At 36.1% G+C, this 72,089-nt stretch overlaps 1 protein-coding gene, 1 long non-coding RNA gene and 2 pseudogenes across 2 annotated transcripts in view; all 4 read right to left on the bottom strand.

The window, feature by feature from the left end:
* Positions 1-14,014: 14,014 nt before the first annotated feature.
* LOC125244460 lies at positions 14,015-15,309 on the bottom strand (annotated as a pseudogene).
* A 12,005-nt stretch (positions 15,310-27,314) lies between these two features.
* On the bottom strand, positions 27,315-36,669 carry LOC125244459 (annotated as a pseudogene).
* A 5,828-nt stretch (positions 36,670-42,497) lies between these two features.
* LOC125244951 lies at positions 42,498-44,632 on the bottom strand. The gene is made up of 3 exons (XR_007179407.1): positions 44,374-44,632; positions 44,006-44,294; positions 42,498-43,919 (listed from the first exon to the last, which is right to left on the bottom strand). It is a non-coding gene; the product is annotated as an uncharacterized LOC125244951 (long non-coding RNA).
* A 22,682-nt stretch (positions 44,633-67,314) lies between these two features.
* The window catches only part of LOC125244905 (tripartite motif-containing protein 16-like), a 20,215-nt gene continuing 15,440 nt past the window's right edge, over positions 67,315-72,089 (bottom strand). Inside the window, exon 6 of the mRNA XM_048155292.1 lies at positions 67,315-67,835. Within this exon, the coding sequence (XP_048011249.1) occupies positions 67,315-67,835 (521 nt within the window). The remainder of the gene's footprint in view (positions 67,836-72,089) is intronic.

The raw sequence follows: 72,089 nt of genomic DNA, 5'->3' as shown, positions 1-72,089 counted from the left end.
AAGATGCAATTCATTTCAGAGAAAAAGAAGAATTTTTCTTGCCAGTGCAATCAAAATTTGTTAGTCGTACTGGCATGACCACCATAACGTTGCCCAACATCAAATGCCAAACGTAATGAAAGCAGAAACTGCGCTACTCATTTGTGCATCACGAACCAATCTTGATCACGTGACATTGTTGCTACACAGTGCTGTGAGATCCAGTAAAGAAAGCATTTGTATTCGTCTCCATTATTAACTGTAGATATCAGATCAAACACTCTGACATAGAAACCACAAAAAAAAAAAAAAAAAAAAAAAAAAATCTGCTTTCATTCCTGAAATTTTCAGTAAGGGACTACAGTGTTCCTAGTAAAAAAAGTTAGTTTGGAGCTCTGTCTTAGTTGCAACCATCTGCTAATGTTTTACCTGACCTTTGTTGTTCTTCAGGAGTGTTTTTGAACCAGTTTCTCTTCAGTCTCTCAGAGAAATTATTAACCATTTGAAATCTTCCTTCTACTCTCATGATGTTCTCCCACCTTGTATTTTTAAACAAATTTTGATTCGGTTGGACCTTGTTTGGTGTTTTTTTCTGAATAAATACTTATGCTCAGGGACTATCCCAGATAGCCTTAAAGAGGCAACTGATACACCTCTTCCCAAGAAACCTTCATTTGATGATAGTGATTTCAAACATTTTCGACCTATTTCGACTCTTTCTTTCATTACCAAAACATTTTCATTCAATGTCAGTCTTTCCTTAGCTCAAATCAGATTTTTGAAACTTTTCAGTTTGGTTTTAATCCTCTGCACAGCACTGAGTCAGCTTCATTACGGGTCTTTAATGATATAATGTTAGCGACTGACTCTGGCCAATCTGTGATCCTAATACTGTTAGACCTAACCTTGACTTTTGATACAGTTGATCATAAAATTCTCCTATCCGGACTAGAATGTTTGGTGGGCATTCAAGGAACTGTCCTCAGTTGGTTTAAGTCATATTTAACGAATAGAAGATTCTCTGTTAGATTGGGTAATTTTTGTATGTTGCCTGCTCAACTCTCCTGTGGGGTTCAATTCTTGTGTGCATACTTTTTTTTCTTCTCTCTATTTATTTCCTCTGGGCTCCATTTTCAGAAAATATGGTGTATCATTTCACTGCTATGCAGATGATCCCAAATTTATTTACCTCTGAAACAAAACATACATGCTGCTCTGAAATCTAATTTTGCATGCCTAGATGAAGTGAAAATGTGGTTCTCTCAAAATTTCTTCTGAATGAATCAAAGACCGAGGTTATAATTTTTGGCCCCCATGAAAGCTCTGTGAGCAGAAGCATTGACTTGGACTACCTTGCTCTTTTTACCACATCCTGCATTAAAAACGTATGAGTAAACCTATGATGTACGAGCTACTGTCCATGCGTAACACATTCATTTAGAACAGCATTTCAAATTCGAGCATCCAGGTGGTATAATCACACGTCTTGTGGAGCGCTCTCAGAGTATGCATTTATTTGTCATTTTGGAAACGGAGCGTAAATGTGGACTTGAAAGATTTCTTATGCTGTTGCGCCCTCTATAGGACCAGTGACTAGTTGATGTAAACTTTAAAGCGTCATGGTAGGCAAGGCAAGGCAAGGCAATTTTATTTGTATAGCACATTTCATACACAATGGTAATTCAAAGTGCTTTACATAAAGAAGAATAATAAAAATAGAACATAAGGAATAGAAATAACAGTAAAAACAAAGAATTTTACCGCAATATTTAAAATGCATTAAAAGTCAGAATCAAGATGATACATAAAAGATATAAAATACATTAAAAATGAAATAAAAACAGGAAAAGGAATTTAAAGAATAAAAAGATAATACGTATAAAATAAAGTGCAAACAGTTCGGTTCACTGTGCAAACAGTGGTAGACCACTGAAGTCGACTAGTTGACTAGTTGGTGCAACCTGTATTATGTGCTTGTGTTTTCATCTGTTTTCCATTGTGGATGTGTTAAAATGTCAATCAATGTTATTAAGAAATTAAAACTAACATTTAAAAAAAAAACTGTGCTAGTCAGTTGAAACTGTCACCCCGATCACCACTCCTCTTTACTACAAGTTAAAATAAATATGAATGAATGAATGAATGAATGAATGAATGTGGAAGAACAGTGTGTCTATATTATATTTTTACATATGCAAGTGTTTAGATAAATCTTCAAAAGGTGTCAAATGATGTCTAAAAATTGTCCAAAAAAGTCTTGAGTCTCTTGTTACAACCCCCAAGTCTGTGTTAGTACTATTGTACAAGATATTAGTAAATATTAATACTGTACCAAGATCGCTGCTCAACTCCATGTAATATACGAACATCCACAGTGTTTGCAGAAATAAAGCTGTACAGGTCCATCCTGCTCTATCTGTACATTAAAAAGTGTTTAATCATCAAAGTGCAAGCCTTCTCGATACACTAAAGTGTAAAAATGAAAACATATAAATGAACATTGGAACAGATTATATGAACTTTTATGTGAAGAAAAAAGTTTGAATACTATTCATCATCATAAATACAATCCTACCTGTTTCATTTGTCATTGACATCATGTAGAAATTGACCAATGCTACATCCATTAAAAACATAAAGATTATCCATACAATTTTATCAACCAAATTTAAACCTGAAAAAGATTTTAGAAAAATTTCTGTTCAATAAAGTTTCTGTTCAGTAACTTCTGACTTACCAGAACTTAAACATAAACTGAGTCTGAAGGTAACGCTTTAGATTACAGCCCGGAAAGTACTGCGTAATTACAACAAATTTACAGCATAACTTTCAATAATTATAGTGTAACTATACAGTAAGTATGTGTAAGTATAGGGGAACAATATGTAAAGTATCAGGAATAAAGGGGTAACAACCAGGAAAATAACAAATTATTTATACTGTAAATATTTTATAACTAAGGGGTACGTATGACATAACTAAGGGGTAAGTATGACATTACGGGCCGTAAATTAAAGTGGAGCTTGTTACCCTCTTGTTTCATGTAGTTACAGGGTAAATATGACATTACGGGCTGTAAATTAAAGTGGAGCTTGTTACCCTCTTGTTTCATGTAGTTACATGGTAAATATGACATTACGGGCCGTAAATTAAAGTGGAGCTTGTTACCCTCTTGTTTCATGTAGTTACAGGGTAAATATGACATTACGGGCCGTAAATTAAAGTGGAGATTGTTACCCTCTTGTTTCATGTAGTTACAGGGTAAATATGACATTACGGGCCGTAAATTAAAGTGGAGCTTGTTACCCTCTTGTTTCATGTAGTTACAGGGTAAATATGACATTACGGGCCGTAAATTAAAGTGGAGCTTGTTACCCTCTTGTTTCATGTAGTTACATGGTAAATATGACATTACGGGCCGTAAATTAAAGTGGAGCTTGTTACCCTCTTGTTTCATGTAGTTACATGGTAAATATGACATTACGGGCCGTAAATTAAAGTGGAGCTTGTTACCCTCTTGTTTCATGTAGTTACAGGGTAAATATGACATTACGGGCCGTAAATTAAAGTGGAGATTGTTACCCTCTTGTTTCATGTAGTTACAGGGTAAATATGACATTACGGGCCGTAAATTAAAGTGGAGCTTGTTACCCTCTTGTTTCATGTAGTTACAGGGTAAATATGACATTACGGGCCGTAAATTAAAGTGGAGCTTGTTACCCTCTTGTTTCATGTAGTTACAGGGTAAATATGACATTACGGGCCGTAAATTAAAGTGGAGCTTGTTACCCTCTTGTTTCATGTAGTTACAGGGTAAATATGACATTACGGGCCGTAAATTAAAGTGGAGATTGTTACCCTCTTATTTCATGTAGTTACAGGGTAAGTAATTAATAAAATGCAAACAATCTGATATCACTGACTCCGAAACCTTTATTTGAAAAACAACTTCATTAAAAACAGGTCTACAACACTTATTATTCATTTTTTTAAATCAACTTTTCATTTCAAACTCTAAAGAGTTACTTTCCTGACAGAAAGTAACACGTTTTGTCCGTTTTTTTGGTTGTTGTTGTTGTTTCTGGCTTGGCTTCCTCCTGCTCTTGTTTCTCAGCTGATGAATCTTAAGGAGGAATCCCATTGCTGTTCTGTATTATAAGAAAATACAGTACACCCCGAAATTTTCTCATGGTTTAGGCTATTCATCTTTTCGCTTTTGACCAACTGTCACCAGCGCCTGCATGAGAGTCGACTTTGCGTTTGACGAAGCATATTAATGAGCAACGTGAAGCTTTCATGACGTTCTCGCGGGAGATTCGTGTGAAACTCGCGCGAAAACTGCCGTCTCTGTTATTCTGTCTTGTTTGTTTCTCATTCTCATTATCTGTTATTCTGTGTATTTTGTTGTGAGCATTACTAAAAAAATAATTTAAAAAAAAACTGACGGCATCCAACATCTGCGTGAGTTTCTCGGCACGCTTACGTCACGCTTCAAGTTACGTCAAGCATGAACTCTCAACCCTCGCACGCGCAGGAGACAGTTGGTCGAAAGTTTCAAATATTTGGTATTTTTCTTACAAATACATATCGTTTCACTTAAGAAGACATCGCTTCATCCATTGGGGTCGTATGGATTACTGTAGTTATTGCTGTATGTGCTGTTTGATGCTTCGACTTTTAGGAACATGTGAGCTTGCATTATAAAGCGTTCCCAGATATTTATTTTTTGTCCTAAAATCCTTTTTGTGTTCATCTTAAGAAGGAAAGTCGTATACATCTCAGATGGCATGAGGGTAAAAGATGAGTAAACGGTGAGCACATTTCCGGGTGTACTGTATTTTCTTATAATACAGAATAGCAAATGGGATTCCCTCTTAAGATTCATCAGTGGAAAGAAAGAAAAAGAGGAACAAGAGGAGGAGGAAGCCAAGCAAGAGAAACAAATAAGAAGTGTTGCAACTTTAAATCTGTTTTGAAATAAGTTGTTTTTCAAATAAAGTTTTCCAAGTGATATGACTGTTTGCATTTTATTTATTTATTTATTTATTTATTATTTTTTATTAATTACTTACCCTGTAACTACATGAAATAAGAGGGTAACAAGCTCCACTTTAATTTACGGCCCGTAATGTCATACTTGCCCCTTAGTTATATGTCATACGTACCCCTTAGTTATAAAATATTTACAGTATAAATAATTTGTTATTTTCCTGGTTGTTACCCCTTTAATACTTTACATATTGTTCCCCTATACTTACACATACTTACTGTATAGTTACACTATAATTATTGAAAGTTACGCTGTAAATTTGTTGTAATTACGCAGTACTTTCCGGGCTGTAATCTAAAGCGTTACCAGTCTGGAAACTACAAATAATTATGAGTGCCTCTTCAGTTGAACTGAGAACTATGATTACTGTATTAAAATTTCAGATTAGGCAGATCCTTTAAACCTGCTAAATAATTATCTGTTTATTTTTTTTAAGCCATGAATGGTTGTAATAAATGAAACTGGATGTACTTTAAGATACAGATTTACTCATGCCATTATAAGAGTGATAAAAGATCAATAACATACTTACCGCTTTTCTCTCTCCTCCTTATTCCATTCAAACAAGAAAATGACAGAAAAAATATCCCGGGTAAAACTGCAGCATCAACCAATTTGGGCTTTACTGAAAGGCACAACATAAGATTCACTCCTAATTAAATAGTAGTTGTAAATCAAACATACAATTATTTTCAGTAGTTTAGATCCGTTTTTTAGGGTTAAGAGTCGTGTCCCAAGCACTTCAACATAAATCAAACATATACAGTACAGTAGCCTAGTTTGAACCAGTGTAAGTTTTAAAATTAATTTTACACTCCTATGGCCAACTTTCTTTATAAAAAAAAAAAAAAAACAGAAATAAAATAATGCCTAAATAATGAAAACAAGCCATTGGACAACATTACCTGCATATAAACAATCAAAATGCATGTGCCATGGATAAATGAAATGGAATAGCCTCCGCACGGATAATAAATTAATAATGATATTATTTTAAACCATACTGTTGAAAATAATATGAGAAATATGAAAGTGCTAAAAAAAAAAAACATCTAAAATTAATATTACTGTTTCAAATAAAAGGGCCCTGGAGAAGTTTTGACATGCCCTGACATTTGTGCTTTTTTCAGTTATTCATAAACATATTAATGGAAAAAGTGTCATTACACTGTATTCAGCATGAACTAGGCTACCATAATATGTGAGAAACATGTATGTACATGTTTATGTTTTTGAAGGAATAACGTTTATGCGTGGTTATTGAAAAAACAAAAAACTTAAGTCACTGAAATAAGGCCAAAAAAAGTATATTAAATCTGTGTTCACAAGACTTCTGGGTATTGGAGGTTGTAGACTAGAGTTTTTGCTTCAAAATGATGTAAAAATTATCCTGCCTACTCGTTCATATAAAACAATATATTGATTTAAATTTTGTAAGACACTTTTTGTTAAGAAACACAGTATGCATGGAGGCGTGAATCTTCATGAATAATGCTGTGATTCACACCTGAGAAGACAAAGACCTGCATAATGACCCGCATATTGAGCTCTTTCAGTCAGGTAGGCCAGGGGTTCCCAAACTTTTCAGCCCATGACCCAAAAAATAACAATGCCAGTGACTCACGACCCCCACTATCTTCGGAGGTGGTTAAAGTAAACAAACGTTGTGCGCAATGGCACACATGCACTAATGTCTGTTTCACAAATACTCTGTTTGCAGTCCACATTTTTTTTTCCTGTGCCCATATTAACACTCTGAGGTATCGCCGGCGATACCACCGCGGTTTTTTTCTTACCAGTGTGAAAGAGACTCAAAATACTCCGTCAATGTTGCACATACAACTAAGAGTTATACACCATTTTAATCTGTGGAATATCTTCTTTTATTTGTGTACACTCAGAGTAACAACAAAATGCTGTGCTTTTTGTAAAATAAAGAAAACTAACATGATGCGTGATCTCTCGTCTCCCTCTGAACGAAGTCCAATCTGATAGTTCTCAGAAAATGAACTGTAACTTAGTGAATACTGATCACAAAAAAATTGACTTATGTCTAAAGAAACATTGAAATGTCAGGTTTTAAATCGTGTAAGTCAAATCGAAAACAAATATTCTATGTTTATGTAATCTGTATGAAAAGAGAGCCATGTCAGACGCCCGTGATTCAGCTCATTATCCGCTAATGCGGCCACGCCCACGGAGCCAGCGCTATTCAGACGCAAATTCTGAGGCAATACATGTATACATCATCTCAATCGTGTATTTATTGTCTTGAAAAGTGTTTTGAATAGCCATAGTTAGCGATCTCTGGCCTCTGTTAGTTCAGTTCATAGAGGTTCAGTTCCTGGAGAGTCACATGACCTGTTCTTCTTTAGATAAATTTGTGGACTAAAGGTGCACAGAGCGCCCTCCGGCTGCAAGTATGAATTGAAAACACAGTATCCAGCGTTCATAGTGATGACAATAAATATTGAATAAATATTATTCCTCTGTATAGAAAATTGACATAAACATATGAGAATCCATCCATATTTCTCCAAATGTGCATGCTTTTAAGTTAAAAGCCTATATGAAATGCCATAGAGGTAACATAATTGTTCAGACACTTTGCATCACAGAAATACTTTATATTTTAAAGTATATAATAGAATACCATTATTTTAAATTGTAATAATATTTCACAGTATTGCTGTTTTTTCTGTATGTTTGATATACACCATATGATAAGCATGATCACAGAAGGTTTTTTCACAGCCTACCTGACTGAAAGAGCTCATTATGTCATTTCAGGTCATTATTATGTGATTCTTTTGTCTTCTCAGGTGAGAATCACCCATTATTCATGATGATTCATGCCTCCACGCATACTATGTTTCTTGACCAAACAAAATTTAAATCTCTCTATTGTTTTATATGAACATGCAGGCAGCATAATTTTTACCTCATTTTGAAGCAAAAGCTCTAGTCTACAACCTCCAATACCCAGAAGTCTTGTGAACACAAATTTAATATTATTTTTTTGTCCTTATTTCAGTGACTTAAGTTTTTTTTTCAATAACCACGCATAAACGTTATTCCTTCAAAAATACAAACATGTACATACATGTTTCTCACATATTATTGTAGCCTAGTTTGTGCTGAATACAGTGTAATGACACTTTTGTCATTTATATGTTTATGAACAACTGAAAAAAGCACAAATGTCAGGGCATGTCAAAACTTCTCCAGGGCCTCGAAAATCCTCAGACCCCAGAGGGTTAACAGTTAGAGCGTTCACACGGCACACGGATGCAGTCCGGCAGTGCGTTCCAGGAGCGGTGTGTCTGCAGCAGTGCAGCGATTAAGCACAGTCTATTTTTGCTGCGCTGCACCGCGCTGAATTAAAACGATAGCACACTGCTTTATTTACATGGTTTTTGTTTTTAACTACTATTTTTTTGTATTTTGTTACAATTATTGATAAAATATTCTATTTATATTCATTTTTAAAAAAATGTTTTTTTGATTTCTGGAAATCATCTCGCACCCCCCACTTTGGGAACCACTGAGGTAGGCTATGTGAAAAAACCCTCTGATAACAGGATCATATCAGCTATATTAACGTTAATATACTGTCCACTCTTGACAAAAAAAACATGATTTTTGTGATCTCATGCATGCACGTATTACTGCACATGTGAAGAAAATTTTGTATAGGCCTATTATAGTTTAAATTACAGTACAGTCAAAAGATTGGACGCATTACTATTATAATGTTTTTAAAAGAAGTCTCAAGTCTCTAACCAAATAATGGTTTTCTATTTTAATATACTTTAAAATATAATGTATTTCTGTGATGCAAATCATCTGAACATTCATGTTACCTCTATGGCATTTCATATAGGCTATTATATTAATTATATTATATAGCCCAAACTTTACATCATTAAAAAGATCTAAGACTCAAGATTCACATTTTGACCTCTGTTTTACTCTTACAGTGACCATAATTTGTTAACAGCCTATGCGTGAGGAGTTATGAATATGAAAAACGGAGTCATTTTGACAAAACAACATCCATCAGAGTTTCTCCATATGCGTCAAAAATAGGTAGGTAATCAGGAAATCGAGGTTACATTAGTAGCGGAGCGTTATTAATGTTGTGCATTGCTATTTGAGCTGCCTGCACTGAAGCTTAAGAACTTTGCAAGCGGGTTCTTTAAAAATATGGAAATTAGGGAAAATAAGTTAATGCAGCCTCTTATTTACATGAGGTAAACAAAGCTGCTTGATTTTTTTTTTTTTATGTAGCCTATGTAATTGTATATAATACATTTTAAAATTGTATTGCGGTAATGGCCCAGTTAAAATGTTTACCTGTTTTTTTCCTTCTTCCTCTTTCCACTGAGGTGGAGCGGTGATGAAATATTTTTCTTGTTAGAATGCATGCAAATTACAGTGAAGCTCAACAGTTATCACACGGTGCTCCACAGTGGTCAAAAAGGATTTAAATAGTGAACAATTAATTTTATTTTATTGATCTTTTCTTGTAAACTCGGGGATGTGAATTCAGATGGTAATTATATTACCAAGCGACCTTGCCGTTTGGCAGACAGCAATAAAATCACAAAAAAACCTTACAGTTACACTACACAAAAAGGGCTGCAAATGCACAAGCAAACTTAGTCATGAAGATGTAACTCCATTGTGGATGCGCTCTACCTGTAACAATGCACTAAAACATGGGCATAGAATGAATTCACATTATTTAACAGTGGTGTTTTAATTTTATGTTGCCTATATGACAGATTTGCACTGCACATGCTGCACTTAACTGTATTTTCCTTTTCAAAATGTTTCCAATCATAATTCAAAACTCATGGTGAAAAGTGCGCATCTAAGGAAATATTACATTATCTATCAGCTTTAATATATATTCGCCAGATTTTCTTATCAGGTTGATAATGATAACATTAAAAATGATCATATATTGTCTGATATGGATAAGCCGAATAAACAAAGAGTCACTAACCTCCACTGGTAAGTCCAAATGCAAACATCAGGAGGATGAATTGAAACCAAATCAGAAAATAAATGCACATTGCAGCTACATATTCTAATTTAACACATATCCATTGTATCATCTCTCCATGCCATGGCATCCTCTGCTCTCCGAGTTTAGTCAGCTCTATAATATAACATTTTAAATAAACATGTAAATGATTTATTCATATTTGTGTTAGGCATAGTGATTTAACATTAGAGGCTTTTAGACTGTGATCATCAAAAGCAAAAAAATCAACAGCAAGATGACAGGAAGAGACAAACTGGACTGTCAATGGGAATTGTTGTGAAAATAAAGATCACTTAATCAGTCTTACCAACACACTATATATCACCACTAAAAGACATCCTCAAAGAGGTTTCTACAAAACTTATGTAACTGTTACACTTCACACATAGCTAAATTACAAAAACAAATAGGAATAAATCAAAAATACTCACGTCTAATGATGTAGAGAAAACAGAGAAGAACTAATATTCCAAACAGGATGATTATACCCACTCTGTCAGTCTCTTCAAGAAGTACAATCCTTTCCCATTTTTGTCTAAAAAAAACTGTCCCACAAGAACATTCAAAAGTTACTAATATGATGTGTATGACAAATAATAGCACTTATAATGTTGTTTTAGATAAAATATGTAATTTGTAAGATTTAAAAAAAAAAAAAAACTGCAACATTTTAGAACAGCTGTTATTGTGCATTAATGGCCCCATGATAATAATGTAATAATAAACATGATAAGACATGATGAATGCTGTGAAATGTTTGAATTTACCAACCTGAATTATAAACTATTACAAAAACAGCTAAATCTATATGAAGAAATGAAGCTTTAATCCATCTTCTAAAAATATCTGTAAAAAGAAATGATTTTGAAGAATTTAAAATATCTTGTTAGCAGTAGTAATAAAATTGAAAGCATTAAAATTCACACAAAGGTAAAGGAAGTATACAATACATACAGAAATCCAGAAATTGTAAAAATTCCTGTTATATGTAACAGACACACACACACACACACACACACACACACCTGGAAAGTCCTCTAAATATGGTGCAGTCCAAATCAACATCAGCGGCCTCAGAATGTAAAGACAACAGCAAGAGATAGTCTCATTCAGAGATCCTAAAACAAAATTGGACTGTTTTATCATGGGAATCTGACAATAATCATCATGCACTAACATGCACTTAACACATTTTATGCTGTTAAATGTCCTTATAATTCAGAACTCAAAAAAAGAGAGAAAGTCAGAACGACATTGTCTTCTTATTTTGTGTCAGTATTTTGGAAATATATACAGTACACTACCGTTCAAAAGTTTGGGGTCAGTAAGATTTTTTAATGTTTTAAAAGAAGTATCTTCTGCTCACCAAGTCTGCATTTATTTGATTAAAAATACAAACAAAAACAGTAATATTGTGAAATATTATTCCAATTTAAAACAGCTGTTTTCTATGTCAATATACAGTAAAGTGTAATTTATTCCTGTGATCACATCTGAATTTTCAGCATCATTACTCCAGTCTTCAGTGTCACATGATCCTTCAGAAATCAATCTAAAATGATGATTCAAGAAACATTTATGATTATTATCAATGCTGAAAACAGTTATTTACTTTTTTACTTCATGATGCTATGATGAATAGAAAGTTCAAAAGAACAGCATTTGTCTGAAATCTAAATCTTTTGTAACATTAAACACTACCGTTCAAAAGTTTGGGGTCAGTAAGAATTTTTATTTTATTTTTGGGGGATAGAAATAAATTTAATCAATACTTTTATTCATCAAGGATGAGTTAAACTGATCAAAAGTTACAGTAAAGACAATTATAATGTTAGAAAATATTATATTTTAAATAAATGCTGTTCTTTTGAACTTTCTATTCATCGAAGAATTTTGAAAAAAAAATTGTACACAACTGTTTTCAACATTGATAATCATAATGAATGTTTCTTGAGCATCAAATCATCATATTAGATTGATTTCTGAAGGATCATGTGACTGAAGACTGGAGTAATGATCCTGAAAATTCAGCTTTGATCACAGGAATAAATTACACTTTACTGAATATTGACATAGAAAAGAGCTGTTTTAAATTGGAATAATATTTCACAATATTACTGTTTTTGTTTGTATTTTTAATCAAATAAATGCAGGCTTGGTGAGCAGAAGATACTTCTTTTAAAACATTAAAAAATCTTACTGACCCCAAACTTTTGAACGGTAGTGTACTGTATATATGGGATCACAGACACACTCACCTTCAATAATACCCCAGAGGATAAAAGCAAAGAATAAAATAATATTTGGAAGACATATATGAAGACATCCAAGGGTCCTGACATGTTTTCTTGCAGTGTTGTCTAAAGTAGGGATACAGAATGATAGAGAAGTAAAATCAACTAAATTTAAAATTAACTAAAATTAACCATTAACTACTTCCATGATGTTACTAAATTATTTAAAGGTGCCCTAGAACCCTTTTTCACAAGATGTAATATAAGTCTAAGGTGTCCCCTGATTGTGTCTGTGAAGTTTCAGCTCAGAATACCCCATAGATTTTGTATTATTACATTTTTTAACTGCCTGTTTTGGGGCATAATTAAAAATGCGCCGATTCAGTGCACGTCCCCTTTAAATGCTTGCACTCCCCGCCTCCAAGCTCGTGACTCTATAATACACTGCATAAACAAAGTTCACACAGGTAATATAACCCTCAAAATGGATCTTTACAAAGTGTTCGTCATGCAGCATATCAGATCATGTAAGTATAGTATTTATTTGGATGTTTACATTTGATTCTGAATGAGTTTGATGGTGCTCCGTGGCTAAAGCTAACATTACACACTGTTGGAGAGATTTATAAAGAATGAAGTTGTGTTTATGAATTATACAGACTGCAAGTGTTTAAAAATGAAAATAGCGATGGCTCTTGTCTCCGTGAATACAGTAATAACCGATGGTAACTTTAACCACATTTAACAGTACATTAGCAACATGCTAACAAAACATTTAGAAAGACAATTTACAAATATCACTAAAAATATCAAGTTATCATGGATCATGTCAGTTATTATCGCTCCATCTGCCATTTTTGCTATTGTCCTTTCTTGCTTACCTGCATAAAGTCTGTTGATTCGGCTGTGCACAGATCCAGACGTTAATACTGGCTTGTCTAATGCCTTGAACATGGGCTGGCATATGCAAATATTGGGGTCATACATATTAATGATCCCGACTGTTACGTAACAGTCAAGGTGTTATGTTGAGATTCGCCTGTTCTTCAGAGGTCTTTTAAACAAATGAGATTTATATAAGAAGGAGGAAGCAATGGAGTTTGAGACTCACTGTATGTCATTTCCATGTACTGAAATGAAGCTCTAGCGCAAGTTCTGCCGGGAAGACTCAAATGTTACGTCACTTATTAATTCAGATCTAACCAATCATTATCTAACACTTGGAGTATAAAAGATTGGTACTTACACTTGTCTGAGTTCGCAGATGCTGACGCAAACTTTCACCTCCATCCTCCCCACCACCACCAGGACGGTCCCTGTCCAACTCCCCGGGGGTTGGCTACGCCCCTGCCTTCAGCTTCAGGCAGGAAACGCAAAGTCTGCAACCCTCAGGACGTGAGCTACGGACGGGGCCTACGCCAAAGATCATTAACCTTATATATTCTGCTTGCTGTTTGGTAATAAATATCAGTGTTACGTTATCTTGCCTCCCGAGTCTTTCTGGTAGAACTATTGTTATTTAACTATGCCAAGGTAAATTCAATTTTCAATTCTAGGGCACCTTTAATGTGGAAGTAAAATTGAGTTTGGTTTTGGCATATACATATGTGGCAGGAGCAAGAGACTGCTTTCAATACCACTAGGGGGTATTTCACCTGGGAACTGCAGAGAATTGTACTAGTGATAATGTACAGTATTTCAGTTTTGCAGAAATATAGAGTGACGTTTTTCCCCATATGAGACTGCAGGATTTAGAAAATTCACTGTTTGAATACCTTTATCTTGTGATCTGCAGTAGATTAAACAGCAGAGCAGAAGTGTAGATCCAGATGCAGTAATGCAGAGAATCAACACCATTACGTGTAAAGTAGAAAAACCTGAAAACAACAGAGACACTTACTGTACACAAGAGTTACATTTCCTTAACCAACTTCACAGAAAAGTATTACAGTTAAGTATTGGTTTATTGAACTGATTATATCTCCTGCTGCCACTAAAATTTTACAAACTGTGACAGGGTTTTATTCATTTTCTTATTTGTGTGTCGACTCACCCAGTTGTTCTAATACTACAGTTGCATTGACTGATAAACCTCTAGCAAACACATGACACATGTAAACTCCTTTGTCTTCAGTTCTGACATTCTTCAGTCTGATGGAGAAGTTTCCTTTGGGGATTTCATCCGTAAAAAACTCAGCTCTGTCTCTATATCGCTCATGCGGTGAATTTGCTTCAGTCTCATGTTTTTGGTAGAGGAGAACCAGGATTAATTCATCTTTATCTTTTTTCTTCCATGAAACCTCTTCAATCTCTTCAGGTGGGATGTGAGAGTCCACAGAGCAGCTCAGAGTGACGTCCTTCACCCGCATATGCAGATATGGAGCGATTTGATCCTGATACTATCAAACGCTCTGAAGGAATGAACAATGAAAATCTCAGCATTACAGTTATACATATTTTCATGAAATGCTACATAAAATATCCACCAAAACCCTTCCCACTCACCAGCTTTTATTTTAACTAGAGTTTCATCAGAATCCTGGTCACTGTGAACTTTACATCTGTATTCTCCCTCATCTTCAGCTCTCACACTGTTCAACAGGAGGGAGAAGTTTCCATGTCGAATCTCCTCAGTAAAGAAATGAGCTCTATCATGATAATCCTGGTGCTGTGCCTCTGGTCTACTCATACCATCTTGAAACAGATGCACCAGAGTCTCGGAGTCTGTTCTTCTCCATTCTACTTCCAGACCCTCCATTATTAAGGGTTTATCAACAGAACAGTTCAGAACCACTGAACCTCCAAGAGGAACAACCAGAGGACCAGAGGGACCTTTCACCTGAAAGCCTAAAAGACAGAGAAAACGGGACCCAACGAAGGCTGTTTTTGTTGAGAGAGAGATATGTAAAATTATAACTCAGTAGAAACTGATAATACATACCCTCTGAGATCATCAGCAGTAACGACATAATAATGAAATTATGTAGGTTCATCTTGAAATAGAAAAATATATCTGAAAAAAATGATCTCTGCAAGAAATGATTGTAAAAAAAAAAAACAAAAAAAAAAAAAACTGAGAAGTTCTTGAGACATCTGCTACGCTTTTACTTTGAAGAACAAACAAGTGTATAACTGGGTCATGTCAGGTAATATAACCAGGTTAAATATTATCTTTTACAGATATTAACTCATGACATCCCAGGTAAATTTCCATAATGTACTTAAAGTGCTCTATTTTCACTCTAATTTTGTACTTAATATAATACAAAATTCTTCTTTAGTACTTCTTAAGATCATCTTAAGGACATTTAAGTGTACTCAACTGTGCTATTTTGAGACAGCATGAAATATGAACTAAAATCTGCTTTTAATATACATTATGGGTTCAAATGTACTACAAGTGGTAACTAAATACCTTTTCTAAATACAGAGATAGTATATTAAAAGCACATTTTAGTTCATATTCATGGTGAGTACACTTAGATGTTCTTAAAATTATCTTAAGAAGTACTAAAGAAGGATTTTTAGTACATTAATTACAAAATTAGTGCACAGAAATAGAGCACTTTAAGTACATTATAGAAATGTACTTTCATTCACCTTTATGCAAACTTTAAAGAATGTTTCTTTGTCAGAATTTCATCAGTATGTGTGTGCATGCAGAATAGATGTATGTGAAAATGCTTTATAAGTGTAGCCTATATGCATGCATGCAGTTTAGATGTCTGTGCAAATTTATAATCATATCTATATCATTTTAAACACCTTTATGGTAGGATGTGTGAAACGTCCCTGCAATATTTGCAAACTATAGAGAGATAGAGAGATTTTTGCTTTTATTCTCAATATAAACTGTAAATTAAATGGTAACTATGACATAAAGAGAACAGTGGACTTTGTCTACAAAATGGACTTTTACCCAGACTGTCCTGTGACAACCGGTTCACAGACATGTGACCATCCTATTGACACACCCACAACAGGCAAAACAGCTAGTGTTCTATACACCAGTGGAAATGAAGCAGTCAGTCAAGTTAACATTGTTTAGTAAATGGATTTACAGTCTAATCAAAAATGTTATAACACTATAAATGAAACCATTTAAAAGAAAAAAGATGTGATGCCACATACTGAAAGATGGCAGTGCCCTTGCTACAAAAGCTATAATAAAACATTTTTCTTTTAAAAGGTTACATTTACATTGTTTGTTATTTAATTTTTGATTAGAATGGAAATCCTTTGGCGGACTTCTTCATTTCCACTCTGTAGTGAGCTACAGAAAACAGAGATGATATATTATCAGAAAAATCACTGAAATCACACTTGCTGCTTCGCTATGAAGACAAAAAAAAAGAAATCCATACGGCTCCAGAGGGTTAATGAAGGCCTTTTGAAGTGAAGCAATGCGTTTTGTAAGAAAAATATCCATATTTAAAACTTCATAAATTCAAATAACTAGCTTCTGGTGTTATTAATTTGACATCTAATTAATGACTGGTGTTTTGTTTTGCTCTCTCCTGGGAGCTTCTGCATTCGGGTCAGAGGTTGCTCTTCCGCAGCAAACTGACGTGCGCAGTATGCGTACAGGTCGTCTGCCGGAAGCTAGTTATTAATATGGATATTTTTCTTACAAAAACACGTCGCTTCGCTTCAAAAGGCCTTTATTAACCCTCTGGAGCTGTATGGATTCCTTTTTTTATGGATGGATGCATTTTTTTTTGGTTTCAAAATGTGACCCCCCCATTCACAACCACTATAAAGCTTGGAGGAGCAAGGATATTTTTAAATATATCTCCAATCGTGTTTATCTGAAAGAAGATAGTCATATACACCTAGGATGGCTTGAGGGTAAGTAAATTATGGGATAATTTTCATTTTTGGGTGAACTATCCCTTTAATAGTTAATGGTAAACAAACATGGCTGTCCACAAAGGAGGCTCGAACCCGAGGCTCGGATCGAGCTCTGAGCTAAACCCACAAAAAAGATATTTACAAGGACAGCAAGCTGGGCAGTCAACTAAGAGTAGTTCAAAGAAATAAATACAGAAGACTTAAAGAATTTAATACCTCTCTCCCCCAATGATGAGCAGAATATTTTTGCTGTTGCCACATTGGGGGGAAAAATAAAGCAGCTTGTGCGGTGAATTTCCTGTGGGAGCTAAAAGAGAAAACGAAAGGGCTCCTGCAGGAACAGAAAGAAATCACTGCTGGGTTAGTAAAGGGATACTTTTCCGTTGGTACAGATGATTAGTTGGAAAAATGCTTCGAGAGCGGAGGCGAAAATAACTTCTGCGGCAGTAACAGCCAATTAAATTCAATGCACGTTTATTTGTTTAGCGCTTCTCACAATACATATCATTTCAAAGCAGCTTTACAGAAAATGCATGTATCTAGATTACAATTTAGAGGACACTGTGTCCAAGTAATGTATTTCACAAATGTACAAATACAAATCCCAAGTTATCTAATAATGTATTTGTAACAGAGTTCAGATATAAGGAGGGAAGAGGACAGGGTCGGCTTTTGACTACTGGCTGTTTATTCACAAAATAATAACAACAGAACGGTGTGCAGACCGGCACAAAACAGTCAAAACAATTAATGATTCACTCCAGCACGAACAGGCAGGCATCCAGGAGTGTTGAACAGCCAGTAGTCCTTCTCTCTCTCGCTGGCTCCTGCTTCTCCTGGCGTTAAATACTCTCTCCACGCCAATTACTGAAACAAGCCGCGCGTCTCCTTCCTCTCTCTCCCGCTGCAGACTCCGCTGAACCACGCCCCCCTTGCCACAGTATTCATTTTACAATTACAATTTATGGAAAATAAACGGACTGGTTAGGTTGGAGGGGTATGGGTAAATTAACAATGAAAATTGAATGGTAACTCATTAGCTAATCCATTTTGCTATGCTTGATATTAAAGTGGATGGTGTCGCTTTATAATACATGGAGATTGGAGAAAGACAAATGGGTCTGTGCTGCAGATCAAGATTTGGAGCATCTGAAAAGTCTGTGGAATGTGAGGATGAATAGAGTGTTGATTGTTCTGGTGGCGTTTGGGTTGTTATTCCTAATCCCATTCCCCCTCTCTCATCCCCCATTTTTCTGTTATTTCTACTGTTCTCACTACAAAACTATAGGTTATGTGGAACAAAATAATAATTAAATTCTCGGCTCATGATAATTTTATCTCCAAAGGTTCATACAGTCAGAGTGGGATCACTGTGGTAATAGTTGTTTCTCTCATGTTTGTGGGATTAAAGTATCAGGTGCAGAAAGATGTTTCATTTCATGAGCTCCTGCAGCAGTCTGTGTTCAAGGAAAATCAAGAATTTCAAATAGTTTCTACAGCACATCATTGTATGTACAGGCAATTATTTAATATGATGTAAAAAACATATCTCTGTATTACAGCTCAATTATCATCTCAAACACATTCAATATTTTATGTAAAACTGACCTGAGAACCCAGTTGAGACCCTTTTCTTATAGGAATCCCTGTTTTAAGATTAATGAAAAGAGAAAAAAAAATCAGACAGAAACTGATCAGTATCAGTTAAAGCAGCTAAAGCACTGAAAAGTCAGCGTCATGGAAAATAAGTAATGATATTTTAACAGTTATATAAACGTCTGATTGTTCACATTGTGTTAGGACACAAATAAAATGACAGTCCTTTGGTACTTCTTTGTGGTGAAGTGTTTGTCAGGTGGTTATAAAGCAGTAATATAACCAATGATTTTTGGGGCTAAATCTGATGGCTTTTATTTAGCCCAAACATCGTAATTGAAATTTGGGCTTTGTTTGGTCCATCTGACTTCACATAGATGACAAGTTGTGTTGTGTTGTGCACACTACTCCAAAATATAATATAATATATTATAATGTATTTTCCTGCTGCTTCAAGACACATTATTTATTGTACAGAATTGATGGCTCACTCAAAATTCAGTCACTCAGTTGCAGGTGGGCGTGGAGGAGGAAAAAAAGCAGGATTTAAGTTTCTTGCAGATCTGTGATGGAGCAGCGTGTAAGTCTGTTGACATTATCTAGATCAAAACGTGCTCAAAGTATTTTTATTGTACATACATTGTCATGTCCCTGGACAGTTTGGAAGATGTATTCATGTTACGTATTCTCAGTTTTTTGTACCTTGTCTTTTTGTCATATGGACTTTTAAGTTGGATTTTTCTCTGTTCCTGTGCCACTTTTTTAGTCCTTTGTAGTTGCCCCAGTGTTTCCTGTGTTCATTGTCTCGTCTTTCTAGGAAGTTATGGTCGTCTGTTTACTTGTGTTTTGTTTTGCTGTTTTTGAGTTAATTATATTCTCTTATTACTTTAATAAATACCTTCTGCGCTTGGATCCGACCCTCCTCGTCTCCAGTGTGACAATTATGAATATATTATTTCATGGCTGAAATTAGGTTGAATTTAAGTTGTTGAAACAATCTGAAAAATTTCAATTTCACTTTGCAGCCAAATTAAGATGTAGAGGGATGTCTTTTTATTGACCTAAAAAGATGGCCTTTCAGTTTTCAGCCAAATCTCAATGTTTGAAACTAGGGACTATCGGTTTCGAAAGGATGAAAAAATCCCCAAGCTTTGAAAGAAACAGACCAGTACTGATAGTCTTCCTCTTGTTGATCTATCTTGTTTCGCTTCATTCAAAAGACACAATCGCCTTCAAATGCGATTGGTTCTCACATGTCTTGAAGCAGTTCAACGCATATTTTGAATGAACGCAAACAAGACAGGAAGATTATCAGTGAAAAATGACTTGCATATCGGTCTGTTTCTCACCCAGAGCTATTGAGTCACTTCTGAAGATGTTGGATACAGTGCGGAGGCAATGTGGATAAATTTTATGGTGATTTTACAAACCTTTTGAAGTTTTTTTCCTGTTTAAAAATGGTAGTCCCTATCGAATGTCATATTATAAAGTTTATCACTATGCGAGTATATTATCCAAATGCCATCATTCCAAGGCTGCTACTTTTGTGAATATATTTTATTTTAATTTTGTCTTGACTGTCCTATTTATTGTTGCCATTCATTGTCTGTGTACTCTTATTCACCCTATGTTTGTTATGTCTGCTCTGTTTATTGAAGGAATCTATTTAGTTCTTAACCACTGCCCATTGTGTGCAAAAATGACAATACACCTCACTTTAACTTTAGCCCTATTCGCACGGGATTAATATTATCTGGGGATAATTTACTGACTTATCTCCCGGAAATGATGTCATTCACCTTTCACCAGGTTAAAATCGAATAACTCAATCTTTATGGTTGATTTATTTGTAACACATTAAACTCGAATTATGATTACATTATCCTCACTATTTTGGATAGGCTATTGCTTGGAAATGTCTTGTCGTAATAGGTCTAGCTGTATAACACCGCTGCCGGCTTGAACTCAGTGCTTCCCGAAAGATGAATAAAAAGATGCACAAAAAACAAAAGCCAGATGTCGATTTGAATGGGAATAATGTTATAACAGGACCTCGGTGTTCGGCGAAATATGATAGGTCATTCGCCTGAGAATTTTTTATTTTACAAATTACAGACATGGCTGATTCGCACAGGATTAAGATTACAGACAACCTCCGCAATTATTACAAAAGACTAGAGGTCCCCAGATAATACGAATCCCAAGTGAATAGGGCTTTTGCTGTGTATGGAAAAAAACAGCCAGTGTTTTCTTTAAATAATCAATTTTTTTAGTTCTGCAGATGAAAGAAAGTCATATTAAATTAAGACAACATGAGGTTGAGTAACTATTGTTTTAAACTGATATGGTTTATAATAAAAACGATTCCAGTTTATACTCACAGGGTGAAAAGATGTGTAAAATCAGCACTGATAAGACAAAGAAGCATTCAGACAGAAATATGATGATTCTCAGATCCCCCACTGCACGTTCACCATTAACTGAGGATGAGAATGAAAATATTACACAATAATGTGATTCAATTACGTTTGTAAAATAATTCAATCCTGACATGATAAAACACAATGAATAACTCTCGACAAGATTGTTTTCACTCACTTGTTGTCAGTATCAGTTCGGTCATCAGAACAACAGAGTTCAGTAAAACAAGACCAACAGCTCCAATCAGATACACAGGAAAACTATTGGAAAAATCCTCAGTCATGTCATCTAAAACATTAAGCAAATAAACAATAAATAGTTAGAATAATTTCCTGAAGGAACATAAAACTGTTTAATTACTCACTGATAATTTGAAGTTTAACCAATGATCAGAGTTCAGGAGGTTTCAATTAGTAGAATAATTAGTACATTATTCTAATTCATTACACCAGTCTCTGCAATACTTGATTATGATTGGTCACTCGAACCATCCGGCAATGACATTTCTCAATAATGACCACACATGCGGGGATATAGTAATAACAGACCGGTCTCTGCTATAAGTCGAGTGCATCTGTCTTACTCAGTGATAATTTTCATTGTATTAACACTCATTTTTGATTCGAGATTTATAAATAAGTCCTCTGATTGGCTGCAACAAAGAATCAAGAAGTTGTCCTGTGACCTCATAATGGGTGAAATCACTGAACCAGCTGCTTAAACATTCTTGAAAAACATCATGTTAATTATTGTTGATTAACATTTTACCTGCTGAATGGCTGGACTGGTTTTCTGTCACACCATCCTGTGAGCTGCTGATTGTACAGTCGAGGCAGAACAGCTTACCTTTGAAAAGCAGGACCATAGAGGGCAGAATATACAGAGAAATTTTGTTACTAAAGACATTTTGTTTTAAACTTATCACTTTGTAAAGACCTGCCACAATCCCACACCAATACAGGGAGGGAAGGGTTACTTTAAAAATGTATTCATTTTTAATTTCTAATTAATTACTACAAAGTAACTGGCATTTAATTTAAGGGCTACAGTTACACTACATTTGTCCTTTCATTAAAGTTGGACACAGACAGTAAAGTTATGTTGAGGCCCCGGAGAACATCAAGATCAAGATGCACTGCAGATGACCGCCTCGGTGTGGAGCTATGCAGTTATTGTGTTGTTTTTGTTTGTTTGTTCTGTGTTTAGTCATTCTCTTTTTATTAGTTTCACCAAAGACAAACTACCAGACAACATTTTTCCAGATATTGATTATTCTGACATTTTGCTGGACATTCTAATCAGAGGAGCAGCAGTGATGCTCAAACGTGCGGTCAGACACAAACGGGGGAAACGCGCCGGAGCACTGGTTAAGCTCCGTGAGTGTGGCTTCCGAACAGCGCTCCCTAATATTTACCTAACGAATCTTATACCAGACAGGCAGAAACTGAAATCAGCTAAACCTGTAATAAGGACTGTTTTTTAAGCTGCAGCCACCAATCTGGATGAGCTCATGGATACTGTAACATCATACATAAGTTTCTGTGAGGATTTGTGCATTCCTACCAGGACATTCTTATCATCTAATAATGATAAACCATGGTTTACAGCAAAAATCGGACAGCTTCGTCATCTCAAAGAAGATGCTTGCAGAAATGGGGATAAAATCTTGTACAATTAGGCCAGAAATAAATTAACAAAGTGGCTAAGTGAAACTACTCTGAGAAGCTGAAAAACAATCTGGCGTCAGTCTGGACAGGCCTGAGAAACAACTCCCTGGCTAACGTTTTTTTTTTTACTGTAGGTTTTAAAAGCCCAGTCTCATACCCCACACCTGCTGTGATCTGCACTTCACACATTCACCAACACCTCTTGCAACTCCCCTCCTTCCCCCTCCTGCCATCCAACCTGCGCTTAAAGGAACACTCCACTTTTTTTGAAAAACATTTTTTCCAACTCCCCTAGAGTTAAACAGTTGAGTTTTACCGTTTTCGAATCCATTCAGCCGATCTCCGGGTCTGGCGGTACCACTTTTAGCATAGTTCATTGAATCTGATTAGACCATTAGCATCTTGCTCAAAAATGACCAAAGAGTTTCAATATTTTTCCTATTTAAAACTTGACTCTTCTGTAGTTACATTGTGTACTAAGACCGACGGAAAATGAAAAGTTGCGATTTTCTAGGCCGATATGGCTAGGAACTATACTCTCATTCTGGCGTAATAATCAAGGAACTTTGCTGCCGTACCATGAGTGCAGCAGGTGCAATGATATTACGCAGCGTCTCTCACAAATGTCTCCATGGTTGCAAGGCACACTCCCTGTGCAAACGGGGAGTCACAGGTGCTGCGTAATATCACTCATGGTACGGCAGCAAAGTTCCTTGATTATTACGCCAGAATGAGAGTGTAGTCCTAGCCATATCGGTCTAGAAAATCGCAACTTTTCATTTTCCGTCAGTCTTATTACACGATGTAACTACAGAAGAGTCAAGTTTTAAATAGGAAAAATATCGAAACTCTTTGGTCATTTTTGAGCGAGATGCTAACGGTCTAATCAGATTCAATGAACTATGCTAAGCTATGCTAAAAGTGGTACCGCCAGACCCGGAGATCGGCTGAATGGATTCGAAAACGGTAAAACTCAATCGTTTAACTCTAGGGGAGTTAGAAAATGAGCCTATTTTCAAAAAAAAGTGGAGTGTTCCTTTAAGGTCTGTGTGGAGGACGTGAGCCGGGTCTTCAAAAAAATAGAAGACTAGGAAAGCACCAGGCCTAGAGGGTGTTTCATCTGCCTATTTAAAAATATTTAAAAAGTTCCCTGCTGCTTCAAACACTCCACTATCTTTCCAGTCCCCAAAAAACCTAAAACCACTGGCCTTCATGACCACAGACATGAGATTGGCAAGTCTGTATTCATTATGTCGTTTGAAAGACTGGTGTTGGTCTACCTGAAGAACATCACTGGACCCCTGCTGGATCATCTTCAGTTTGCCTACAGAACAAACAGATCTGTGGATGATGCAGTCAACATGGGACTGCATTACATCCTGCAACATCTGGACAGACCAGGAACTTATGCAAGGATCCTATTTGTGGGCTTCAGCTCGGCCTTCAATACCATCATGCCTAATCTTCTCACAGCCAAACTGACCCAGCTCTCTGTGCCAACCCCAATCTGTCAGTGGATCACCAGCTTTCTGACAGACAGGCAGCAGCTAGTCAGACTGGGAAAGCTCACATCCAGGACCCTCACAATCAGCACTGGTGCTCCTCAGGGGTGTTTGCTCTCTCCACTGCTCTTCTCACTGTACGCAATTGACTGCATTTTAAAAGAACCCTCTGTTAAGCTCCTGAAGTTTGCAGACGGCACCACTGTCATCTGCCTCATCCAGGATGGTGACGAGTCTGCATACAGACAAGAAGTTGAGTAGCTGGCTGTCTGGTGCCGTCATTACAACCTTAAGCTGATCAGACTCAGTACAGAGGATATGATAGTGGATTTCAGGAGGAACAGCCCAGCACTCAGCATCATGAACAGCACTGTGGAAGCAGTGGAGTCATTCAGGTTCTTGGGCACCACCATCTCTCAGAACCTGAAATGGGACAATCACATCTGCTCCATTGTCAAAAAGACCAAGCAGAAGTTGTACTTCCCTCGCCAACTGAGGAAGTTTAATCTGCCACAGGAGCTGCTGACACAGTTCTACTCAGCCGTCATTGGGTCTGTTCTGTGCACTTATATATATGTCTGGTTTGGATCAGCTACCAAATTAGACATCTTCCAGAGTGAGAAATCTCAGACTCCACTCACCACGGCCACCACCTGTTTAAACTGTTGCCGTCAGGACAGCGATTCAGATCACTGGGCACTAGAACATCTAGGCACAGGAACAGTATTTTCCTACAGGCCATTTCCCTCTTGAACTGTTAAATGCCTCCCAAGGCATATGCCTGTAAGTGTAATAGTCCCACTGTTTAGTGCAATATCTTTCTAAACTCAGTTGATATTTATTTATATTATTCACAGTACGGTACATATGTTCATAATCTGTAAAAAGTTTTTACTTGAATCACGATTCAGAGAAAACAGAACGCAATGCTTGTTCCTGTTATCTCTGGAAACCATTGTTAATAACCATAACATTTTCTGTCACAGTTTTTGTTCAGTGTTTCTGTTTGTTAATCCATTCAGTTAATCACTTAAGTATCTAATTAACTCTAACACTGCTTAAGTGTTACTTTAACATCCTGCTGGTGGTTCCTATATGAACACCAAGCGGTGTTAATTTAACACCAGGAATTTACTGTGTTCCCTTTGTTGCTGATCTTGTCTTGTTTTTAGTTTTGTGTTTTCATTAGCGCTTTGTTAATTGGTCTTTTTATCTTCTTAGTCATTGTGCATTTAAGCCCTCTTGTTTGTCCTTGTTCTTGGTCTGATCTTGTTCTTTGCTGATTGCAGTTTTGAGAGTATTTCTGTTCATGCTGTTTTTTCTTGGATTCCTGTGCTATTGCTTTGTTCTTAAAGCTGCATCCGTAAACCCCTGCATTCTTGCTGAGACTCTTCAGCGTTACAGTTACAAACTAGAAACGAAAGTTGTGAACTGAGAAACATGCAAAGAGGACTAAAGTAAATGATTAACACTGTACCCAGATTGCTGCTCAACTCCATGTGAAATGTGATTATCCACAGTGTTTGTAGAAATAAAGCTGTACAGGTCCATCCTGCTCTATCTGTACAAGGAGTATTTATCATAGAAATATATTAACTGAAGTAGAGACTCTCTTAATATTCAGACATTTCAAAATTAAAACAACAATTTTAAGCTTTAGCAAAGAGTATATGAACTTTTTACATGAACAGATACAAACTATTTACAGAAATATAGAAACATATTCATACCTATTTCATTTTTCAGTAAGGAAACGTAGTAATAGACCAATGCTGCATTCATTACAAACATAAGGATTATCCATACCGTTTTATCGAGGAAATGTAAACCTGGAAAAGTTTTGGTTAAGTAAACCATCAGTAAATTATCTTAACCACTGTCCTGAATTAAATACAAACACTGATCCCAGACAGCAACATAATGCGGCCCACATCTGGTACATGTGGATTACCCGCGGACCGGATATGGGCCGGATCTGGGCCGACACTATGTTGCTGTCAGGGATTTTACCAATAATGTCTTCAATGATCTTTGTTTTGAAACTGAAACTGGATTTAATTTTTGATCCAGAACTGACATCCGAAATTACTCATGCAGTTATAATGATAAGCAGAATAATATAATTAATCACATACTTACAGCTTTTTTCTCTCCTCCTTATTCCATTCACACAAGAAAATGACACAAAAAACAACGCCTGAAAAACTCCACCACCAGCATAATCTAAAAACAGAAGAAAAACAATTATGTAGAATTTACAGGCACATCAAAAGATTCAAATCTGACTAATCAGTAGTTTTATATCTTAAACAATTATTTTCGGTAAGTGTAGAAACCACCACATTAATATTAAATCTTGCTAGTTCAATGTAAACTTAAAATAGGTTAAAGTTTAAATATGATACTACCCCTTTTACTCTTCCAAAAAGAAAACACATAAATAAAGGTACACTAACCTATAATTGTATGTCCAAACGCACTGAACAGAAGGAGGAATTGAAATGAAGTAACACAAAAAAAGATCAGTATAGCTGCATATTCTAATTTAGCACACATCCATTTAAATATCTTTCCATGCCATGGCATCTTCTGCTCTCGGAGTTCAGTCAGCTCTATAATATAAAATTTAAAATCAATAAACAGTAAATGCATATGGTTTATTCATGTTTGTGCTAATTAATATAACATAGGCTTTTAGAGTTGGTAACTTAAAAATAATATACTTCCTCAAAACACAAAGTTTATATCAAATATCAAATGTTCCTCAACTTTACATATACATAATATTTTGGGTCAGAGATGTTCTTGAATGACGGTAATTTAATTTATTGAACTACAGCAACATTAGATTAATGCATGAGTTCATTTAGAAAATGGAAAAAAGGCCAAATGGAGTTGTAATGTCTCAGCAGGAAACTCATTCATCCAACCATGAGAGAGAGCCATCCTCCGAATAATATCTCACTTCTCTACAACTTCTACTTCCTGTTTGCACCCTACATTAGTGATACAAAGTCTGTTTTATTTCCGCAAACTGGTTCTTTTCAGAAAGTTAGGCTCAACGAACCGGTTCAAAAAGCTGATTCATAGGTTCCTAGTGTCACTATGTATTTCTTTTCTACTGTCATGTTATATCAATGAAACATTCAAATAAAGTTACTGTATTTGTGTCAACGCATATTGAAACATTCAAATAAAAAGTTATTTGTGTCAACACGTATTGCTGATTATAGCCTTTCATTCACTTAAATGATTAGTTCACTTTCAAATGAAAATTAGCCCAAGCTTTACTCACCCTCAAGCCATCTTAGGTGTATACGACTTTCTTCTTTCTGATGAACACAATCAGAGTTAATTAATAAATATCCTGACGCATCCGAGCTTTACAAGACTGTGGCACACAGTGATAGGGATCAATGAGTATGAGCTGAAGAAATTGCCTCTATCCACATCCATCCATCCATCATAAACATGTGCTCCACACAGCCTGGGGGGTTAATAAAGGCCTTCTGAAGTGAAATGATGCATGCGTTTGTGTAAAAAAATATCCATATTTAAACAAGTTATGAAGTCGAATATCGAGTTTCGCCAGACCGTCTTCTGTATTGAAGTTACGAAGAAAGTGTGAACTGGCATCATGTCAGTTACACCTTGTCTGTAAGTTGAATAGGGAAGGCGAAGGACATAGCATAAGCTTTGTGAACTGCAAGAGGTTTACACTTTCTTCATACTGTATGTTGAATACGCAAGGCAGTTCGTGCAGAAGCTAGATATTTTACTTCATAACTTGTAAAATATGGATTTTTTTTTGCACAAATGCATCGCTTCCCTTTAGAAGGCCTTTATTAACCCCCCGGAGCTGTGTGGAGCACATGTTTATGATGGATGAATGTGGATGGAAGCACTTTCTTCAGCTCATACTCATTGATCCCCATCACTGCCATTATAAAGCTCGGATGCGTCAGGATATTTATTAATATTTCTCCGATTGTGTTCATCAGAAAGAAGAAAGTCATATACGCCTAGGGTGGCTTGAGGGTGAGTAAAGCTTGCGTTAATTTTCATTTGAAAGTGAACTAAACCTTTAAGTTAATGGAGTTTGTGGTCACACAGTTTCATTCACGGATCCTTTATGTCAGATACTACTGACCAATATTGAGTAACGTTAGCCTACATCTTGGATAAAATTCACAACTACTGCACACATTTGATGCACAAGCGCAGATATGTTCTACAGGTTTAAAGTATATAGAAAGAATAAACAAGTCTTATAAACTCAATTATTTTTGCTTAATCTGTACAATAAACCACAGTAAAATTTACATCTCTCGACAGAAATGTTTTTGCAGGTTTTAATAAAATGTTATAACAGTAGTCATAATAAGCACATTTCCAGTACATGCGTCATGCTTGCATTGTATCGTCAGTTAACTCCTCAGACTCCTCGGAAATCCTTGGCAAACTTCGACAGTTGGTTGAACCCTCTTATTTGGTTCTTTTTGAGTCGGATGTGCTACTTCAGCTGTGCGTCTTGCGTCATCAACTCGGAACTAAAGTTTGATTCAGTTCAATTAAAAAAAAAAGAACGATTCGTTCAAGAATTGAACATCACTACCATACCTAAGTCAAGCCAGTTCACAGACTCACTGCGAAGATTTTATCAGCTTACACTGCCATTGTAGAAAAGTCCCGCTATGCAGTAACAGAATAGAAACATTAGTGCTCCTTGTGACTTTGTGACGCATTACACTGGTGACTCCGCATTTGCCTTTAATGGTTCAGCATTAACAGGACGCAGTTCAGAGTATACAATATAGACTTTGTTAGCGTTCCCTTTCAAGTGAGTGACTTCATTTTCACGAGTGCTAATCTAGTCCCTACATGTCTGAATCGATCACTTTGTGTCTATAAGGGACAGATTAAGTTAATTCGTGTTATTCTTGTTCATTTACTAATTGAGTTTTGTTATTTCTGTTTGCCTTATTTGCTAATTGGACTGTTTACTCATATCTTGACTCTTTCTTCTACTCCAGTCTTGCGATTTGGACTTGTTATTTCTTTTTCACTCGAATAAACCTGCACATCGATTAAACAACTTCTCTGAGTGCGAGTCTCTTACAGGAGTAAAATGTAGTTACACATTTAAAAAAAAGTAACGGGAGTCTGATAAATATAATTTCATCACACACTGTACATTGCTAAAACAAATAAACACATGTAAATAAATCAGGTAGAAATACTCACGTCTGATGATGTAGAGAAAACACAGAAGAACAAGTACTCCAAAAAAGGTTATTATATTTACTTTGTCAAGTAAAATCCTTTCCCAAATGCGTCTAAGGAAAACTGGCTCACAAGAACATAAAAAATACCAATTACCAAATCTGAATAAGGCACAAATTTGTAAAAGATTCAGTTCTGAATATGTAGCCATGCTAATATAATTATAATATAGTAATGTTATAGCTACAATTATATAATGTTATTAGATCAAATAAAATACATCATTTGTAAAATACAAAAACCACTATGATTCTGGTGCAACTATTATTGTGCATTAATGACCCCATGATCATGATTAAAAATGATTAAAGTGGTGGAATATTTGGATTACTAACCTGAATAATAAAGTATTCCAAAAACACCTAATTCTAATCGAAGAACTGAAGATTTAATCCATTTTCTTATAATATCTGTAAACAAAATTAATTTAAAGAATATATATATATATATATATATATATATATATATATATATATATATATACCTGTTAGCACATCAGCAGCAATAAAATTTAAAGCATTAAAATTCTGCATTTATGTAGTATACATTAAGGAAATGTATACAAAATGTATCTAATAGTAACTAATACAGAGACTTTATGAAATCCATAAATTGTGAAAACACCTGGAAATACCTGGAAAGTCCTCTAAATATGGTGCAGTCCAAATCAACATCAGCGGCCTCAGAATCTGCAGACTACAGCAAGAGATAGTCTCATACAGAGATCCTAAAACAAAATAAGATTTGTTTAATTATCTGATACATTTACCAACATCCAAAGAGAAGTAATGAAAATCTGACATTAATCATTTGAAAATGCACTGACATGCAAATGATGCAATGCTATTATGGAAAGCCATTACTAGTAAAAATTTAATTAGAGTTCTCTAAATCAATTAGTGGGCTCTCTGATTCATTTTTTACTAAGAATTCAATTGTAGAGCTTTATAATGAAAAATGAATGGAAGTCAATGGTGACAAATAAGAATTGAATTAGAGAGCTGTCTAATCATAATTATTACTAATAATAATTGATTTAATATTGATTTAATAATTGATTGTAATTGTTACTAGTAAGAATTGAATTGTAGAGGTCTCTGTAATTCTTACTAGTGAAAATGCAATTATGATGAGTAACGCTGCTGGGAACATTTTTAGCTAAAACGGCTTGCCATACTGCTAAACTTCTTTACTTCTGAGAGCTCAAATAAGGTGTCAGAACAACATTGCCTTTTTAATTTGGTATCAATAGCTTGGAAATATATGTGGGAAAACAGAAATACTCACCTTCAGTAATACCCCAGAGGATAAAAGCAAACGATGAAATAATATTTGGAAAAAATATATGAACACACCCAAGAGTCCTGACATGTTTTCTTGCAGCGGTGTCTGAAGAAGATACAGAATGTCAATGTTACATACAGGGCCTAAATACCTGACAAATGCGTTCACATCCATGCAACTATGTTATTGATCTTTAATACATAATGTAATACATCCTTTCTATTCAACGTTTGGCCCTCAACAATTGAATAATAACTAACAAATTATATAAAAAAAATAGTTTAGTTTTTAACACCTTTTACATGACACTGTTTCTTTTCATGACCATAGGTAAAATAAAATACAAAAAAAAAAAAAAACAGTTGCCATAACAAAATCTACTATTTCAGTCAATAATTTAAAATTTAAAATTAAACGAGTTGCTTATTATTACCACATTGAAATAAAAAATGTAAAGCCTGTAAAAATACTTGAAATCGTGACGTAATGGAAATAATTGCGAATCTTGTAACAATCAGTACATATTCCATTTATCTATTATAACTTTTATGCCATTTTGGTAGCTTGGCTGTTTCCTTACAAAGGTCCAGAAATTCATCAAGTTTTTCGTCAAGTGTGTGACATTCTTTTTTAATATGATGTCATTACATTGCTGTCTTGCTGCCAGCCAATCATTGCATTTCTGATCGCGTTTTTGAGTATCGATATATCTACCTTTCCAATGATCACAAGAACATGCAGTAATCTCAGACAACTTAATCCAGATGTTTTAATCAAATTCACAAATTTGTTTGAAGAACCAAATTATCCAGAGATCAGCTATCACTATTAGAAGATCTGGAATCTGTCAAATCATCTAAATTGTATTAAGTGATGTACGAAATATGGACCCCAGAACAGAACCAAACCAAAACAGAATGTACATGTAATGATAATATAGAATGTTTAAGGGTGCTTTCACACTGGGCTCGTTTGCTGCCGTCCAAGCCTGATTGTTCTTGGTGCCCCCCGCAGCATTGGTCTGGTTTCATACTCAACTTGATTCTATCGAACCCTGGTGTATTCATCTTACGTCATCACAAACATGCACAGTGGATGATAGATTAATTGTGATAGATGATAGATGTGAGTAAATGACACTTGGGTTTACTGTATGTGTCGCATGGGCTACAACTCTGTATTTGAAAGACACTTAACGAAAATTTGTGGTACAAATACGTGTACCGTTACACCCCCACTAAACAGACTTTGGCAAACATGTTTGTTTATTTTCCCACTTGTTGAAAACTGTTAAAAGTTTACTCATTATTTAATCAAGTTTTTTTTTTTTTTTTTTTTTTTTTTTTTTTTTTTTTGGACATTCCCTAGTGAAAAAAAAAGTATACTAAGTATACTTGCAGCAAGACTAATTATTAGTATATTTCAAGTGTGTTAATGATTAGTTCATTTAAAGTGTGCTATTTTGAAACAACTAATTGTATACTCTGTAAACAACTAATATTAAAACACAACTTTAAGTATATTTAGTATTCTTATGTGTGCTAAATTGAAACTTAGTATACTTAGTACACTTTAAGTATATGTCTGTGTAGGGACTGATTACATGCTTGATTAGTGATATTAAAGTGTACTTAATTTGTGTTATAAGTATACTTTATTTCTGTTAAAAGTATATTTTTTGTTATAATATACGTTGTATTATAAGTATACTTTATTTCTGTTATAAGTATACTTTTATTTCTGTTATAAGTATACTTTATTTCTGTTATGAGTACACTTTGTGTTATAAATACACTTTATTTGTGATTTAAGTACATTACAAAATAATTACGAGTGTCTTCAGAAAACACAAGCAATATACACTGAATATATTATTTTACAGGTAACAGTATATACTGTATGCTCAGTACCTTTGGCTTATTCCAAATATTAAACATTACACACTTTGCAGTCAATAACAATACACTTTGTTATTACTTATACTTTGTATTATATAGTCAACATTTGAAGCGGATCAAAACCTTTAATCAAAGTTGTCCTAACTTTTTTGATCCACTTTAAATGTTGACTACTGTACTTTGAATTACATAATCTCACACAATACAGTTGTGCTACTATTTAAATACAGTTTAACACATTTTCCCAAAGTTGAATGCATTTGTTTTCAAGGCCATTAAAATAAATAAAATGTAACAACATCACTAATGAAGAGACATATTTCATTGACAAATCCAATAGTTTTTATTTAAACTTAGATTCAGCAAAACTTACCATGTTTTTCATTAAAGAAAAAAAAAAAAATTGGACCATGGTGACCCTCTATACACAAATACAAATTACACATTATATTCCATTTTCTGATGAGCTTCTCATTGTGTCTGATGGCACAATGATGACCGCAGAGACTCGTGAAGAACAGCATCTGTTGACAGAATATACCAAAGATATAAGACAGCATGTTCAACTCTTTATTCACGTTTACAATAGTCTGTCTAAATCCTACATTGAACCAATACTATTTTTGAACAGTAAATGAGGATTATCAGCAGGGAACTGTATCAGAATGGCATGTCGATATTGTTTTCGGTTCATAGTCAAGCATAAAACACTTTATGAATTAATATCGTACAGAACACGGGCCGATTTGACCAATCATATGAATGTTTTGGTGCTGCATACAAACATGTGCCATAAACCACCACACACAGACTCAAAAAAGAGATATCAAGCCGAAATATCACTCTCCGTTTGTTAAAGAAAAGAAAATAAAGTTTGTTAACTGGTAGACTACAACTCACCTCCCAATAGCAGCACTTTTCTCCGGTTCTTTCAGGATCGCGTAGGCCATTAGATTGGCCGGTTGTCGTCGCCATCACGGTCAGTCTGCGATGTCACTTGATTGACTGGTCAGAATCCCCAAAATTGAGCGATGTATTGCGCTTTCAGTGTTTTATTAAAGAAATTATACATTGCGACATTATACTTCACCTGAGTGACTGAGCGAGGAGATTCAGACGACGACCGTGACGTCAGCAGCTCTGATTGGCTGAAGGCAGTGAGCAACAAAATCTGATTGGTCACAGACCAAGTTGAAGAGACATTTGAATTCCGATAAGTTTAAAGGTGCTAAAGAGGATCTTTTCGTCGACTGAGAAACCAAAGACTGTTACTGAGTTTCTGAAATGAGCGCATGCGTAAGAACAACCCCCCTCCTTCACAGCTCATTTCGAGGGAACGCCTTCCAAAACTCGTGCACGAGTATTGGAACACGAGTGTTTACCACCGGCATTCGCTGTGTCGTGTTTTTTGGATTCATTATGTCGGACTCACCGCAGGTAACTCATAATCTGCAGTTGTTACTCCTGTCTCCGGACAAAAACATTGCATGCGGCGCCTGTGGAGTGTAGAAAGTTACTGGAGTGCGCAGCCGCGCTCGTCTCTCACAAGGAACGTCATGGCAGTGATTGACAAGCCAGAGGGCCAATCTTTTATGCGATGATCGCGTAAACGATTGGCTGATGTTTTTAAGGCCCTACCTCGTGCACAGATGATGTATATTAATATTATTCCTTTCAGTGCACCTAATAAATAGTCTTTTATCAGTTAGTAAAGACAGTTTCAAGTAATATTGCAAAAATGTATAAAACAAAACATCCTCTTTAGCACCTTTAACCACTCGACATATTTTTTCGCATGTAACATTACTTGTGCTGCTGGTGTGTTGTTTAACATAGATTTGTGTGTACGATTGTAAAATGATTCTGTCAGTGTAAACTTAATAAACATTTACACATATTTGGAAATTATATAGGCTACACTGCATATACTAAATGGGCTTGTAATGCATTCATACTGAAATAAATAGCACAAGTAATATAATGAATTCCAAGGATGAAGAAGGTAAACTTAAAAAATATACTCAAATTTAACATTAGATACACTACAACTTCAGGATATTAAATAATGTATTTTTTAAATATACTTTCAGTGCATTGTTACAATGATCATTTTCAGCACACTGTTAAAATATACCTCAAATATATTTTTATAAAGTACAAATAAATAGACTTTTAAAAAATAAACTGAACTTACACTTCAAGTATATTGTTCTAAAATATTTTTTTTAGAAAATATACTAAAGTACAATTATTTTAAGTGTGTTAAAAGTTGCATTGTGAAAATATGATACTAATATACTTTTTATATATTTAATGATAGTACATTTTTCGTTAGTATATTTGCAGTGTACTATAGAAAAAGGGAATATATTTAAAATACAATAAAGTATACTTTTTTTTCATTAGGGTTTCAATTCCAGTAAATACAAATTCTTAAGAACAAAACGTGGTTTGTCATTCAAGAGTGTCTGCAAGTTTAAGGTCAGCTGTTAAGATGTCCAGCCAACTTTTCTCACAATTAATAAGAACATTGACCTTTTGAACATACCTTTATCTTGTGATCTGCAGTAGATTAGACAGCAGAGCAGAAGTGTAGATCCAGATGCAGTAATGCAGAGAATCAACACCATTATGTGTAAAGTAGAAAAACCTGAAAACAACAGAGACACTTACTGTACACAAGAGTTACATTTCCTTAACCAACTTCACAGTTAAGTATTGGTTTATTGAACTGATTATATCTCCTGCTGCCACTAAAATTTTACAAACTGTGACAGGGTTTTATTCATTTTCGTATTTGTGTGTCGACTCACCCAGTTGTTCTAATACTACAGTTGCATTGACTGATAAACCTCTAGCAAACACATGACACATGTAAACTCCTTTGTCTTCAGTTCTGACATTCTTCAGTCTGATGGAGAAGTTTCCTTTGGGGATTTCATCCGTAAAAAACTCAGCTCTGTCTCTATATCGCTCATATGCTGAATCTGCTTCAATCGTATGGTTTTGGTAGAGGAGAACCAGGATTAATTCATCTTTATCTATTTTTCTTCCATGAAACCTCTTCAATCTCTTCAGGTGGGATGTGAGAGTCCACAGAGCAGCTCAGAGTGATATCCTCACCCGCATATGCAGATATGGAGTGATTTGATCCTGATACTATCAAACGCTCTGAAGGAATGAACAATGAAAATCTCAGCATTACAGTTATACATATTTTCATGAAATCCTACATAAAATATCTGCAAAACCCTTCCCACTCACCAGCTTTTATTTCAACCACAGTTTCATCAGACTCCTGGTCACTGTGAACTTTACATCTGTATTCTTCCCTCATCTTCAGCTCTCACACTGTTCAACAGGAGGGAGAAGTTTCCATGTCGAATCTCCTCAGTAAAGAAATGAGCTCTATCATGATAATCCTGGTGCCGGGCCTCTGGTCTACTCATACCATCTTGAAACAGATGCACCAGAGTCTCTGAGTCTGTTCTTCTCCATTCTACTTCCAGACCCTCCATAAGTAAGGGTTTATCAACAGAACAGTTCAGAACCACTGAACCTCCAAGAGGAACAACCAGAGGACCAGAGGGACCTTTCACCTGAAAGCCTAAAAGACAGAGAAAACGGGACCCAACGAAGGCTGTTTTTGTTGAGAGAGAGAGAGATATGTCAAATTATAACTCAGTAGAAACTGATAATACATACCCTCTGAGATCATCAGCAGTAACGACATTATGAAATTATGTAGGTTCATCTTGAATTAGAAAAACATAAAAATGCAATAAATTATTGTAAAACAAAAACAAAATGTTGATAACGGAGAAGTTCTTGAGTCGCCTGCAAAGCTTTTACTTTCATTTTTTTAAGAACAAACAAGTTTATAACTGGGTCACGTCAGGTAATATATTCAAGTTAAATATTATCTTTTACAGACTTTAACTCGCTTGCACAATCATGCAAACTGCCAAAGAATATCTCTGGAATAAGTATGTGTGTGCATGCAGAGTAGATGTATGTGAAAATGATTTCTAATGCAGCCTATATGCATGCATGCAGTTTGGATGCGTGTGCAATGTATGTTGTATAGGTAAATTTATGATCATATCTCAAACATTTTTATGGTAGTATACACTAACAGGAAATTACTAACAAGTAATTTCCTGTTAGTGACAAGAAGCATACAATATGTATGCTTCTTGTTCACTAACAAGAAGCATACAATATGTTTCTTGTGCCCACGTGAAAGTTGGTATATTTTTATTTTTGCAAAAGTCCCATTTAGGGGCTTTGTAAAATCAAATAAATAGATTTATTGCAAAGTTTATTACAATTTACTAAGGTTTCATTGATAACATTTTGAAAGGCTTACAATGATTATGTTTAGAGTATTTCTGATATTGATTTTGATAATGCTTTAGAGAGTATTACTGATTTTTTAATAATAACCTTAGAGATTGTTACTAATATTTTTTATTGATAACCTTTTAGACAGTTACTGATGTTTTTATTGTTAACTTTTTAGAGAGTCCTCTGGTGAAGAGCAGCAGCTTCAGTGTGTCAGAAAAAAGATAAAAACCCAAGCCCCCTACACTTCAAAAGGACCAACATCAAAGTCTCCCCCTCCTTCAACATCAACATGGATGAGGAGGGCCATTCCCATTCCTGAGCCTGTACTTCAGTACAACAAGTGCATGGGAGGAGTCAATCAGTCTGATGCACTGATCGGGTACTAAAATGTGCTACATAAGACCCGGAAGTGGTGCAAGAAGCTGTTTCAGCATCTCTTGGACATTGATATTGTTAATGCTTTCATCCTGCATAGAGCAAATGAAGGTCAAGCATTTGCTGCCACTGATGCAGAAAGTATTCAAGGAGAAGCTCAGAAGGAGCTTCTTGAAGCAGCCCAACCAGACACAACTCATAACCAGCCTTCACAAATGTGCATGTCTGCATATGTACAAGAAGACAGCACTCAGCACCTCAAAAAAAAAAAAAAAAAAAAAAAAAACATGTGTGAGGTGCCAGGTCATCCAGACCAGTAGTTCCCAACCTTCTTTACACCAAGGCCCACCTCCTCTCTGAATCAACATGGCACTGTCATGATCATTACGGGAGTGCCCTTGTCTGCCTCTAGAGGGCCTCCTACCTGGACTTTCCTCACCCCTTTTGTGATGCATTTCCCATAACACTCCTGGACTCATTAATTGCACCCAGCTTTGTTATTTAATTAGTGTCTGTCTATTTATACTCAGTGTTCTGCTTTTGTTTGTGGTTCGTTGTATTGTGTTACTGCATTTGTATTTCAGTGTTATTACTTTTAAACCCCATGTTATTATTTCTTTAAAGAGAAAACTTAAGATAGATTTAAACCTTTAGTTATTTTTGCAAACATACTTTGCAGACATTCTTTACTATTTAAAAGTACACACTTTGCTCAGTAATACAGTAACATAAAGGATTAGTTCGCTTTCAAATTAAAATTTCCTGATAATTTACTCACCCCCATGTCATCCAAGATATTTATGCCCTTCTCTCTTCAGTTGGTTAGTTCAGTAACTAATTGTTATATACTTGCACTAGCATATTGTATATGACAATTTAGTTCAAACTTTGACCTGTGGAGGGCAGTAATACACTTAGCAGTGTCTACACTGCTGGAATTCAAATAGAGAAGAAGAAGAGAGCTAGTTCAAGATGAGCATTTATGGTTAAAATGTATAAAATTTTAATTATTTTTTAGAAAATGACTGATCGTTTCTCTAGATAAGACCCTTATTCCTCATCTGGTATCGTTTAAACTTTAAAGCTCTTTGAAGCTGCACTGAAACTGTAATTTTGACCTTCAACTGTTTGGTGCCCATTGAAGTCCACTATAAGGAGAATAATCCTGGAATGTTTTCATCAAAAACCTTCATTTCTTTTCGACTGAAGAAAGAAAGACATGGACATCTTGGATGTTATCTATCAGGAAATTATCAGGAAATTTTAATTTGAAAGTGAACTAATCCCTTAAATAAGCACAAGTCAACCTGCCATACCAAATAAGACCACAGGGAGATACCAAAAGACTGAATTTAAAAATTGTGCGGATCCATTCAAAATTATTGACATACAACACATATAACACCACTGATCCTCGCAAACTTCTCCAAAACACGCTTGTTCGGCGAGCATACGTTATAAAACTCTCACAGTACATTAATTTTGACAACTACGCAAATATATTGAACTGTGTTCATGCAGAAATATGATGTTATGGTGATCAGTGAGTCGAGAGCGCACATGTACGGTTTGTTTGCGCATCAATAATTGCGGACTTGCGGATTCCTAATGTACGACTGCTGTATGTCACTGTAATCATCTTTACCTTCATTACTATTGTCTTTTTCCAACTGAGAGAGTTTGTGTTTTGAGCCACCGTTCAGTCAGTATTTCACAGCAGCATGATAAGAAACAGACTGGGCTGAACCGAAACAATCACAGAATACGTACGAGAGAGGTGGTGCCTTGTTTTAAATATATTTTTTAATTAATTTAATTTATTAAATGTAACGTATTAATAATTAAATCAAGGAATTATATTAATATATTTAAATTAATTTTAATTAATCTTGCTGTAATGAAGGGTCAACAGAGTGAAGATCCATTTGCAGCTTTTATTGAATAGCGTACAAAGCAGACGGGGCAAAGGCAAGGGCATAGACAGAAACAGGCAAGGTGGCAGACAAACAGAGTCAGGTCACAGGCAAGGATCAGGACAGGCGGCAACACAATCAAAGTCCAGTAAACAGGCAGGAATCAGGGCTGGCAGCAAAGGGTCACAGAGAATAAGCAGTCCAAACGGTAACAGGTAAACAGTCCACAAGAAAACGCTTAGAAATGATCACCAAGGCAAATCAAGACTTCGCGATGTGTATGTGTGTGTGTGTGTGTCTTAAATAGTGTGAGTGTGATGCAGTGCAGGTGTGGGTGCAATCAGTCCCAGGAATGAGGGCCTATGGGTAACGTAGTCTGAATGAGAGATGATCAATATTCAGGTGATGACTCCCTCCGGCGGCCCGGAGGAAGAGTCGCAGGAGCCATATTTGTGACACTTGCGGCCCACCTGGAGGATCACTGAGGACCCCTAGTGGGTAACCACTGATACCCTAGACCATCCCCTGTGAAGGCTTCATCGACACGACAGCCAGTGGCACAGATCCTCAACAAACCCAGATACATACCAGTGTAATGAATCTGATGTTCAACCAGATGGAACTGGATTAAATATTTTTAATGTTCCAATCCTAACCTTACTTATGACCTGAAATGTTGCCCGAATCATAATCATGCACTGTTCGTTGTTGGCCAGAGGTGAACTGGCCCCCCAGATTGAGCCTGGTTTCTCCCAAGGTTTTTTTCTCTATTCTGTCACCTGATGGCGGTGGTCTTTCATGCTGCTGTCGCCTCTGGCTTGCTTAGTTGGGGACACTTGATATTCAACAATATTACTGATCTTCCTGCATTTACATCATTGCATGTGAACTGAACTGAGGTGGACAATGTCACTGCTGTTTTCTCCAGAGCTGCTATATAGATAAATTAAATAAATTAATAACTAATGATTTTTACAATGGAAATGAATCAATACTGAACTTACTTTAGCTGGACAATGCTTTCTTCTAGAGCTGCTGTACAGCCAAAACAAACTTTGTTAAATTATTCACTAGTTATCATTGTAAAGCTGCTTTGACACAATCCACATTATAAAAAGCGCTATAAAAGGTGGCTTGACTTGGCTAAGATCAATTTCTATTTTATGAGATTACTTCCTCTTCTTGGCTGGGTTACATTTCTCCATGTTGTAAACTCTGAATTTTTATGGGCTAAACAATATAAATGATGATTTTTTTTTAGCCACCACATTTATCAACGTATGATCATTTTTACATTGGCAGCATACAAATGTTAGATGAATCACCTGTTAACCCTGTCGTAAGATGATTTCTGCTCTTGTTTTTACATTAGATTGATAAATGAGGCCCTTTATGTAAGTTGTTGTATATCAACAGCATCTTTCACATTATTCACTTTGTATTCATTTGTTAATTTAACTGTATGGGCATACAAGTGTAGGTGAACAATTTACCTTTCACATTGTAGAAATATGCTCAAAACGTCACCAAAGAGAGGTTCCTCTTTCAAGTCATGGTTTAAAGCAAGTACACAACCAGCTTGAAAAGTCTGACCAAACTCACTAACGAAACAGTGCAGCATGTGACAATACAGCTAAAGGCTTTCATGTTCACAACAAACACTACCCCTCAATGTCTTGGAAATTTGTATAAAATTTTATACAGCTTGAGCTTGTCTTTTCAGAGGACCGTGCTTCCTTTGCACCAAAATTTAATAGCTATTCTCCAGTAAAGAGTCTTAAAATTATACTTTGGTGTTAGTGATTTGTTTGGCTATAGAGTTTTATAGTAATTATATAGACATCAACAACTGTCTGCTTTATAATCCAAAAAATGCATTTATTAATCAAGTGCAGAAGTGTGTATCAGCCACAGTCCATCTACAGAACCTGTTTATAAACCTGTGCTTTAAAACCAACTAACTTTCCCTCATCCCACATCATCTCAACAGTGTCACATGTGCACCAGATTTTAAGAAGGTTCCCTTTGTAAGGCGTTTATTAAAGAGTAATTTAAATGCATTAAATCACTTACAGGCAGTTATAACTGCATGAATGAAAAGGGTGACTACTGAAAAACCTGCCAAATAGTCAATCATTTTAACTCACGTAAACACACAGAGAGAGGCGTTTCAGATAGTGCGCGAACTCCGACTTGATTCCTCTTTCGTGTCTCCATGCACTTGGATGGACACAGATTGGCTAATCAGGAGCACCGGGAGAATTCCCGGTGCGCCAGTCTGTTTATTTGGCCGCGAGGGCCGGTGTTGTCATGGCACTGTGTTGAAATATGGATGCTCTAGAAACTGTGGATGCGGCCAAATGTACTAAGCTGAGTAGCCTAACTTTTTCCTAAAAGCCATTAAGTGACGGATTTAGGTCTGGATGGCATAGGGCGGCACGGGGCACCCGTGCAAGAAAAAACAAACAAACAATCAAACAAACGAATGTGCGGTCGGGTTTTTACCGCTCATTTGCACGCAACATCAATGATATCATGTCACTCGGTGGGTAAATTAACCTGGACTCGGAGTGTGCGCCCGGAGAACACAACTCACTCAAAAGTATACGAGAAGAAGGGATGAGGTGACGTCTGTAGGGACAGCAGGACAAGTTCTAAATCAACGCTAAATTATGGTAAGGCAAAAGGTCTAAGCCACCGGAGGCCAATTTAAGTAACGTAAATAAAAAAAAGGGAAGAGGGGAAAACATGCAAAAGATAAAGACATGTATGCAGCTTACTCATATCGTAATAATAGTAGGCAAATAATAAAATATAGGGCCTATCACTTGTTATGTTGCTTGCTATGCTATTACACATTGGCCAACAATATTCATTTCAACTAGCTTAACCAGACAGTAAAATGTGATTTTGTAACATATGTAACTTTTTTTTTAAACAAACGCAATAGCCTACTTTAATATTTTACTGTAAAGTTGTGCAGTTTTGGGGGATTTATGGTATTTTGTGTTATTTATTTGCCTCAATTTGTAATAAATTAAGTATATGCATTTATATAAAATAGCAAAATTTTATGTTAAATCCACTTTAATAAAGATCTACATTTCTAAATTTCATTCATAGTGATAGACATGAAAAATGTGTCTGGGTTTAGTGGATGATTACTGCCATCTACTGGAAAGCAAATAACATGAATTTTTAACTACAGCCACTAGATGGCTAGAGAATTAATCAGTGGTGCACATTATAAAATCATTATTATAACTATAAAAATAACTCTATATCAAATTTTAGCATTTTTTTGTACTATCATTTGTACTATCATGGGTATTTGAAGATATTTTTGAAAAATACAATTATTTACAAGGCTGTAGAGAACAGTGCACTATTGCAGACTTATATACTGAGGTTTTAATTACATTATTTTAATATAGTCAGTCGTGAATTAAAGTGGGCCGGTCTAAGGCATGAAACTCCAGGGCTGAAAATGAGTCCCAATCTGGCCCTGGACACATACATAATTATGTTAAAATAACCGTCTCTGCAAATATTCTGTCATACTGCACCTGCATGAGTCTGTTGCTGACTTTGCTTAGTAGAAGGAAGCATTTTTATCTGATGAAGAATGGTTAAACATTTGTAAAACACAGTATACTACCTCCAGCTCAGGTCAGTGGAGAGAATTCTCATGGAAGAATATAATAAGATTTTTTTATTACTCCAAAAAGAAAACATTTACAGGATGGTAATCTGGAATCTGCACTCTGTTGGAAACAATGTAATAATTCCATGGCTGATTACTTTCACATATTTTGGAAGTGTCCAGCAATTCAATCGTATTGGTTAGAGGTAACCACTGAAAATTGATATTGGGATTCGAAATTGAGAACAGCTTTGGTATCATATATTTAGGAAACATACCAACTGATTTTAATACACAAGATAAGTACCTACTCAAACTATTATTGGTTGCTAGTAAAAAAGTAATAACTAAGAAATGGTTGCATGAGAATCCACCAACAAAAGAAGAATGGATAATGATTGTAAAAGATATGTATGATAAGGAGAAACTCACCTTCTCTCAAAGATTAAACATGGATACATTTTACAAGTACTGGCCAAAATGGTTAAAGTATAGGAGTGTGGATAGAACATAGTGAGATATTGTAAGTGTACTGTAATGTGTGTAAAGTATTAGATGTTTAAGTGTTAGATGTTTAAAGATACAGTAAATCTTAACAGACATTGCAGTGACAAGTAATAATAATCATGTTGTTATACTAGGAGTGTGTCTATGCCACCGCCATGAACGCCAGCACAAATCATATTGTTGGTGACTTGTGCATTTGTCTGTATTCCCCACTGGATGTGGTGATTAATACATTGTGTCAGGTTGTTATGGCACTGATTATAGTCCTCCACAAAAACGTCAGCCTGCTGCAGAGCCCCAGGATAAGGTACATTCACTGGACACAGACACACACACACATCATTATGATGTCTTTATCTGAATATATTAGTCAAATCTAGTTACTGACAAGGACACATGTACCTTGATTTGCAGTTTGTCCCCAGCCTATGATCCGACTACTGGTGCCAGTAGGGAAATCACTGCTGTGAGCTATCAGACACACTGGACTAATATATTTATTAAACTTGACTTTATCAGACAAGTGCAGCAGAGCGATGTCATTGTCAGAATTGTCAGTCAACCGATCGTAGCCGTTATGAATGTGGATACTTTGTACATTTCTCACAATTTCCTTCTTATTTTTTCCTCTGCTGTGTCATCTTTCCCAAGTACACACGTACAGGTGTCCTCAGTAACAATGTAATCATCCCTGTAAAACAAAAATAGTGCAAGAGCAATCACAAAAGGCAGGTGTTTTAAATACTGTATGTGTTGATATGGCTTCTTACCCAATGAAACAGTGAGCTGCCGACAGCACCCACTGACTGCTGATGAGGGAACCTCCACAAAAATGGCAGGTGGGATCGTGCAAACTAACTATCCACGGCCACGCCTTCTTCTGGGCATCATCACCACCCATGATACGTGGGTACAACGGGCCATGTGCACAAACTGTGAGAAAGAGAGACACAAATATTGCATAGGCTCCTGATGACAAAGTCTGTAAAGATGTAGGTGCAGGTATTAAAGGTGCAGTAAGATGTTAGATGCTTTAATAACACCTGTCAAATTTAACCACTCTCTGCAGAAATCCTCCCTCCAAAGACATGACAATCATGTAAGACAAATGTGATATTTCAGGACAATGTTCTTACCTTGGAAACATATGAGCAGTGCCAAAGTCACACAAGTCCTCCACATCTTCACGCAGACTCTCTCTTACTGGTAGGATGGATGTCTTTGGTAGTTTGCTCCTCTGTGTCCTCACAATACCTTTTAATAATGTCTCATATCTCTAGTATCTCTTATCACTCTTCTGCCCAGTCATTTGTCACGCCCTGTTTACATTTTCCACAGTCATCTTTTATTCCTTGTATTATTTCAACTGTTAGTACAAAATTTAGTTATTGTCTGTTGTCTCATTCCACAAATGCACAGCCATTGTTCTGTTGAAACTGTTCAAAACATACTGATCATCATGATCCTGCATGTCTGAGCACATTCAACTTTTGTACAGTTTGATTTTCATTTCTTGTGCAAGTTTGCGACGTTTAAATAAAAGCTAAGGCTGAAGTGTTTTTTTTTCTTCTATCATTTTTTAATTATATTTATTCCGCTTTTCTTTTGCCAAATAAAAATACATCAAATAGATAAGCAAATTACTGTGAATGGATTGAAATGTGAATGTCTTGCTTAAATGGAAAAAAGGACATTCTCTAAAAAACAGTAAACACTTCAGTAGTATTTTCATTTTTACATAACCAACGGCTTGAAGAAATGGCATATGCTTCACACAATATCACATCAGTGGCAAACAGAGATATCACAACTTTACTATTCAAGAATAGTTCGATAGTTTTGCATGTTGACATAGAGAGAGTATTTGCATGTCTATATCTGTAAGTACAGAAACAATTCCTTTTTTCTTTCTTTGTGGAAGCACATGCAGTTAAACCCATTCTCAAGCAACCCCCATTTTGACAAGGGGCATAAATGACATGCCCAAAATAATAAGGCTACTGCGCAAAAGTCATTCTATATTACACACACACATTATATATATATATATATATATATATATATATATATATATATATATATATATATATATATTTTGACAGATATATAAATATTTTGACAGATGATAATTCTTGTAGCCCAGTCTAACCACAAAACCAGTTATAAGTATAAGTAGCACGGGTGTAGCAATAGCCAACTATACATTGTATGGGTCAAAATGATTGATTTTTCTTTTTTGCCAAAAATCATTAGGATATTAAGGAAAGATCATGTTCCATGAAGATATTTTGTAAATTTCCTACCGTAAATATATCAAATTTATTTTTGTGAGTGGATATACATTGCTAAGGACTTCATTTGGACAATTTTAAAGGCTTTTTTCCCAATATTTAGATTTTTTTGTACCCTCAGATCCCAGATTTTTAAATAGTCGTATCTCTCCAAATATTTTCCTATCCTAACAAACCATACCATACATCAGTGGAAGACTTATTTATTCAGCTTTCATGTAATGTATAAATCTCAATTTTGAAAAAACAAAAACCCCTTGTGACTGGTTTTGTGGTCCAGGGTCACATATGACTAATGTCAGCTATTGCATTTAAGGATACGTTGATGAATAAAATGACCAATAAAATGTGTAGCCTATATAAAATATTGGCTACAGTAGCTATATTGTGAACTTTATTTTATTTAATTATTTAGATCAATTCTCATCTAATTGATGGTAATGCATAGATATTGGGTGCATCTGAAAAAATCCAGGAAGATATGGAGGTAGGAATGCAACAAGGCACATCCGAAATCAACGGCTGCATCCGAAAACTGGAAAATACTGCCTTCTGAGGACACATTTCAAGGTAGGAAGGCATCAAGGCATGTCCGAATCCAATGTTAGCTTCACTTCCTGTCTCTGAGATACCTTCATCTGATCATTTTTGAAGGCAGCATAGATGTATCCTTAGCTGCCTATTATGGAGAGAGTATTACAGGGCACTTTGTCTTAAAGGTGCCGAAGAACGCTTTTTCACAAGATGTAATATAAGTCTAAGGTGTCCCCTGAATGTGTCTGTGAAGTTTCAGCTCAAAATACCCCATAGATTTTTTTTTTATTCAGTTTTTAACTGCCTATTTTGGGGGCATCATTTAATATGCGCCGATTCAGGCTGCGGCCCCTTTAAATGCTTGCGCTCCTGCCCCCGAGCTCTCGACTCTATATACATTGCATAAACAAAGTTCACACAGCTAATATAACCCTCAAAATGGATCTTTACAAAGTGTTCGTCATGCATACTGCGGATCATGTGAGTACAGTATTTATTTGGATGTTTACATTTGATTCTGAATGAGTTTGATGGTGCTCCGTGGCTAAAGCTAACATTACACACTGTTGGAGAGATTTATAAAGAATGAAGTTGTGTTTATGAATTATACAGACTGCAAGTGTTTAAAAATGAAAATAGCGACGGCTCTCTTGTCTCCGTGAATACAGTAAGAAACGATGGTAACTTTAACCACATTTAACAGTACATTAGCAACATGCTAACGAAACATTTAGAAAGACAATTCACAAATATCACTAAAAATATCATGTTATCATGGATCATGTCAGTTATTATTGCTCCATCTGCCATTTTTCACTATTGTTCTTGCTTGCTTACCTAGTCTGATGATTCAGCTGTGCACAGATCCAGACGTTAATACTGGCTGCCCTTGTGTAATGCCTTGAACATGAGCTGGCATATGCAAATATTGGGGGCGTACATATTAATGATCCCGACTGTTATATTGAGATTCGCCTGTTCTTTGGAGGTCTTTTGCACAAATCAAATTTACATAAGAAGGAGGAAACAATGGAGTTTGAGACTCATTGTATGTCATTTCCATGTGTAGAACTCTAATTATTTAACTATGCCGAGGTAAATTCAATTTTCAATTCTAGGGCACCTTTAAACAATTTTGTTGTGGTGACGGGTCATAAAATCATTAAAGCCATTTTCTGAAAGATATAATCGATAAAAAGAATATGCCTGCTGTGAAATGGACCATCGGTTACTGTGGTGAGAAACCTGAAAGCCAAAAAGATAATTTAAAAAAAAAAAAAATATATATATATATATATATATATATATATATATATATATATATATATATATATATATTTATTTAGACAATATAGAATATTACTCAATATTACACGTATATTAAAAAAACAACAACTTGAAACTGTCCTCCAAGAACTAATCTCAGCTTCCAGCAGTCAAAATGCAGGTTAGTTCCTGAGTTTCTCAAATGATTCTCGGTGCCCTGGGAAATTTTCTGAGGTTGAAACATCTTAGCAGTACTGTATACTGTACATGTGTGTATCAAATTAGTCCAAAAGGAGAATTAATAAATTATTAATTAATTATGATGACTAAAATTACTTGGATGAAGTAACAGATTTAGTCTTAGGCGTCCTTCCTACGCCAGTCCAGTGAATATACCCATAGACTAGAATATTATTCTCTTGATATGTTTCAGTTTAGTTTGGCTCAAACCCTGGTTTCATCACCATAGTATACGCTCCATGGCTAACCTGCCCCAGGACAGATTATGTTCTGGGTAAGAGATCTGGACAATCAGCTGTGAGCTGAGAAATCTTTTTATATTGTATTAATGTGTGTGAGACACAGGAGCTGCTGGCCTTCAATTGACCAGGCAGATGATTTGTCTTTTCTTTTTTCTTTTTTTTTAGGTGGTGGTGTTTCTTCACCAATTGCTGTGGTCTACTGTGTGCACCGGGGCTCTTTCTGGGCACATGAGTGTACGTGTGCAGGGTAAATTAGGCGATCATTTATCTTTTTAACAGTCTGCCCTGTAGTTTAGGCTGCAGGGTGTTGGTGTAAGTCTTCGTCAGACGTGACATTGAATAATGTCCCTGCTCTACTGAAATTTTATTGTGTTTTATGCTGCTGTAATAAAAAATGTCATATTTTTGGACCAATACCTGTGTTATGGGTAGGCTTATGGGTAGTTTACTTGGATGAGATTCCCAGGGTGTCATAGTTAGGCATTAAGTGTATATGTAGTTTTTTTTCTAGTTTTGAGTACATTAATTTTGTTTATCTGTCTGGACCAAACTGTCCGGCCACATATGGTTATAGTGCCACTTAGTCAAAAGCAGATGTGTATTTCCCGCTGCTGGTTGAAGACGTACATCACTATCAGCACCTCTGTTCCTATACGAATTCCAAAACACCCTTGTGGTAAGACTGCACTTTTTCTATTAAAAGGACAATATTTACCCCCTAAATTTATCCAGTGCATTTTTAAAAAATCTTTATAAATACCTTTACAACATTAATAATGTTTAAAAAAAAAAAAAAAAAGTTTTGATAAAGAAATATGCACTGATGCTAAAAATGTGAAAAGTCTTAAAGGATTAGTCCACTTTCAAAAAAAAAAAAACATTTCCTGATAATTTACCCCCATGTCATCCAAGATGTTTATGTCTTTCTTTCTTCAGTTGAAAAGAAATTAAGGTTTTTGATGAAAACTTCTTACAGAACAAACACAGCGCCAGTTCCTTTTTTTTCCATAAGTTGAATAGGGAAGGCGTAGGACAAACAGCGTAAGCTTTTTGAAGAATACGGAAGTGCAGTTTTGGCGGAAGTACATTCAAGGCGATATTTTGTGTTTATAAAGCATATACAGTATTTTTTTAGAAAATGATCGATGGTTTTGCTAGATAAGACCCTTATTCCTCGTCTGGTATCGTTTAAAGCCCTTTGAAGCTGCACTGAAACATTTTGACCTTCAACCGTCTGGAGGCCATTGAAGTCCACTATAAGGAGAAAAATCCTGGAATGTTTTCATTTAAAACCTTCATTTCTTTTCGAATGAAGAAAGAAAGACATGAACATCTTGGATGACATGGGGGTGAGTAAATTATCAGGAAAATTTTATTTGAAAGTGAACTAATCCTTTAATGCGTGAGTCATCGAGAAGCAAGTGGTTGTATTTATGAATGAATCATTGAATCAATGACTTTCTCGAACGATTCGTTCAAAGCCACAGATTCGTTCACGAAACACTTGGGACTATTTATTTCATTGCAAAATAGAGCAAATACTGAAAATACTGTGTAGAACATCACTTAATATTACCCTTTTGTTTGTTGAACTGTTCTATGAAATGAATGTCACATTTGCAATCGTGTGGATATTTAGATTTGCATTCTTGCTGGTATAATATTGTCAACATTAAAAACAAGAACTCACAAAAGGTGAACCTTTTGAACCTTAAATGGATCTCTATGCACCTTCTGTGCCAGGCTATTTATTCTTCATGCTAGTAAGTGCTACATTGTCGAGAACAGAAGTAATGTAGCATGATTTGCTATGACAGCAGACTCTGACGTAACCTATATGCACCCATATGCTTATGTGGAAATGGATGCAGTCAGTTTTGACCACAAAAGATTCAATTCAATTCAATTCAAATTTATTTGTATAGCGCTTTTCACGATACATATCATTTCAAAGCAGCTTTACAGAAAATGGATGTCAACATTACAATTTAAAGAATGTAGTTAGCAAATGATATACTTCAGGTAATTAATTACAATCACTGTTAGCAGTTTAACTGAAGGTAGAAGCAAAGAGCTCCTGGAAAATGAATTACATTAACAATAAATTAGGATATAGAGATTGTGCAATGTGAATGTTGATCCAGATGATTGCGTCTTCTGAAGTCCTCGCAGGAGTTGGCGCCGTCTCTTCATAGGTGTTGGTCATCTGAGGTCTTCTTAAGAGGCTGGATCCAAACTGAAGCTGAAGTCCTCTCTAGTCACCTCAGGGCGGGTGTCCCGAGGCAAAACAGAAAAGCAAAAGGAGAATAATTAGCGTAGCTGCTGTTCATAAGCAAAGATAGTCATGTGTAGTTGATCTGGTATGAGATGCATTATGTGAATGCTTGGCTAAAGAGATGCGTCTTTAATCTAGATTTAAACTGGGTGAGCGAGTCTGAGCTCCTAACATTATCAGGAAGGCTATTCCAGAGTTTAGGAGCCAAATGTGAAAATGCTCTCCCTCCTTTAGTGGACTTAGCTATCCTAGGTACAACCAGAAGTCCAGAGTTTTGTGACCTTAGAGAGCGTGAAGGATTGTAGGGCGATAGAAGATCGGTTAAGTACACAGGAGCTAAACCATTTAGAGCCTTATAGGTCATTAGCAATACTTTATAATCGATACGGAACTTAATGGGTAACCAGTGTAGAGATGATATGATTGGTGTTATATGATCATATTTTCTTGACCTGGTAAGAACTCTAGCAGCTGCATTTTGTACTAATTGTAGCTTGTTTATTGATGAAGCAGGACAACCAGCTAATAATGCATTACAGTAATCTAGTCGAGACGTCATGAAAGCATGAACTAACTTTTCTGCATCAGAAATAGATAACATATTCCGTATCTTAGCAATGTTTCTGAGGTGGAAGAAGGCTGTTTTTGTAACATATGAAATATGATTTTCAAAGGACAAGTTGCTGTCTAATATAACACACAGGTCTTTAACTGTCGAGGATGGAGTAACAGTACATCCTTCTAGATGCAGATTGTAGTCTGAGAGATTCTGTGTACAGGTTTTTGGTCCAATAAGTAATACTTCAGTCTTATCTGAATTTAATAGAAGAAAATTACTAGTCATCCAATGTTTTACTTCTTTAACACACTCTGTCAGTTTGGATAATTTAGAGATTTCATCTGGTCGTGATGAGATATATAACTGAGTATCATCGGCATAGCAGTGAAAACTAATTCCATGTTTTCTTATAATATTGCCGAGTGGCAGCATGTATATTGAAAATAGCAGAGGGCCTAACACCGATCCTTGCGGCACTCCATAGTTTACTATCGTGATCTTAGATTTTTCCCCGTTTATATAAACAAAATTGTGACGGTCTGATAGGTACGACTTAAACCACCGCAATGCCTGTCGCTGAATACCAGTATAATTTTGTAGTCGATCTAGGAGTATTTTGTGATCTATAGTGTCAAACGCAGCACTGAGATCAAGTAACACTAGTATTGAGACACAGCCTTGGTCAGAAGCTAGGAGTAAGTCGTTTGTAATTTTAACGAGCGCAGTTTCTGTGCTATGATGAGACCTGAATCCTGACTGGAATTTTTCATAGATAGCGTTTTTTTGCAAGAAGGAGCACAATTGGACCGACACCACTTTTTCTAGTATTTTAGACATAAATGGAAGATTTGAAATGGGTCTGTAATTTGCTAATACGTCTGGATCTAATTGTGGTTTCTTAATGAGAGGCTTAATAACTGCTAGCTTGAACGGTCGTGGGACGTGACCTAGAGATAAAGACGAGTTGATAATATTGAGAAGAGGCTCTTCTGCTACAGGTAACAGTTCTTTCAGTAGTTTAGTGGGTATTGGATCTAGTAAACATGTTGTTGGTTTAGACGCAGTGATAAGTTTATGTAGCTCTTCCTGTCCTATAGTTGTAAAGCACTGCAACTGTTCTTGAGGGGCGATAATTAAAGCTGAATCATAAAACTCTGTCAAAGGTTGTACATTTACAATTTTATTTCTGATACTTTCGATTTTTTCATTAAAGAAATTCATAAAGTCATCACTACTAAACTGTAATGAAACATTTTGTTCTGGTGATATCTGTTTATTTGTTAATCTAGCTACTGTACTAAATAAGAACCGTGGATTGTTTTGGTTATTTTCTATGAGTTTGCGGAGATGCTCTGCCCTGGCTGCTTTTAGAGTCTTTCTATAGCGGGACGAACTGTCTTTCCACGCGATTCTGAAGACCTCTAAACGAGTTTGTCTCCATTTGCGTTCTAGATTACGAGTTTCTCTTTTGATAGCGTGAGTAATACTGTTGTACCAAGGTACAGTATTTTTCTCTCTAACCTTTTTTAATCTCATCGGTGCAACAGTATCTAATGTACTAGTAAAAATGGTGCACATGCTGCTAGTCATTTCCTCAAGATCATTTGCGTGTTTGGGTACGATGAGCAGCTGAGACAGATCAGGCAGATTATTTGTGAATTTATCTATAGTTGTCGGGAGAATTGTTCTGCCTAGTCGATATCGTGGCGCAATTTGACAAATATCATCAGTATGCAGTACGCATGTTACAAGGTAGTGATCAGAGATGTCATCACTTTGCGGTAGAATTTCTATATCAGTAGGATTTATTCCATGTGATATAATTAAATCTAGAGTATGATTAAGACGGTGAGTGGGTCCAGTGACGTTTTGTTCGACCCCAAATGAGTTTAGTAAATCTGTAAACGCAGCCCCTAACGTATCATTTGTATTGTCTACATGAATGTTAAAATCTCCAACAATCAGCGCTTTATCAACGTTGACCAATAGGTCTGAGAGAAAGTCTGCAAACTCTTTTAGGAAATCAGCATAAGGCCCTGGAGGTCTATAAACGGTAGCCAAAGCAAGAGATAATAGCGACTTTTTACTTATATCTGAGAGTGTAACATTTAGCATAAGAATTTCAAATGAATTAAACCTGTAGTTTGTTCTCTGAGTAACATTAAGTATCTCTCTATAGATTGTTGCTACACCACCGCCACGGCCAATCAGGCGGCATTTATTTTTATAACGGTAGCCAGGTGGACAAGACTCATTAAGACCAAAATAATCATTTGCTTTAAGCCATGTTTCAGTAAGGCAAATTACATCAAGACTATTATCCGTGATAATTTCATTTATGATAACTGCCTTAGGTGTCAGCGATCTAATGTTTAGTAGCCCTAGTTTTAGAGATTGTTTTTGTTCAGTAATTTTACAAAAATCTGGTTTGATCACGATTAGGTTTTTTCTAGATCCTTTATTTTTATTGTTAAACCTCACTATTCGGGGAATAGACACAGTTTCTATAGACTGTACTACACTCACATTTCTATCAATGAAGTGGGCAGAACACAGGCTGTGATTTGAGGTTTGACTTACTAGTCATATGGTGCGAAGCGTCTTGGAGATGTTCTCCGACAGAAGATCAGCTCCGATGCTGCTGGGGTGCAGGCCATCAGCACGGAAGAGCCTAGGACGCTCCCAGAAAAGATTCCAATTATTTACAAAGAGCAGCTTCTGTTCATTACACCAAGACATCAACCATTCATTTAAAGCAAATAATCTACTGAACCTTTCATGTCCTCGTCGGTACGTCGGAAGCGGTCCGGACACGATGATCTTCGTCGCGGGCGATGTGGCTCGTACCGTCTCGATCAGGATTCTGAAGTCCTGCTTGAGCACCTCCGTCTGCCGCAGCCTGGTGTCGTTCACCCCCGCATGCAGCACTACAGCTCCGATGGTCTCAGCACCGTTGAGGATCGCGGGAATCTGCGCAGAGACATCGAGAACACGAGCACCAGGAAAACAGTGACTGCGCACCTTACCTTTGGTTGTGGTAGCGTGGACGTGGCGGACGATGGAGTCTCCGATGACCACAGCGTCGCGTTCTGCCTCGCGAAGAGGGGAGAAGCGGTTCCGTGTCGAGACGTCGAAGACCGGGGGCGGCGGAGGAGAGGTCCTGGTCCGAGGCCTGGCTCACGTCTTCCGCTGCTGAAGCACCCAAGGTCCCTGGTGTGACGGCGTCGGAGTGAACGAGGGCTGGGATGAACGCGTTCTTGGTGCTCGGGCCCTGTGCAGAGAAACACACGGCGTAGAGGAAGCAGGAGTGTTAATATCGCGCTGCAAACTTACCGAGGGTTGGTGAGCGTCAGCGCGAGAAGTTTCCAGCGCTGTCTGCCGCTCGCGTAGCTCGGCTTGCTTCTCGAGAAGGATCCGGATCTGCCGCTCCACGGCCTCCAGTTCCAACTGCACCGCATGCAGCTCAAACGTGTCCTCACCTGCACACAAAGGTAGAGAAACATCCAATACACTCGCCATTAGAGTAGATGAAACAATAATATTGTGAGAGAGAAGAGTACAAACGCTAGCGTAGCGTGGGCGTGGCACGCCGCTAATGCTAACGGGCTAAAGCTAGTAGCGAAAGTTCGGGAAGTCGGATAAAACTAGCAATATCAAGGTAATCCAAATGTTTTTATATAAAATAATGTTGGGGATGTGTTCCCCCACCGAAAAAGAAAGAGTGATAGATTATAAGTTAGATTTTACGAGGCAAAAACAAACAATTAGGAATCAGCTCGACGGAGCTCTAGCTCAAACAACGCGGCAGCAACAAACAGGACGTCAAGATGTGTATTTTGATTGGATCTCATGTATTTACAGCATTGTGCCTGTTAGAAATACATTCTCGGCTTTAATCTTATTTTATGGTGGGAAAGAATTAAATGAATGGGAAAACTCCGCATTTTGATTGCGTACCCCCTCAGTTGCCTCATGTACCCCAGTTTGAGAACAACTCCAAATTTCCTTTAAGGGTTTCATGAGTTTCTCCTTGGGCAGAAGAGATTTCCATTTAATTTTACTAAAAGGTTATTCTGTATGGAAATATTTGTATATCTCAACGGACATGCAAAACTATTTAGTTAATCTTGAAAGGTTAAGGGAGATTGTGATATGTCTGTTTGCCATCCTGTGGTGCGTTTCCCAAAGCCAACTATGGTCACAAGTTCAGCCATTATCAACAGAGTTCAATGGATCTTATAATTGCTAACGCTGCTTTTTGGGAAACGCACCATTAATGTGATCTGAACTGTTTGCTATAGCCTTAAATCACCACAAAAAACTGTTTTTCTCTGAAAACACTAAGGTCGTGAGATTTTAGGTATTGCCGAGGCTTCTGCTTTTCAGAGAATATTTTCCTTTACTTGTAACAAGTCAAAGTCTGTCTTTTTCATCTCATAAGTATTCACTACCAAACTCTTCATGCCTTATTGTTAATTTTTGTTTGTCTGGTGGGATTTATTCCTACATATTAGTCTTTTAAAAAGTTGAACTGTAAACACAGAACACAATTTCATAATAATAATGAATTCAATATTCACTATTATTAAATAATATTTTTCTTATTATTTATTTCCCATGGCTAAAAAACTTTAGCTTTTTTATTTTAAATGTTCAAGCACACACTTAGAAAGAATGTGCTAAAACTGACTCAAACTGTGTTCAGTTCTTCAGTTCATCAATGGGTGAGTTTTGGGACAACACTTATTTGTTATATTAACAATATTATAATAAAAAATTCACTGGCTCTGCACCCCTAGTATACCTAAACTCATTACTTCAGACCTATGTGCCCTCCAGAAGTTTGAGTTCTGCAAGAGAACGTGCCTTGTTGTGACCTCCCAAAGAGGCACAAAACCACTTCACCTAGACTGTTCTCTACTGGTGGATTTACCTCCCTATCTCAACCCGAATTGCTGAGTCTAGTCATCTTCAAGAAACTGCTGAAGGTGCATCTTTTTCGGCAACACTTGATCCATTATCACTTTCTATCTATATTATAAAAAAAGAGTGCTATGTGTGCTGTGTGAGACTAAACTGGGATTTGTCACAGGATAACCAGAGGTGTAGTTAAGACCAGGGCAGCGTTTCCCAAAAGCATCGTAAGCTTAAGTTGATCGTAGCTCCATTGCCACCAATGGAGCTACGATCAACTTAGGCTTACGATGCTTTTGGGAAACGCTACCCAGGTGTCTGTTCTTCGTACCTTTTTTAATATAATCGGCGATGATCTGTGTTACAATATGTACCAGACGGAGACAGAAGATCACATTTCAGGATGTTTATTGGACACAAGCAGAGGTAACAGTGATAACAGGTGAGTTGGCAGTGGTAGTATAAGTGAATGATGATAGAATGAATGGTAATACTGTCCTTTGTGGTTTGCAGGTTGGATGCTGGAGAATAGTGGTAGCAGTATGGAGACAAGGATAGCGGACGACACACACACAGACTTGGAACACAGGAGGGAGCTCGGAGACACAGGAGACAGGTAAGTAGCAATGGGAGTCCTTGAGGTCAGCATAGAGGTAAGTTCCTTGATGAGAACGAGACTGGACAATATGATGGAGTGTGTGAGTGTCTTTTATGTGAGTGCTGACTGGCGTGATGATAAGGTGCAGGTGTTGGTGATCAGTACTCAGGGGAAGGCGTGCGCTGTGATTGGTGGGTGCTGGAGCCTGTCGTGTCTGTGGCCCCGTTTACACGTACATGGTTATTTTGAAAAAAGGAGACATTTCCCTTCGTTTACGCCCTTCGTTTACACGCAAACGGAGAATTCGCCTCTGAAAACGAGTCTTTCTAAAAACTCCGGCCAGAGTGGAGATTTTGAAAATCTTCGTTTGCACGTTTGCATGTAAACTGAGACAAACGGGTGTTTAGGCAGCCAATGTCACAGTATGCGCCAGAGCTCGCACATATGTCAAAAGTGCGACCTATGTTTACATGTGATCATGGAAGCGTTCAGAGTAGCAGTCGCATTTATGTTGGTGCAAACTCTTCTCGTGTGTTTGCATTTGCAAATACAGCTGCTTCATTATGTCGAGGAGCAGAGACGAATGAGTGCTCGGAGATCAGCAATTTTGCAAAACTTCGAATCACTTCAAGAGGAATTCGGGATTCTTTTTCGGGATTCTGATTGGCTTACGTGGGCTTGAGCTGCTCGTTACACTCTTGACGTCATATATACACGGGTACGTGTAAATGAACACTTTTCTGAAAACTGACATGTGTGCACGATGTTATTTTTGAAACCGGAGAGATTGAAATGTCCGTTTATGAAAATAGCCGCCCACGTGTAAACGTAGCCTGTGACAATCTGAAAAATCTTCTAATGGTGATTACTGATCTCTGGCTAATTTGGTCCTTCAAACTAATATATAGTGTGTAGCCTATATATAAGGGATGCACCGATACCATTTTTTAAGGACCGAGTATGAGTACCAATACTTTTTTCCCTAGTACTCGCCAATACCGATGCGTATACATTTATTTATTTATTTATTTTTTTTTTTTGATGCACAACACAGTGAGACTAATGAATGTAGGACAGCTACTTTGAATGAAAAATGAAAAAAGTAATAATTTTAATGTGTTTGTCACAAACTTAAAGAACAAAAATTTCAGTGTCCAATAACCTTCAGAGGGCATAATTACCAATATATATATATATATAACTGTTGTTATATAAAAAGACATTTACAAACAGATTACAACAAATACTATAGAGATGCAAATAAAATAAACTTGTTTTTCAGATACAGTAGGTTTATTTACCATGTATACATTTATTTATTTATTAACATATTTTGTTGTTTTATTAACAATAATGACAAATATAGGCTACAGTCCCTTTAAAACCAAATCCATGGATACTGACACATTTTATAAATTAAATTGCATCGCTGACAAAAACGGATGTTAAAGGGATAGTTCACCCAAAAATGAAAATGTGATGTTTATCTGCTTACCCCCAGGGCATCCAAGATGCAGGTGACTTTGTTTCTTCAGTAGAACACAAATGATGATTTTTAACTCCAACCGTTGCCGTCTGTCAGTCGTATAATGCATGTCAATGGTCACACAATCTATAAGAGTCATATAAACATGCACAGACGAATCCAAATTAAACCCTGCGGCTCGTGACGACACATTGATGTCCCAAGACACGAAACGATTGGTTTGTGTGAGAAAACGAACAGTATTTATATAATTTTTTAACTCTAATACACCACTATGTCCAACTGTGTTCAGCATTCGCTTGGTGAGGTCTGATCGCGCTCTGACAACGGCAGTGATGTCTGGCGTTCATTGATGTATATGCGCGAGACATCACTGCCGTTGTCAGAGCCATTTCTATCAAAATAGAAACTTTTTTAACAAATTACCTTTACACCACCTACTATGTGGACTTTTTACCCTAAACTGATAATATTTAAACCAATATCACTCTAAGTAAATAAAATACAGTGTACATGCCATGGTATATTTGATGAGTATGGTGCCAATTTTATTGTTTCCACCAAACATTTACATATTCTTATAGGTCTTTAGATTTCTTTAGGTCTTGTCTCAGACCCAACCTTATGTGAACTTGAACTTGAACTCCTACTTCTCTGGTCTCAGTCTCGACTCGGACTCGAATGAGCTGGTCTCGACTACAACACTGCATTGTAAATATTCCCCTTTTCCACGATCACAGATGAGGAGAATCAGGGATTATTGATCAAATTCAGCGGACAGACGGACACGAACACACTATATTTGTATATTTATTTCAACAAATGACAACCAAAATCAAAACCCTAGGAGCTTGTGAACAGTTTAGTAGTGGCTCCCTGCAAGTGGACATTTTAAAACGCATATTAAAATATTAAAAGATGTGCAGATGATCCCAGAATATGAACGCAGCGTGTTTAATTACACGTTAAGCAATTTCTTACCTTTATAAACCGTTATGAAGAAAATGCTTAAAATGGCTTATGCATTTTAAGTGATATTGAAACTTTATATTTTGGTCTCATCTGATTTTCTGCACATATGTATACAAATGTATAGTATAATGCAATGTAAGTCGCTTTGGATAAAAGCGTCTGCCAAATGCATAAATGTAAATGTAAATTAGTAAACAGAATTTGGTCTCTTTAATATCAGTCTCAGTGCATTAAGCCACATTAAGCATTTTCTTTACATGAGAGGAAACCGCTTAACATATAAATGTGTATTTCCACACAGTATGCTTTAAATATGTACAGAATTTGTGTTTGACAAAATCAAAACGTTCAAAAACACAGCATTGTGATTATTTTATTGAGTGATAAGCAGTGGGTTTAATCAGTGCCATTGCTAAAAGATTTGCCATCCTGCGTCTTCTCGTCATCTCCTCGACCCGCTTCCCTTGGTGTTTTTACACATAGAAAAGGTGAAAAAACTTTTTTCACTGTCCAGTTTTCTCTCAGAACGATGATCTGAGTTATTTTCGCCATTATCAATGCAGCATTAATGACATACAATGGTGACATTGTTCACAATCATGACAGAAAACAAATTACTGCCCTAAACTCAATGACGGAAAGGCTGCGCGATCCTGTCAATATGGCGGATAAACAAAGAAGTTTCCCAGAACTCAATGCGGCGTGGTGTCAGATTCATATTCTCTATAAACTGTATACATATATATCTCTGAGTTAAAAGATTAGTCCACTTTTAAATAATCTTTTCCTGATAATTTACTCACCCTCATGTCATCCAAGATGTCCATGTCTTTCTTTCGTCAGTCGAAAAGAAATTAAAGTTTTTGATGAAAACATTCCAGGATTTTTCTCCTTATAGTGGACTTCAATGGAACCCAAACTATTAAAGGTCAAAATTAGTTTCACTGCAGCTTCAAATTGTTCAACACGATCCCAGATGAGAAATAATGGTCTTATCTAGTGAAACCAGTGCTCATTTTCTGAAAAAAAATTTGAAAATTATATAAGTTTTAACCAGAAATGCTCATCTTGAACTAGCTCTCTTCTTCTTCTCCTCTATTAGAATTCCATCATTGTAGACGCTGCTAAGTGTATTACTGCCCTCCACAGGCCAATTTGCACAGCTACATCATTATGTACTGGTGGAGGCACTTCTCCATGTCACATACTACTCCCCTGCACTCACTCACAATTGCCATACTGCTGGTAAAGCACTTCCTACCCAGCCCAACTCATGAATTGCCTCTACCAGCAATGATTGAAGCCGGTTAAGTGGTATGGCCCACTAGTGAAGCAATATCCAAAGAGTTGCTTCTACTTCGAGAACAGCCCTCTTACCATGAATGCAGAGACATAGTTGGCAACATATGGAGTATGCTGACCTCTACCAAAATCCTCAAAACCTTCAATCCTGTCAGCAAACTCATTATAGTGGACTGCCTGTTTGAAAGACATTTAATCAGTGATGATGGCACAAACTTTATCCATGTGCTTTGTGGTCTCCAGGCCTTCTTCACTGTGGCAAGAATGTTGTGGTTAAAACCTGTTAACCTGCACTGGCACGCCGACGCACCGAAGCTTCTTTGTTTAAATTAGCTCAAATTTACTGTTAGATTTAATGTAAATACCTTGACAACAGTGGTGTAGTCGGGGCGATACGCACGCATACGCCGTATGCTTACTTTTTGCTCAGGGCTGTTTGCGTATTACGACTTCTAAGGATCAGTATTTGCGTATACCCACTTGTTTTTTGCTTCGAAAGTCCATAAAATAATGTCACGTTAGCTTCTCCTTTAACTGTGTGTCCAATGCTGTTGTGTAAACTCGCGATTCTTTGTTGTAGGCCTAATTGGTGCATGAGCACTTCTGTCATTCTACCTTTTCCCGCTCATCATCGGCTAAAAACCAGGCTTGACAGTGCGTGTTCGCGCTGCAGTGAGAGACTCCGATCAAAGCCGCTCGGTGTTTTGAGCGGTGCATTGAGCGCAGTTCTCTCACTGCAGCGGTCTCGGCGTGAGAAATATGGTGGTGAGGAAATAAGACTATTAATTAATTATATAGCCTACATCATGCGTTTAGAGCGTTTATAAGCGCTAAGTTCCCGTACAAACTGAAAAGACCATCAGCGCAAATGAAGCCTTGTTTATTTAATGCATTAGTGCGCGAATCAAAAGCGAAACATACTAGGCTGCTACTATGAATCTTATTAAGCTCCAAAAGTTTGATAAGATTTCCACGAGCCATCCCGACACTGATGATAAAATGTGCGATCCATTTGAATTCTATTGAGAGTTAAACACTTTATAACGCTATAGAGAAAGTCAAACGTGATGGACAAAATGAACAAAGACTGAAAAGAGGACAACAAATCTTGCCCCAGCAATTATTAGGGAGCTTTTTAAACTATTCATGACCCACCCTTACTAGAATTTATATAGTTTTATTGTAGTAATTATGGTAAATTTGGCTAACTTGTAGAATTCATAACCTATTAAGGGAATTCACTAGATTTATATTACATCTGTGACATCTTGTTTCTATAGGCTATGTGTAGGCTATTTTTCATAACAAATGCTTTGATAATGGAAAATGATAGTTTGACTTCTTATAACACAATGAAGTAGAAAATTCTGTCAAACTGATAAGCTTACATAGTCATAAATAATATAAAACTGAGTTTACAGAGGTTACTGGGGAAACAGCTCTATTTCTGCTGCTCCATAAGCGCCACCTACTGACAGAGAGTGGTTTAAATTTTCATTCAGCCTGATTACTGTTTTTGTTTGTTTGTGACCACATTTTTATAATGTTAATAAATTAGATTTCGAATAATTGGCTTTTTTAACACCCTTTTGAATAAAATGAAACTTTAATTTCAGATATCACTTTTCACAGTGAATATAATTCCAAAGCAGCATGTTTAAATAATAGTCAAACTGTAAAGCATTAAACATGTCAACCAATTTTAGAATGCACTGTATTTATTTGTTTTTAATGAAACATGTTACTAGTGAACAACAACATAAAATACATTTACTGTTTTTTTTTTTTTTTTTTTTTTTTTTTTTTTGGGGGGGGGGGGGGGGGGGTAATAGTACACCACTTATTTGACAAACTATACATAATTAAAAAGATCTAAGACTTGAGCTTCAATTTTTAATCTTTATTTTACTCTCAACATTGTATAGTGACTGTTATTTGTTAATATGCGTCGGGAGTTATGAATATGAGAAACGGAGTCGTTACCTTTTCATTGAAATATGAGCGTCAGCTTCATCCATTGAGAAAAAAAACTCTGTACTATCATCATGAAAAAACTCCACAAAATAACATCCCTCGGGGCTTTTAGCTTAAAAACATGCACATTTGGAGAAATATTGATGCACTGTCATACGTTTATGTCAATTTTCTATACAGAGGAGTAATTTTTATTAAATTTTTACCCAAAACGCGCTGTTTTCATCATATGAGCGCTGTATACACTGACTACTGTGTTTTTAACTCATATGCAGCCGGAGGGCGCTCTGTGCACACTATAGTCCACAAATAACACATGATGAACAAAAGGCAATCATGTGACATACACGGAACTAACAGAGGCTACCACACATCGCTATAATCATGGATATAAACATACAGAACGTCACTTTTGAAATAAATACACGATTGTGACGATATGTGGTTTATCTGTGTTCTTCACGCCATGTCAGGTATTCATAATAGTAGATTATATTTATAATGCAATGCTAATCGAGATAGCTTTTCTCATTGTGCAGAATAGCATTAAATTATATATTTTCTGTCTGATTTTTGATCCGAAGCCACATCACATCAAAGAAGGTTATTTAAAACAATCGACTAGTAAGTTTGGAGAAAAAACGTGGCTTTAATCTTATAAATTGTCGTGTTTTATTGGTGTGCTAAGATAACATGCTAACAAGCCCAGAGATGCACCTGTTCTGAGCTAATGTAAATAAATATTTTTTAATCGTAAAGCTCACTTTTTTTTCTCTTTTTTTCCAAGAAGGGCATTAGATACAGTTTGAAAGAAGGTGAAGTGAGAAGTTTGGTGAATGAAATGAGGGATTAAATCATCTTGAATAGAACATCAGTAATTATAATAGAGACAAAAGAAAAGAATAAGAGCCATAAGCAGGCTGGAGAGGTGTGAATGTGTTCAGGGGAGACTGAAACTGAATGGGGCTGTTAGCACCACAAACACAATATAGACAAAACCCTTGAATAGATGACAATAAACATCAGTTAACATTTTAGAGTCCTTTCTAAATAAAGTCTCATGACATGGTCTTGAAAAACATGTAATAAAACTCAGAGTTTTAAACCTATCATCTTCAGATTTGAAATATAACATGGTCAGACATGTGGCTTTAGCTGCAGTGCATTTCTAGATTGCCACAAGGCCAACTTCACTTTTATTTTCATAAATATATTTCATAAAAATAAATTTCTAATAACTTTTCAAAATTTCAAAGCTATTTTTAACTATTTTCTTCATTGTGACAATAATTAATTATTAGTTTACCATAAACTGCAAAGTGTCTGCTTTCAAATGAGACCTTACTTATGCTTTTAGTGCAAAGGGTTCATGAACTGTATCTGTTTTAGTTTGGGTATGTCATTTTTTGGGATTTTCCAAAAGCGGGGGTGCTGGCTAACAGGTTAAAGCCAGGTTTGAAATAATAGGCTTCTGAGGTGCAATTTCAATACTAAATGACTAACTGCTGAGAGGAAGCAGTTCTTTTATAGCCTAACAAAAATAACATAAAATTATAAAATGTCTCATATTATGGTCATATTGCCCACCCCCTTACCTTACAGTTTTGATAAGGGTGGTCAATCTGCATCTCAAAGATTGAAAGGGTTTTAAATCTTCTAAATCAAGTAAAATAACTCAAAATCAAGTAATTTTGTAATTTCCCAGTGAAAATGCTGATTGGCTAGTAGCTTTGGAAAAACCACTAGCCACAGTGGCTGATGAGCAAAAAAGTTAATGTCAAGCCTTGTTTGAAGTGTAGTTGTGGTCAGTGACAGATGGATCCTCCTATTGTGTTTCTGCATCACAGTTCAGGGCATGTGGATGTGATCATCTTCACAGTTGTCCACTGCATCACTGACGGTCATCGATGCATCTGTGGAAATAATATAACCATAAGCATATTCTTACATTAGTACTAATTCATGATGGCACTCATACTTTAACAGAATAGTGTGTGTGAGAGAGATGCATTAAAAACGAGACAGTATACACACAATCTAGGGCGCTTGGGTGGGCATTTCGAGTTTAGCGCCCCAACAGATAATTGACTTACAACCCAAATATCCAATCAAATCGTGTGTCAAAGTCTATGACAAGGCGTTTTGACTTTAAATTATTCTCACAATATGATTTTTTTTTTTTTCTGAGACTACCTAGCAGGAAGCTCAGTCCAAGGTACGTAGGTCCTTTTAAGATACTAAAAGACAAATCAACCCAGTGACCTATAGACTAGAACTTCCTGCTGATTATCATATACAGTGGCATGAAAAAGTATGTCAACCCCTTGCAGAATCTGTGAAAATGAGAATTATTTTAATAAAATAAGAGGGATAATAAAAAATGCATGTTATTTTTTGTTTAGTACTGTCCTGAGTAAGATATTTTACATAAAAGATGTTTGCATTTAGTTCACAAGACAAAACAATAGCTGAATTTATTAAAATAACCCCATTCATAAGTATGTGAACCATTGATTCTCAATACTGTGTGTGGTCACCTGATGATCCACGACTGTTTTTGTGTTTTGTGATGGTTGTTCATGAGTCTCTTGTTTGTCCTGAGCAGTTAAACTGAGCTCTGTTCTTCAGAAAAATTCTCCAGGTCCTGCAGATTCTTCAGTTTTCAAGCATTTTTGCATATTTGAACCCTTTCCAGCAGTGGCTGTATGATTTTGAGATTCATCTTTTCACACTGAGGACAACTGAGGGACTCAAACTCAACTATTAAAAAAGGTTCAAACATTCACTGATGCTCCAGAAGGAAACACGATGCATTAAGAGTCGAGGAAATTTTTGAATTCAAATATCAAGGTAAATTGTACTTAATTTTTCTGCCGGGAAACATGCAAGTATCTTCTGTTGGTTCCGAAGGGCAGTACTAAATGAAAAACAATGATATTTAAACAAAATAAGAAAAATTGTGACATCTTCATCCTGTTTAAAAGTTTTCACACCCCGACTCTTAATGCATCGTGTTTTCTTCTGGAGCATCAATATAGCTTACTAGCCAGGGTAGCGTTTCCCAAAAGCATCGTAAGCCTTGGTTTCAATGGAGCTACGATCAACTTAAGCTTACGATGCTTTTGGGAAACGCAGCCCAGGACTCCTTCTTTATGTACACAGCACCAGAAGACTTGACGTTATGGTGCAAAGATAAATTCGTATTTTCCACAGAAAACGGCCCAAACCCCTCAAATTAGAACACATTATTACTTTGATTTTGGATCATTTTTAATAAAAAAAAGTTATGGACTGCAGCTTTAATATGGTCCATTCTACTGAATTGGTGCAAAGTCAGAGTAAGAAATGTCTTGAAAAAAAAAGTCTTTCCACAAATTTTGTATGTATGCAAATTGTATAATATCCACGGTACGCATTTCTAGTAATTGTGCAGTTAATTCTCATATTGTATTTTCAAAAAGTTTTGGAATATTTTATTTTCTCTCCACAAATTTGTCTATGGAAACAAAAATAATTTAATAAGAAGGGTTACATTGACCTATTAACATTTTGTTCACATCTACCTTGTAAATATATTTTTTTGATATATTTTTTTTGTTTTCACAGGTAAATCAATAACAATTACAATTTTAACAATATTTCAAGTGTAATTTATGAGATTTGTTGTATTTTGAATCCATTTTTTCTTTGTAAAAGGCATAAAGTTAATCATACTGATTTCAAAGTTATAGGTTCAGTAGTTTGAATATACATTGAACCAAACACTATCATAACATCTTGGTTGATAATTCAAAATACATTATTTTTGACTAAACATCCCATGTGACTGCACATTTTCGGTAGTGACAGCACCACATCACAGTACAGAATTTTAACTTGCATACTAAAACACTAATAATGTGCATTATAAATATTATATTCAATATATATCATAATCATATATTCAAATGATTTGCATAATTGTACTAAAAGTTATTTCCCCCAAATAAATTCGATACTTTTGAGTCAAGCTCAAAGATTATAATCGGCACATGGTTATCTAGCACAGTTCTGAACAGTGGTACACACATAACTAAATTTTATGGAATAACACTCAAAAAAGTTTGCTTAATTGCAGAAAAAGGTGTTTGTTATTGACATTCCTTGAAGTTACACACAAATTTTCAGAATTTTGAACACATTTAACTCAAAATGATGGATTTATCTATTGTGAAAGAGAGGCTATGGGAGGGGGGAATATTTCCGGATCAAAAATGTAGAAGTGTGTTAAAATCAGTCTCAGCCAATCGACTCAAACATACAGTGTTTCGGTAGTGACAAAATGCGGGACACATTTTTAAATGTGTCTGTCACAGGATTTTAACTGTGACAAGATGATGACAGGACAGTGACAGGAGCGATACAGCGTCGGCTAAAGGCGATGAAGTATGTCCCAAAGCTTGTCTACTCTTCTTCTACACACTCAAAAGTATGTACTTTTTTTCACAAAAACAGTACATACTTTTATGGCGTAGTATAAGTAGGTGAATTGAGATGTAGCATATGTCTGGATCGGATTCAATTGTGCTCAAACTTTCACTGATCAAGAGTTTACAGTATGATCACATGATCTGGGTTTATATATTCCACATTTATTAATAAAGTGACATTTATCAATCTTACAACAAATTAAAAAACTTATTGAATGATACATTTTAATTAATCACTTCAACTGAAGGTCATTTTAATAGTAATAATAAAATGATTGATGTGACAATAAGAACTGAATGACTGATTTCCATCAACACAATCAGAGCTTGAGAAAAGCACAGATACACACCGTCACTCATCATGACACACACACACACACACACACACACACACACACACTGATCTCACTGTCTATCTGAGGATTCATTACACACATTTATTCTTCATGTTATTTCACTGACAGAAGTTCAGCTGTAGTATTAATGTAATGAAGAGAAAATAAGAGACTCTATAACATCTCACTGTTACTGATTCATCATGAGCTCAAAGCATTATGGGTAGAATCTCTCTACAGTCTATTCTGATTCATCAACACAGTTTCACTGATCCATAATGAACATAAAACCCAGGATAGAGCGGTTGAGTGAATGTGGTCTGGACTGTGTGGATGAGGCTCATTGTGTCTCCAGAGATGCTGTAGAAGGACAGAGTTCCTGCACTGTGATCCACATACACTCCTATTCTACTGCTGATGGGCTTTACTGGGAGTTCAGTCTGTATGTTATTGTGTCTGAATGAGTATCTGGAGGAAGTGCAGATCAAACTCCAGGACTGATCATTAGATCCAAACCAACACTCTTTACCCCGTCCCTTCCTGCTGATGCTCTTATATGACACTGATACATACATACCAACAAGTCCACTCCACTCAATCTCCCAGTAACAGCGTCCACACACACTCTCTCTACACAACACCTGACACACATCAAATCTGTCTGGATGATCAGGATACGGCTGGACTGTGTTAGTGCCAGTAATCACTCTGTTCTCCTCAGACAGACAGAGGCGTTTATTCACTGTGTTCAGATCCAGATTGAGCTGATGGGAATCTGATGGAGATAAAACACATCAGAATCAGGAATTATCAATCTGATCTTTTAATGTTTCTGAACTCTTCATGTTCAATATATCATCAGTGTCTCAGTACAGTTTACCAGATATCCTGTGAAAATCATCATTTACATCAGTGTTTTTTGGGTCAGTCTAATCAGTCTTCCCTGAATATTAATGTTTACTATTATTCTGTGTTTATTATAATTTAAAGGCCTGTTATTATTTTTACACCATTCAAATGTTTGAGGTCAGTATGATTTTCTATTAAAAGAAACTGATACATTAATTCATCAAGGATCCATTAAATTAATTCAACAATAAATGTAATAATTTGATTTACAAGTTTTTAAGCATTGTAGGTCTATTGTATTGTTGGTGATTTTAGACTTTGGTGATCTTGAGCTTTCTTTAAAGGTCCCGTTTTTCGTGTTTTTTTGAAGCTTTGATTGTGTTTATAGTGTGCAATATAACATGTGTTCATGTTTCGCGTGTAAAACAACACAGTATTTTTCACATAATTTACTTATCTGTATTCCGCTGTTTCCACTGTCATAAAAACGGGCTGATGACTTGATGACTCTATGAAGTCCCTCCTTCAGAAAACGTAACGAGTTCTGATTGTGCCAGCGGTTCCTGTGTTGTGATTCGACAGCAGTTCAGCGCATCTTGCCCGGAAAGGTCACGCCTCTTACCATAACGTGGAGATGCACGCGCTCAGTGTTATTGTAAACATGTCTTTAATTTTACCCAATAATTTTGAGCTGGAATCAGACCCGGTGATTGGACTGCGGGATGAAAATAACAGCGTTTCGACAACATGGCGACAAACACACTCTACAAACGCAACTCTTGTGTATTCCTGTGGGCGGAGGTTAGTCAAAAAACTGTTTTAGTGACGTCATTAAAGAAGGAAGTAGAGGGATGTAGTCCAAACTGGCCGTTCGATGTAGGCGACTTCTGTTAAATAAAATATCTCGCTTGGCATTGAACTTTGAGCTTTAAAATTTTACAGATTTTATTTATACTCTAACAACAACATTACACACTAACTAAAGTTTGAAACATGGGATCACGAAGAACAGGACCTTTAAATTTCTATCTGTTTCCCCAAAGATTAAAGAGTTACAACAAGTTAATCAAATAATAAATAGGATATTGCTACATTAAATATTAATTTATTCTCATGATTCCAAGCATGTTCCATTTTATTCACAGCAGACATTCATGCAACCGACTGTGTGGGCAGCGTGCGCACTCCCGCAAAACTCGCAAGGGTGTAACGAAAGAATATACACTAACAAGAAGCGACACTCAATAGAACACTCCATTGAAACACCGGCGCCCAGCAGCGGCCCTGCATTTCCGCCATTTTGTGGTGAAAGCGAGTTGGCAGCCCACTAGTTTCTAGTTTCTAAAAAAAAGTTCATTAAAGCTGAAATCCAACCTGAATGATGACAACACAGAATAAAATACTATCACTAGTGATCATCAAATCCTTTTTACAGTTTATTTTACACACTTTGTGTTTAAGTCTTCCACTTTTTTCACAAAACCTTTGCTCTCTAGAAATCCAGTCAGTTTGGGTTAAAATTCTTTAAAAGGCGTATAAACACTGAATTATTACCAATATAAGAAATTAAATGAAGGACATGCATCAGAAAAATTGGGAATGTTGGACAATAAATATATGAATAATATAGCTGCAAGCAGCAATTCGGGGCCAAGCCCCAGAAGGGGCAGTAGCGCAATACGGAGCAGGAAGAGCAAAAACAGCAGAAATTGAATGTACATGCAAAACAGCTGGTTCAGAAGGACAGGTGGAAATGAAATGAAAATCAATAGAAGTTCAGAGAATGAACACGGAATGAACTAAAAACACTTGTATCTCATTCAAGAGGAATAAAGATTAGTACAATGCTTATTTGGATAAAAAAAGGTATCAAAATGACTCATTACACACAATTGTATAAAGACACCCCACACGGGATTTGAACCCACAACCTCCAGGTCCAAAGTCCATTTCTCATCTCATTGTACCACAGGTGAATGTTGGCGCACCACTGTGCAGGTGAATGTTGGCACACCTGCCGGAGTTCATTAGTTCACGTGAAAATGAACTCAAAATGAAGAATTTTTATAAAACTGCACTGAATGTTATATTTAATAACTACTTTAGATCATTCTGCAGCTCATCATGCTGTAGCGCAATACAGAGCAGGAAGAGGAAAAACAGCAGAAAATGAACAAACATGAAACAGCTGGTTCAGAATTACGGGCGAGAATGAACTCAGAATGTACATAAGCTTAGATGAAAATGAACACAGCATGAAACAAAAAGCATTTATTTCTAATCCAAGAGGCAGTAAAGGAATCAAAACACACTATTTCATAAAATCGCACCACTTGGGATTCAAACCCACTATCTTTGGGTACAGGGTTCTTCAGGTAACTGGCTTAACACATTGAGCTACTTGAGGATGCACATTCAACAGGCTGTGGAAGAGAACTTTTAGTGTAACAAAGAATTCACAAAAAAAGCATTACTTAGCATGTTAACCATATTAGCATGCTAAGCTAACTTAATGCTAATGAAGCTCATGGTTAACTTGATAGCTGAAGAGCCACATTAAAGAGAATGACAACTGGTTAGCATGCTAAGCAATTAGCATGCTAAGCTAACTAGCATAAGACAACAAACACAAGCAAGGTCACATTCAGAGATGAATATCTTGGGAATGGTAGCGAATATCAAAAATCCATTCAGTCATTTCTGTGCGGCTCGGTCCAAAGATCATCTGAGCTGATTTTGGACAAAATTGACCAAAATTTGTAGGAGGAGTAGTGAAAAAACTGTTTTTCATTTACTTCAATATAGCAGAAAGGTATATTTAAGGAAAATGACAAATGATACATTGTCGGAATCGGCATAAGCCAGGGAATAAAATGACATAAAGCATACACATTTTGGAAAGTGTTTTCAAAAGTTATAAGCGTTTTTGCAATAATCATTACATCTGTGGAACAGTAGGTGGCGCTGTGCTGAAACTTCTCAGGTACCTTCAGGACCTTCTAAAGGTCATACGTACCAATTTTTGTGAAGATGCATCCCAAGGTGCCATGCAAATTTATTTTTACAGATGTCCACATGAGAAACAATTACTGTCCGAATAGGGTTTATATCATGCTTACTAACATCCAAAAAAAAAAAAAAACAAGACTTGAAATGTAATGAACTTGTGACTTGTGAGATGTGAATCAGGACAGCACTAAACTCAATATATTTTTCAAAAACAGAATATCTTCTAAAACTAATAAATAAATAAGATTATTTTTATTTTTCATTTATTTTTCACTGAAAGACAATTAAAAACATTCAGCCAAGATTTAGAGGTAAAATCACAGTAGAAAAAAAAAAAACTTTTCAAGAGTTTCAGGAAAGTAAGAAACTTAGTTGAAAATTTCAACTATGATTTTATCCTAAACAGGATTTTGTAACAAGTTGAATCCTTCACATCTTACGCACCCAAAATCGGTGAATTTCACTGCCAGATAAAAAGCACAATAGAACAGTTTTTTAAATTAAGTCATCAGTAAATTGTATGATCCTACAGTAAATGTTGTATTGTCTTATATATATTTTATTTGACCAGTTGTGGAATCACACCATTCAACCATCTGAGGTTAGCCTACTTTATTGAGCATTTCCATTTTATGCAACTTTACACATTTATTAATAGTAAATTAATAATTAATAAATTTAAGATCATCATGTTTGCAGCAAACAATATATTTCAGACCTAGTGGAGTAATAGTAATAATATCTAGGTCTGAATTGAAATATATATATATTGTATATTTTAATGGATCACGCTACAAACATAATGATCTTATAACACATGATGCATTTCTGTGTCCGTTATCCCATAATTCACACTTTTGGACACTTTTGCTTTAACGGACATTAGACAACACTGCAAAATCAAGCTGTTATTAGGGGCCAAGCCCCGAAGGGGCTGTAGCCCCTATTGTAATTGTACGTTTTCTCTTTTATTATTATTCTTCCTCCCGAATGGGAGTCTATGGCAGCCCTATCAAGGGAACATGAGAAAATGATGAAATTTGGCACAATTGTAGAGATGCTCATGAATAGTGATTGGACTAAATTTGGAGTCTCTAGAACCAACTCTATAGCGCCACCACCAGTTCAAAAATTCACTATTCTAAAGGTTATTACTTTTGAACCATTTGCT

This window comes from Megalobrama amblycephala, linkage group LG14, assembly GCF_018812025.1.
Source record: "Megalobrama amblycephala isolate DHTTF-2021 linkage group LG14, ASM1881202v1, whole genome shotgun sequence".
NCBI classification, from domain to species: domain Eukaryota; kingdom Metazoa; phylum Chordata; class Actinopteri; order Cypriniformes; family Xenocyprididae; genus Megalobrama; species Megalobrama amblycephala.
Note: the sequence above shows the minus strand (reverse complement) of the source record. Positions and strands in the feature narration are given on the sequence as shown.